This window comes from Trichosurus vulpecula, chromosome 3 (genome assembly GCF_011100635.1).
Source record: "Trichosurus vulpecula isolate mTriVul1 chromosome 3, mTriVul1.pri, whole genome shotgun sequence".
NCBI lineage: Eukaryota > Metazoa > Chordata > Mammalia > Diprotodontia > Phalangeridae > Trichosurus > Trichosurus vulpecula.
In genome coordinates, this window is record NC_050575.1 from 112044461 (window position 1) to 112116549 (window position 72089).

At 43.7% G+C, this 72089-nt stretch overlaps 2 protein-coding genes across 2 annotated transcripts; both read right to left on the reverse strand.

Annotated features, from left to right (window-relative positions):
* Window positions 1-7010: 7010 nt before the first annotated feature.
* On the reverse strand, window positions 7011-36453 carry BPIFB3 (BPI fold containing family B member 3). The gene is made up of 15 exons (XM_036749785.1): window positions 36336-36453; window positions 32895-33051; window positions 31053-31157; window positions 29827-29967; window positions 24967-25030; window positions 23610-23670; window positions 22870-22961; window positions 21967-22146; window positions 20653-20706; window positions 17935-18105; window positions 16115-16182; window positions 11957-11999; window positions 9215-9278; window positions 8037-8113; window positions 7011-7046 (listed from the first exon to the last, which is right to left on the reverse strand). Exons 1-15 carry the CDS (start codon window positions 36445-36447, stop codon window positions 7011-7013), a joined length of 1425 nt encoding a protein of 474 aa, XP_036605680.1. The 5' UTR covers window positions 36448-36453.
* A 16498-nt stretch (window positions 36454-52951) lies between these two features.
* Window positions 52952-70981, reverse strand: BPIFB6 (BPI fold containing family B member 6). The gene is made up of 15 exons (XM_036749786.1): window positions 70882-70981; window positions 69129-69228; window positions 68560-68664; window positions 67003-67152; window positions 66285-66348; window positions 65695-65755; window positions 65170-65261; window positions 62510-62686; window positions 62173-62226; window positions 60910-61080; window positions 59618-59685; window positions 58766-58811; window positions 54953-55016; window positions 54142-54218; window positions 52952-52984 (listed from the first exon to the last, which is right to left on the reverse strand). The coding sequence occupies exons 1-15, from the start codon at window positions 70979-70981 to the stop codon at window positions 52952-52954; spliced, it is 1362 nt and encodes a 453-aa protein (XP_036605681.1).
* Window positions 70982-72089: the final 1108 nt, after the last annotated feature.

Sequence of the window (72089 nt, forward strand, 5' to 3'; positions counted from 1 at the left end):
CTGGAGTAAGCTTGTCGGCCCCTTCACCTTGCTTCCCTTGCTTAAGCTGATGGAAAAAACCTGTGCTTTTCTGGTCGACCCCTTCGCCTTGCTTGGGCAGATTGGGGGGGCCTGTGCTTTCCCCGGCGTGCCTTGCACCCCCGCAGAAGCTGGATGGTTAAAAGCAGCTCCCGTTGGAGCCAGAGGCAGTTACAGCTACAGTTACAGCTACAGTTACAGCTACAGTTACAGCTACAGTTACGGCTACAGTTACAGCTACAGTTACAGTTACAGTTACAGCTACAGTTGCAGTCACAGCCACAGCCACAGACACAGCTGAAGCAGGAGCTGCCAGTAGCAGAGCTGACCTACGGGAGGAAGCTGAACAAAGACTTCAGGCCAGTGGGTAATCTTATTACCATAGAGGGGGAAGCATGATTTTGCTTTACGCAATCATGCTTCTCTGTAGCCTCCTGGTTACTCTTTCAAGGCGTACTTATTGGGCCTGGAAGCCTTTGATCAATATATCAAAATGGGGTTGCTGGTTCATGGGTTGGTTACTGTGGAGCCTAAATATATGTTTTGATTCTTTTGCCTTCTACTTTGAGAGTTTCTTATATCCGGCGGTTCCGAACGTTTCAGACATGTTTATGATCCTCTTTGAGATTATAAACTCTGCCCTCCTAATACACCAAAGTACACTTAAACAAGGGCCATGCTAGAGGTAGCAAGATTGACTTCCCCTTAGGAGAGAGGTGATGGAGTAGAGGAATAGAATTAGACATGTTTTCAGGTATTCCCAATGGATTCATTTGTTTTGTTCAACAAGGGAAAATTCTATTGGAGGAAGCTGGAGTGAGAGGTGACAACATGTAAAATGTACAATATATAAATGTGACAATGTATAAAATAAGTAAAATACAACATATAAAAGTGACAATGACATAAAAAAGAAAAGAGCACCAATAGAATATTTAAAAAGTGGAGCTGATAATGAAGTCATTAATGATGTTCCTTATTACAATGATTATTCTTTTAAGGGAGATGGTCATATTAATTGTGATGACATCACAAATGATTATAATAGCGGTAGTTATGATGGGCTTTTCAGAAGATTTGAACAAAGTATTCCTGACTCCAATTCCAGTATTCTCTCCGCTAGGCCACCTAGCTACCTCTAAAGCTACAAAGAACCTTAGAGAGGATCCGGTCTAACACCCTCATTTTACAAACGAGGAGACTGAGGCTCAAAGTCCCAGTCCTGGCGAGCGATAAAATCAGGACAAGAGAAAAGCATCTGGAATCACACAACAGACACCAGACTCGAATCTTCTAACTACAAGACAAGGGATCTCTCAAGGTGCCCGCGCAGACCAGATTGCCCAAATGAGGCAAATTAATATCAAGTCAAGTCATCTGTGCAGATAGTACAAGCAAGCAGCCCCTACCAATTCATCAATCCAGCCCCAGCCATTAATAATAATAATAATAATAATAACATTTATATAGCGCCTGTTATGTGTCAGGCATTGTGCTAAGAGCTTTACAGTTATTATCTCATTTGACCCTCATAACAACCCTGGGAGGTAGGTTCTACTACTATCCTCATTCTGCAATTGAAAAAACTGGGGCAGAGATTAAATGACTTTCCCAAGGTCACATAGCTAGTAAGTGTCTGAGGTTGGATTTCAACTCAGGTCTTCCTGACTCCAAGCCCGGCACTCTATCCCTCTGATGAACATCTATTCATCTACTTATTTTGTCTCTCTGAATACTAGTCCTCCTAGGATATTATCCAAGAAAACTCTAAAATCCTGATTCCTAATTAGAAAAATTTCTCCACCTCTCTCCAAATCCGAGGCTCCTTCTCCAGAGATGGTAGGAGATTAAGCAGTACACTAGGCACTGGGAAAGCACAGCAGGTAAGGAGTTAGACCCCAGATCACCCGATGATGCCAATCACAGTGTGACCTTAGCAAGCCTTTTCCCTTCTCTGAACCTGTTTCCTCAGCTGTCAAATGCATAACCCCTGACCTGTCCCTGTTCTAAGGATGTAGAGAAGAACAGATGGATATGACAACACATTGCTGTGGTGGTGGTGGTGGTGGTGGTGATGATGATGATGAGAATGATGATGATCACTCCTCAAAGCTGTCTTGTTGCTTTCAAGACTACAAAGTGCTCTCCTTGCAGCCATCTTGGTTTATGCAATAATGTAAGCATTGTTATCTCCATCTTACAGATGAGGAAACTGAGGCTCAAAAAGCTGAAATCGCTCACCCCCATGGTGACCTAAGATAGGCATTATTTATTAAGAGATATGACTACTCCTCCTTTTATCCCTTGAAAATTCCTCCTGCCTGCATCCCCTTTGGAGAAGACCCATCAAAATTGAACCATCAGGGTGATCTTGAATCTCCAGGCTCTAATCCAGCTCTTGCATTCCACCACGCTTGTTAAATGCACCAACATGGCAACATCTGGTAGGTATTGCTCTGTCCTCTTACATAACAGTGACCACTAGACTGCCACAGTGAGAATCAGCCCAGATGTATGGCGGTACACACCACTGGGACTCCTGGCGCTTCTGGTGGCCTTTGATAAGAACAAGCTTGGGTTTGGAGTTACATCCTCCAGGCTTATACCTAAAATGACTTTCCTGAAGATTAGCTTGAATAAAGGCGCCAGCCCCACTCCCAGGACAGGCTCAGTCAAGCCACGTAGGCTGCTAGAGATTGCAATCTACAATCTGCAGCTTAGGTGGCCTAGAGTCAGAACAACTCCTTTGTCCAAACAGTTCTTGCAAAATCAGATCTGGTTTCCAGCCCCTGAGAGAGAACCACCAGGGCTGCCTTATAACAGAAGTGACTGCAGAGCTCCCATGGGAATCCTCACTTCTCATCAGTATCATTTTTGCATCTAGAGAGAATTTTAGGCCATCGCTGTCTTCATCAGCATCATTATGTATAACCATATGGTGTAGGAAAAAGGGAACCAGATTTAGAGTCAGAGAAAGTGACTTCAAGTCCAAACTCCACCATTTACAGCCTTGGGCAAGTTACTTCACAGTAAAACAGGATTTAGAGTTGGGAGGGACTTTAGAGGTTATTGAGTCTAACAGATAGGTGAAACTGAGGCTAAGAGAGTTTAAGTGACTTGGCCAAGGTCACACAACAATGAAGTATCAGAGGCAGAATTTCCTATTTAAACCAGATATAGCTTGCTTTTTATATATTTATTTGCATGTGACCCCCTTAGATCATATGCTCCTTGAGGGCAGGGAGGGTCTTTTGTTTCTTTTTGTATCCCTAGTGCTTAGCGCAGTTGATTGGTTGGCACTAAGATTTCCTGACTCCAAGCATGGTGCTCTGCCCATTTCTTCCTCTATAAAATGAGGTGGTTGGGTTAAATGGTCTCTAAAGTCTGAAACCTAGAAATCGTCATCATTATGGAGGGATTCAGGAAAGGAAAAATGAAAGGGAATGTGACATAGTTTGTGAGAGAAATCTCTGAAATTGAGAAGCTTAGAATCAGAAAAATATAACAGATAGAAAAGAGGGCTGTTGAAGCATTTTCTAATGCACAGAAGACAATAAAAGGAAATTCAGAAGGAAATATAGATGAGCAAGGAGTGTTGAATTTATTATATAATTTTTTGCATGGTAGAGCTGACAGAATGTGGGTCTATCATCCAAAGTAATCCAATGTAATAGAGATTAATCTTTTCACATAAAATATTCAATTTCTGTTCTACTTTGTATGTGAAAATGATCTCTCTCTCTCTCTCTCTCTCTCTCTCTCTCTCTCTCTCTCTCTCTGTGTGTGTGTGTGTGTCTTTCACTTTCTCACTTTCTCTCATCTCTGTCTCTCTTATCCCTTATCTATTCTGTCTCTCTGTCTCTGTTTCTGTCTGTCTCTCTCTGGTGTTCATTATTTTTTTTAAAGTAAAGAATCAGAGAATATTAGATCTCCAGGAGACCTCAGGACACAGACTGTCAATGCTGGAAGGATATTGAACATTGACTTTTAAAGCTGGAAGGAACCTTAGAACATAGAACTCTTCCTTGGGCAGCTGACAATTAAAGTAATGTGTTCAGTCCTGGGCACCACATAGGAGGAGGATCACAAGCAACCTAAGTACATCTGGTGAAAGCATTCATGGAGGACACTGGGAAGGGTTAGCCTGCAAAAGAGTCTTAGTAAGGGCATTGTAGATGCTTTCAAGTTTGACTCTGTCCTCAGGAAAAGTAAGGCTGTTCTCCTTGGCGCGACATAGCGAGAACGAGAGGCAATGTGTGGAAGGAGTGCAGGCAAATCTAGGCTTGATGCAAGGAAAGACTTCATCCCAATGAGAACTTCCCCAAAGTGGAATAGGCTGCCTTGGGGGGCTGTGAGTGCCCCTTCACTAGAGGGGGAGGAGTCAAGAGAGCCACTTGTGTGAGATGTTGTAGAAGGCCAAGAAACCAGTGAGGTAGGGATGTGCAGAGAGCCAATCCTAACCCCCACAGCCATCCCAATCTGACTCATCTCCTCTGAGTCTCCCACCAAGGAATCCCTAGATCCTTGACAGCAATGGTTCCTGTGTAGAAAAAAAGGATTCAGAGACATTCTCCTTGGGACTATAAAAGTCCCTGAAGGAAAGGAAATGACTTGCCCAAGATCACAAAGCCAAGCCCCAGTTTCTTCCTCTGTGACATGGGTATAACAGCATGTATTCTATCTTCCTTTACGGGGATCAAATGAAGTAATAGATGAGAAGGTGTTTTATAATCATAAGAAAATGCAGGGGTGGGGGAGATACATGAGGGCCAGACGGGGCTTCCCAGGCTGCAGTCTCTCCCTGTGTCCCTTTGTCTGCTTTCACTTGGAGGCGGGTTTTATGTGGCTTTTTTTCTAAGTTGTTTTCTTTGGGGGGCGGGGGTGGGCTAGGTTGGAGCACCTAGGGGAGGGACAAGAGCCAGAGAGAGAACACAGTACCATAAAGTGAAGCTACCTAACATAGGTAGGTGGGGCAGGGTGCACCATTTTGTGGGGTATGGCTTTCCTTCAGAATTCTTTATGTAAAGTGAATTTGTATAATGCAAATTTATGTAATATGAGAACTATCTTATAGAGGCAGGCTGCAGAGTCTGGTGGGTTGTGTCATTGTGTTCATCTAAATTACAAATAAGTGCAAGATATGCTAGCCTGATGAAGAAGTTCATGGTAAGGGTCTCTGCACTATCAGATGGAGCAGGGGTGCACACGTCGAAGATAATAGTGGGAATTAGGGAGAACCCAGAATGAGCTCTTGAGAAGAATATAGTGAGAAGCAATTGTGTGTATTAATTTATGTACAACGCACCATAACATTGCTTTGTGATCTGTTTTATAATTGAATTGTATGTATGTATTTATTTGTATATATGTATACAAATGTATACTTATGTGTGTGTGCATGTGTGTATATATATATATACACATTTATCCATGTAAAATGTAATATGTGGTCAAAAAACTTCTTGTAAGTCTGTTCACTTAAACATTCTGGTCTTGGAGTTTGGGAGGCATAGTTCAAGTTCTCCCCTGGCACCAGCAAGTGACTTACGTCTCTGGATTTCAATGTTCTTATTTTTTTTGGATGGAGACAGTTCTTTCTGTAGAATCTGCCTCATAGGGTTATCATGAGTCTTGGCAGCTCTTTAAATGTGAAATCAATGCCAGCCCTTTATTGGAAATACTAGGCTGTTGTTGTCAGTCACTTGATCATTCCTGCTGCCAAAATAGTCTTCTGATTCCTCCTTCTGGATGGTGTGAAGAGGATTCCCCAAGGAGGTGACAGTGAAACATAAATTCTAGGAGGTCCTTCCAATCTGGGAAGGCTCTGAGTACAGGACCAGCGACAGAATGTGGGCCTACTGTCCCACACCTTCAGCTGTGTTCTGGAAGACATCACTATTTGCATCTTGGCTGCACAATAATGGTTTTGTTTTGTGAGGGGGTTTTTTGTCTTGTTTTTTTTAACAACCTCTCATAAAGACTGTCTACTAGGGCATGGAAGAGCTGCGTCAACAGGAGGGTGTGTCCATGCTGATGAAATGACAGATGCTTTAAGGAATGAACTATGCCCACCCAAGGGACCTTAGTTACATTAACACCCATCCTTTGGTCTCCGTGGTGAATACCTGTTTTCTTCAAGAAAAGTAAATTTGCTGCCCTGTCCCGCAACACACACACACACACACACACACATACAGAGTGTAAACTAAATATGAATGACTTTGAGCTTATCGGTTTTATTGCTATCATTATTGTTATTATCCAAGGCTAATAATCTCCATAATTTCAGTCATGTCCCACTCTTTGTGACCCCATTTGGGGTTTTCTTGGCAAAGATACCACAGCTGTTTGCAATTTCCTTCTCCAGCTCATTTTACAGATGAGGAAACTGAGATAAACAGAGTTAAGTGACTAGCCCAGGGTCACAGAGCTAGTAAAGTGTCTGAGGCCAGACCTGAACTCATAAAGATGACTCTTCACGATTCCAAGCCCAGTGCTCTATCCACCACACCACCTAGCTGCCACAAGCTAATGTTATTTTCCGTCAAGAATTGACCATATCATCTGGGGCCAGCACAGAGCCTAGACATGCTCATCCCATCCTCCAAATCCTGTTGCTGGATTGCCAGGAAAGGAAGAAGAGAACTGGAGAACTGGGTCTGGTCAAAGAGAAAAAATCACTCAAGGAATGCCCAAATAGTAGAATCCTTTATTGAAATGAGAACACTGCAGGGGTAGACCCTGAATGCTCTCCCAGCTGGACCCCATGTCCTAAAAGACCTTTCTGGGGAAGAGCCTAAGTGAGCTGGACTAGGCACCATTGCCAAAGGGTCACAGAACCACAAAGGGCCAGCCCAGGACCCATGGGTTTAATTTTTTTTTATCTACTCTAAGGCCCACAAGAGAATCAGAATAAGAGGGAACCAGGAAGGCTCGAGGGCTTCACCCATGCCTTCAGAAAGCAGCAGAGCCCTGGGGATTCCTCCAGCCCCTCAGCCTCGTGAAGGCACGGTCAGCACGACAGCATTCTGAAAGGATCAATTAAATATAGATTATTAAATTTCCCTGCCCTCCTCCCAGACACATTTTCTTCAACTCCTCAACAGACTCAACAGGACTAAGACCCTGCCTCCAGCATTCCCTATCACATAGGAGGCACTCAGAAAGTGTTCATTAAGTGACCCTAGTAAATTACTTCAGTAGTATTGATTGATTCCCTTTCTGCTTTCTCTTTCTCAGGTCCCCCCACTGTGCCTAGCACAGTAGGTCCTCGGAGCAGATGGACTTGTACTGAGAGACCTGGGTTCAGATCTTGGCTCTGTTACTTACCAGCTACGTGACTCTGATATTGTTATTATTGTCTAATATATGTTTACTGATTAATCATTATTAATGCCATCACAATATTCAGATCTGGGCAAGAGCTTTAGAGAGAATCTAATCCAACTTCCTCATTTATAGGTCAGAATAGTAAGTGAATTGCCCAAGGTCATAAGGTAATGGAAGTATCAGAGCCAAGATTCTAAATCAAGTTCTCTGATGCTGAGGCCAGTTTTCTTTCTGATGCAAAAACTATAATAATGATGATGATGATGTTACATTTGTGTAATCTTTTAAGGTTGATGAAGCATTTTTCCTTCACTACCCCCACCTATAAAATGAAAACAATGACCCCTGCCTTGTTCTGTCCCCCTCAGAGCACGGCTATTACGATCAGAGTGGAAAATGAAAGAGAATAGCCAATAATAACAGCTAGCGTTTGTATAGTGTGAGGTTTGCAATACATTCATTTAATCCTCACAACAACCCTAGGAGGTAGGTGCGATTATCCCCATTTCACAGAGGAGGAAGCTGAGATGCAGAGAGGCTGAGTGACTTGACCACAGTCTCTCAGCTAGTAAGGGCCTGTTCTGACTCCAGGTCCTGTGATCTATCCACTGCCCCACCTAGACTGCGTCAGAGAGCGAACTGCGAGGTATCCCCATCCAGGTGAAATCGATGATCAAGGCCTTACTTACATCAATGATCCCCAGAGCAGCATTTGCAAAGTTGACGTTGAGGATCTTAGGCAGAGGGACGCCTACTTCCAACGCCACTGTAAAGAATTAGGAGATGAGACGTTAGCTGACACGTGCAGCAAGCTAACTGCTGAGTCTGATTGTCAGAGGCCTGAACAAAGAGACAAATCCTTCCACTGACTCTTTGGATGACTTTAAGCCATTCAATTTCCTTCTACAGACCTGTTTCCTCTTCTGTACAATAGGAACAAATCACAAGGAGAATAGATGAGGTGATTGTTTGTAAGATGCCTTCAACTCAGAGCCACAAAGTAATCTAAGCAAGAGATACCGTCATTTACATGACTCTGTAACTGGCTGGTCCAGTGGATTACAACTCTGTACGAAAGAGCCCAAGGTCATGTGTTGGATCTGTCCAAAAGACACAGTGTGGACCACAGTCTGTGGCCATGGGCCCAAATGCTGTGATGAGTGTAGCTAACTCAACATAACTCATCCCTCTGTTGGAAATGTGACTCAGAGATCATGCCATCCTAACGGGTTAGCACCATGTTAAGGGAAATCTCTGTCTGCTACAGGAAGACACACCTTGGCAAATCAGTCACCCAGTAAAGGGTACTGCATGAAACCTGGGGTCAATTTAGCCCCTCCGATAGTATAGGAGCTATCAATGAGAGGAGGTGAGCACATAGACTCAGAAGGGAATATGCACACCCCTCCCCCCAATCTGGGGTCAGTTACCAATAATTTATCCACCCAAGCCATATATTTATGGCATATATAAATGTATAGACAATGTTTAAAATGTTCCTTTTACATCTGTCACAGTTCCTGGCACATAATAAGTATTTAATAAATTGGTTTTGATTGACCACTTGCCAGAATGTAAATCCTGCCTGTGTGAGGAGGCAGAGTCAGCAGTCTTAGGGGAGATCTCACAGGTCTTATTCATCTGTGGGTTGTAGGTCAAGGATTGGATTGGTTGCAATTGCTTAAGAAACTACTTGCAAAAAGAGATCAAGCCCAGGCTGTGCTGATTAATGCCTACAAAGGGCATCGGCTATAGGACTACTGGTGAAGGAACAGTGGGGCAGAGCCTTAACTAGCAGCAGCAGGCTAAAGGAAGGGATGGCAACACAGAGCTGGAAAGCCAGATGAGAAGGTCAGACACTCCATACCATTGAGTTTTGGCAAGTAGGCCACCCGCACGACATCGCTGAGCCACTCTTCTAGATGTGAAACCTGAAATGGAGCACGCAGAGGGGTTGGCAGGCATTGTCTCCTTTCCTCCATTAATGTGCAGCCTACTGTGTACATCAGACGCCCAATACAATTGCTTCTAGTCCTGTCAGGAGCCATTACCACAAGCAAGGAAATAGCGGTCCTTGCTGCCTCCATTCTGACAACATCCCCAGTGACCCGGGCTACCGAAGGGGAGCTTCTACAGGTACATTTATACCATATTAGACCGTGTGTGAGTACCTGGATTCCAGTCTCGGCTCTGAGGCTTCCTAGACAAACAACATCTAGAAGTGAGCCCACCCAGGGGCACATAATTCCCTCTCTTTGAATCTTGGGTTCCTTCTCTATAAAATGAGCACAGCATTCCTGGAACTACCAAACTCACAGGTTAAAAATAAAAAAGACTTTAGCAGTCTTGTACTTTTATACAACCTGTAAATGATGGATGCTTCAATATCACCCTGATCCTTTCTCTGCTCAACTCACTTCCATGGTCCAGTTCTCACTGCGACAATATTTTATATTATCTTTTCCCTAAAACTTACCCCTTTTCTAAACTTCCCTAATATTGTTGAGGGAACCACCATTCTTCCAGTCACCTAAATTCACAGCCTCAGTGTCATCTTCAACTCCTCCCTCTTGCTCACCCCACAATATCCAATCAGTTGCTAAATCTTGTTTCTTTCTCCCCAATATTTTTCACATGTATCCCCTTCTCTCCACTCACACAGCCACTGCTCTAGTTTGGGCCTTGACCTTCCTTTAACTGGACTATTGCAATAGCCTCTTTATTATTAATTTTTTCAACTAATAATTATTTATTTTCTCTCTCTTCTACCTCATTCCTCTAATGGAAAAGAAAAATATATATATAACATATGTATATATACATATATAGTATGTATGTGTATTTACATGTGTATATATACATATACATATATGTGTGTATATATGTATATTATGTGGGTATGTATATATGTGGGTGTGCGGGTGGGTGTGTATATATATATGTGTATATATATATACATGTGTGTGTGTGTGTATATATATATATATATATATATATATATATGCATTCTAACTAGTCTCCCGGCTTCAAGTTTCTTTAGATTCCAATCCATCCTTCACAGCTACAAAAATGGTCTTCCTAAAATTGAGGTCTGACCATGTCACCTCTACCTACTTAATAATCTCAAGTCATTCCTTATTAGCTCTATGAAGAATTATAAATTCCTCTAGAATTTAGAGCTTTTCACTACTGGTCCCTCCCTAATTTTCCAATCTTCTTTCATGTTACTTCCCTCCACATACTCGACAATTGAGCCATATTGGCCCACTTTCTAGTCCTCAATACCCATTGATGCTTATCCTGCCTTTACACTGGCTGTCCCCCATACCTGATACACCCTCCCTCCTCCCCTCCACTTCTTAGGATGCATTGATTTCTTGAAGTCTCAGCTAAAATGTTGCAGAAGGCCTTTCTTGGTCATCTTCCCCCTACCCCCCACAGCCAACTTCTAAGGCCTTCTCCTCCTTGCATTATACCTACTTTCTTTTTACCTATATACATATATCTTGTCTTCCTAATTAGAATGTAAATTCCTTGAGGGTAGGCACTGTTTTTGCTTTTTCTTTGTATCCCCAGCACTTAACATGCTTTTCATATAGCAAGCATTTAATGTTTATCAAATTAATGAATGAATGAACAAATGAATGAATGATGGTGCCACAAAAGTTAGTATCTGTCCTCTATAAGTATTGGTTCTAAGGGCACAGCTGTCATCCAGAATCTGACCATTCCTTTGAAAACCACCAGAGATCTACCATCATCATTTATCTACAGCTTCCTAGAATCTGTTCATTCTTCACCCTGAGCTTCTTAAGGGTAACAATTTCCTCATTCTATAGGTTTTGATTTTTTATTGGTTCTAGAGATTCTTCTTTCAAGTTTCCGTGGATCACCTAATTCAGGCGCTCAAGAATCCCAGTTAATCTCTACTTCAAACACCGGTGTTCTATCCAGAGCTACAAAGGGCTGTAAGCTTACTATGGTAGAAATGACTCTTGACTAGAAGTTGCAGGTCCTAAGTTTGAATTCCATTTTAGCCATTGACTCAGTCATAATACCCCTCTGGGTCTTAATTTCCTCTTTTGTAAAACGGACATGATAGCAGATATGCCTCCTACATGGAACTGTTGTGAGCGTCATTTGAGAGAATGGATGTAATGGACTGTGAAGGTCTACAGGGGAACTGAGGCCATCCATTGGCCCAAACTTCCCCCTCCAATTATCCCAGAGACTTCAAGTCACAATACACACGAACAGTAATTTGGAAAGGGAAAAAGATACTCCCCAAAAGGGAGAAGATGGGGAGGGAATGGGAGGAGGAGAAAGCTTACCGTCGATGCCTTTGAGACATTTGGCATCAGCTGCTTCCTTGAACCTGATGGGTCCCCGACTCCCTTCCCAGTATCAGCTCAGGCCCTCAAAGTATTTGTGCTCTGACCCTCTGAACCCCAAGGACATGCTCTGCCTGGGGTTGAGGTTAGTGGAGCTAAAACAGTGGGGACTGTGTGGCTAAGCCTATCCCTTCACATAAGCAATCTGTGGCATTTCTGGGATGGATTCAGGGATGGCCCACTCCCTTTTAACCCCATGGCCTTCCCCAAGAACTTACATCAAAGTTAGCAGTATAGGAAGAAGCCAGCTTGGCACTGAGCCTGCAGGGATGAAGAGAGATATTGATGGGTTAGGGATCGTGTGTCCTGGTCTCCCAAAGAGAAGACAGGGGAGAACTGATAAAGCAGAAGGTAGGCCCTAGGGCTTCCTCCAAACTCATAAATTTCTCTAAAACGCTATTCTTGTAAGGGACATTAGAGATCATCTGGTCCAAACCTTTCATTTTATAGATAAGAAAACTGAAGCCCAGAGAAGGAAGGAAAGAAGGATTTATTAAATGCTTACAATGTCTCCGGCGGGCCCTGTATCATCTCATCTGAACTTCACAACAACGCTGGGAGGCAGATGTTGTTATTATTCACCTTTTGACAATTGAGGGAACTGAGGCAGACAGAGGTGAAATGCTTTGCCTATCCAGGGTCATAGTGTCTGAAGCTGCATTTGAACTCAGGGCAGGGACTGTCTTTCTTTTTATTAATTGGATCCCTAACATTTAGCACAGTGTCCAGCACATGGTAGGCACTTAATAAATGTTTATTGGATTGGGTTGGACTAGGTCTTCCTGACTCCAGGCCCAATAGACAATAACTTGTCCAAGATTACACAGCTAGGAAATGGTAGAGCCAAGAACTGAACCCAAGTTTCATGACTCCAAGTCTATCATTACTTCCACTGTACTAAGCTAACCTCCACAGCCCAGAGAAACAAGAAAGGGCAGGGAGAAAGAAAGGAGAGGAGAGGGCAGGCCTAGACCACTAACCACAATGGCTAGCTTAGATTGCTGTGCTTTTGTTGGGGCCTAGAGAGAGGCAGATCCCCTTGGTTCTGAGAACAAAGGGAGAAAAAGAAAAGGAAGGGGTAGGGGAATTGTGGCTGGTTCGGACCTAGACAGAGAGGCTGTATCTCCCCTATGCCCTTGTCAGTGGAAGAGATAATTCTGCTTTTAATTCACTGTATGTCCCCTGGGCCACAGGCTTCTCCTCTGTAAAATGAAGGGAATGTACTATCAGGGTTCTTAACTCTGTGTGTGTGTGTGTGTGTGTGTGTGTGTGTGTGTGTGTGTACATACACACACATATATTCAGCCTGGTAAAGCCTATAGATCCTTTCACATAATAATGCCTTTAAATGCATACAACTAAAATACATAGGACTGTGAAAGAAACCAATTATATAGAAATACAGTCATAAAAACACTGTTTTAAACACACATCTGAGATCAAGGACCCCACATTAAGAATTTCTGGACTAGGTGATCTCTGAGGTCCCTTTCAGCTCTAACAAAAAGTAACTCTCCTACTTGAGAAGGGTTAAGGTATTAAATGCCTTGGGAGGGAATAGCTGATCACCTGAGAACACAGTAGTAGGGATTAGCTTATCACCTAAACCATTACCTTGAGGCACAGGAGACTTGGGAAGGGGTAGAAAAAGGGGCTGTGTCAGCTAATAATTATAACTTTCTAAGCAGGAGTTTAAAGAGAGGAAGCCGGACATCCACACACCTTTGATTAGGGTTGAGGTGTAAACAAGACTCTAACTCAAGAATGGGCCTATTGTTATTCCCTGAAGCTTAACATTAACCTGTCTCTTTGCACTGCCCATCAGACAACCTTCCCAGGCAGTGGAAAGGTCACATGTGCCAGGGAGAGGCTGTCTGAGGCCAGCCTAAGAAAAGAAATATGGAGAGGGGGATTTGAGTGTGAGCTAATGAGAGCTGGGGGGAGCGGGGGCAGAGAGGGGACCCTCAGTAGTCAGAAGCCAGAGTAAAGGAAGGAGGGAAGGAGAGGGAAGAAAGGAGGAAGGAAGGAAGGAAGCCAGCATTTATTAAACACCTACTGGGTGCCGCATACTCTGCTAAGTAGTTACAAATATTATCTCACTGGATCATCACAACAACCCGGGAAAGTACGTGCTTTTATTATCCTCATTTCACATATCAGGAAACTGAGGCAAACAGAGATTAAAAGGATTGACCGGGGTCACACAGCTAGTAAGTGTCTAAGGCTAGATCTGAATTCCAGGCCCAGGCCTCTATCCACTGCCCCCACTTAACTGCCTCAAAGCTGGCAGATACCCAAGGCCCTAGAATAAAAGGTGCGCAGGGTCTCATCTAGTCAGGTCCTATCTAGCTCTAACAGTCATGCCCAACTGCCTCCTTTTATGAAGTAATGGAAACAAGAACTAGAAAGACAAATACCCAAGTTTTGGGGCTTCTTTGTCACCTTGACCAAGGTGGTCAAGTATATTCCTGGGCACTGAATGTCTTTATAGCAGAATTAAAGAATAACAAAATCTCAGGGTTGAAGGGAACTTCCCGAGGTATTGAGTCCAATCTGTACTTCCCTGACCCCAGGACCTCCCTTGGCTATTGACATAAGCCTTTCCTCTTTGACAGTTCTGATCAGAACTGAGGCCAGAGAAGTCCACCCAAAGCACGGCCAGGCCTAGATTCTCAGGGCCAGTCACCAAACCAAGAGTGCTAGAAGGTAGCATGTCCAATGAGTTGACCAGGGCACTGGATTGAGATTTGAGAGATTGGGACTCCAGCCTGGGCTCTGCCACTCGCTTACTATGATACTTTGGGTACGCACTTCCCTTCTCAACTTTAATTTCCCTCTATAAAATGAGAGAGTTAGACTGGATGGTCTGTAGGGTCCCTCTCATCCCCAACATTGTTGACTATTGTATACTAAGGAACCTTCCAACTCCAAATTCTGTATTCTTGGGTTGCACTAGCTCCAATATGGTACATTCTAAGGTCCCTTCCAGATGCAATATCCTCTGATCTAAGGTCTTTACAATTCTGACCTTCTGTATTCTAAGGTCCCTCCGGTTCTGACAGTCTATGTTTCTCAGTCTTGAGGTTAGATTCAGCTTAGGGAAGATCTATGAATCAATGGCAGAATAATAGATCAGATCATCCCTAGCTCTTAAATAGCCAAACCATGGCTGTGCCTTAATACGTGAAAGGTCAATCAGTACAATCATTATGGTAAAATATATATGTATATTTTAGAGAGAGACTATAATATGTTTTATAGAGAGACTGATACATACATTATATATAATATATATGCATGTAATATATACAATATAATATCTGTGCATATATGATGTACGTATCAGTCTATCTGCAGAAGGGACTAAATTTTCAAGCTCAGATGCTATATCTTAAATACATAAGGAAGGACACTCGATAGCCCAGTGGATAGAGTACACTTGGCGTCAGGAAGACCTGAGTTTAAAAATCTGACCTCAGATACTTTTTAGCTGTTTGACCCTGGGCAAGTCTTTATGCCTTAGTTTCCACATCTGTAAAATGCAGATAATAATAGCACCTATCATTATTTTGTGAGGATAAAATGAGGTAATATTTGGAGAGAAAGAAAAGACATAACCAGCAATCGTATTAACTGCGTTCAATCTGACCTACTAGTGTCTCAGCAATCAACCTGCCACCAGTTGAGAAATATGTAATAGACCAATATTTTTACCCTACAAAAAGGATAAAAAGTGAGTGCTAAGACTATGTAAAAGAGAAAGTATACTCTCAACACCAACATCGATGGAATATAGATTGGTGGAATAGAAGACACAATTGAGTTTAAGTCAGAAGACATGGGTTCAAGTCCTAACACTTCCCAGATGAGTGACCATGAGCAAGTCACTTCCCTTTTTGGGGTCTTAGTTTTCCAATCTGCAAAATGGGGAAAAGTGACAAACGTGGAGAAGTTATGAACAATAATCAGTAAAAACGAATGAACAGAAAGTATTCTGCAATCATAGACCCAGAAAGTTGTTTCCTGATGATTGTTTCTGAAAAGCTTAATTCAATTACAATAAGTAAACGCTAGTTAACCCTCTAATATGAAGAAGTAGAAAGCACTTACCCACCCCACCAAGGGTCCTCTCTCTGACCCACCCCCCTCCCAGCTCTTTTGACCTGGTTTTGAATCCTGGCTATCACTTTCTGTGGCTTTAGACAAGTGACTTAACCTCCCTGGGTCTCGGTTTCCTCATCTGTCCAATAAAAGGATTGGAATAGATGATCTCTAAGTTCCTTTTCACTTCTGTTCAAAAGGCACTATGAGTATATAATGCAAGTCTATCTATATTCAACAGAACACCAAGGAGAAAACAAAGTCTGCCCCATTACCGTTCCAGAGAGAGGGACACGTGTAGTTTAGTCACTGAGGTAGCTAGCTGAACATTCAGTGTCAGGACCTGGATGGAGAAAACATATAAGCAACATCAATCGGATCCTCTGTCAGTTTTCAGTGCACTGAAATTGAATGAAAAAAATAGGCTAGGCATCCTTTACTTTACAGAGTGTACACACATAAAGGCTGAATTTTATGTCAACTGTTTCTCTCCGAATGATGTTTTAGTCTCTATTTTTGTTGATATTTTTTATTTTTATCCAACCATCGTTTCTAAATGTCTCCCTCTTTTCCCCATCTAGCAAGCCATTCTTCATTTTAAAAATAATTATAATTTTTTTGTGTAATAATATGTGTGACATCAATACTCATAGTCCTTCCCTTCTACAAAAAAAAAAAAAGTGGGAAAATGCATTTCTTCCTCTCTGGGACGAAGTTTGATTTGTGCACCTTAAGTTTCTTTCTTCCTTTGTTCTTTCTTCCTTCCTTCCTTTCCACTTACATCATTGCTGCTGTTGAGTAATTGTCTTCTTGGTTCTACTTACCTCCCTCTGCTTCAGTTCTCTGAACGATCTTAATTAAGTAACTCCTTCTTGCCATCCCTCCAACCCCATGATAATTTCCCAGGTGAAAGAGAAAAAAAATCCTCACATGTAAAAAAAAAAATCCAGGCTATAAATTCCAGGATTGTGATAGAGTGGAAAAAGTCCTGAGCTGGAATCAGGAGATCCTAGCTCTGATACTAACTTACTAGGAAGTTATTTAATGTCCTAGCAAGGAAGGCAGGTAGGTGGCTCGATGGCTAGAATGCCCATCCTACAGTCAGGAAGACTTGAGTTCAAATGTGACCTCAGCTACTTTCTAGCTGTGTGACTGTGGGCAAATCATTTAACCTCTCTCTGTCTCACTTTCCCCATCTGTAAAACAGGGATAATCCTTGCAACTACCTCCCAGAGTTGTAGTAACAATCAAATGAGATGATATTTATAAAGTGTTTGGCAAACCTTAAAGATATATAGATGCTAGCCTTGAGGTTTTGTTTTCCCCATCCTCAAAATGAAAAGGTTGGATGACACGGTCTCTAAGATTACTTTCAGCACTAAGGTCCCTTCCAGTTCTGACGTTTTTAATTCTGTTTCTATAACCTTTTCCTGATCCTCGCTCATCCCTCTGCTCCCTCACTGCACATTTCCCCGGTAGGGGCCGTCATCCAATGCATATCCCTGCCTGAACAGTGTAAGAGGCTCTGTCATTGGGCTCAGAGCCCCAGTCCCCGGGTAGCCTTAAGTTGGCCACTGAAGGTCATTCTCAAGGAGGAATCCAGACATACTGTGGGGAGCCTTGCTGGAAGTCGGCGTTTGACCTCTCCACTGGAATATGCCGCTATCCATCTTACCATTATTGTTGTAATTGTCATCATTATTTTCAGTAATTAACAATTACGCCGTAGTAACAATGACACACATATAGAGAAATGAGGTTTACAGTGAACCTTTATCACAAAAACCTATGATGTAGGTAGTGCAAAGAACCTTATCCTCATGAGGAAATTGAGGCTCAGAGAGGTTAAATTACTTTCCCAAGGCTACACAGACAATAAATGACAATAGTGAAACTCAGACTGGGATCCTCTGACTCCCAGTCCAGTGGTAGTAGGGGCAGTTGCAGTGGTGACCGTACTAAGGAGGATAGTCAGGACTTGAACCCAAATCCTCAGATTATAAATTCTATGACTTTTCCAGATTTGTCATTGTCAGCTCAGCCCAGATGTTTTCTGGTCTGTGATTCCAGAAAGGCAGAAAGGATAGGTGCTCACCGAATTCAGTAAAAATAGGGAATTTGGGGTCCCATGGGGGTGGTAAACAAACACCTCCATAGTGGCAGGGAGGGACACAGAGGCTTTTCCACTCTTCAGCATGAATCCTGGTGCCTCCTTTACTCTCAGTGTTATCAGCAAAGGTTGGTCTGGGGGCAGAGTTCCCAGGGCCTACGGGAGAAATGCAGGGTAAGTTTCCATAGCAAAGGCTAAGAAGCAAAACAGTCAAAGAACCAAAAGAACTTAAAATCGGAAAGGTTTAGAGCTGGAAAGCATAGCAGATTCTGAAGGTGAAATATTGGGAGCAGGGGAGAGGATTCCAGCCCTTCAGGGCTGGAAGAATAACTGTAACTAGGACAAGGCAATCAGAGCCTTTCCCAAAGGCACCAGAATTAGGAGTTGTATTAACAGTACTTGCATTCCTTTAGCAGCAGATGTAGAAATCAAGCTTAGCTCCTAATTAGCAAAAGTAATTAGTTAACATAGAAAACCATCCCAGTTCCACCCCCTCCTCCCTTCCCCCCTTTTTCCCCACCCATCAGAGGCTTTAAGGGGACTCAGGCATACAGAGGGTTTCCGTCTCTTTCTATGCCTCAGTGTCCCAGGGCCTCTCTGACACCTAAGAGTTTTGTCTCACCCCCAAAATCCCTGAATTTGTTTTTAAAAGTTGTTTGAGGGTGTCTTTAGATTTCCATGCCCCAGGTAACGAAATTGCTAGTTACAACTCTTTGTAGAAGGACATTTCAGAGGTTCCCCTGGGTGGCACAGGGCTGCACTGATGCCCTTTAGGAAAGGAAGCTACCTGCCCAAACTTTCAGGAACTTCCTAGCCTAACCCAGCCCCTATACTGCTGTATCCTGGCTGACTTCATATCAGGCCACAAAGAACATAATAACCTAACCCCTTTCCATCTCTGGCTCTGGAAACCATAATCAAAGCGACTCATACGAGGAAAAGACATGTCAAATGATAGTTCTGCATCCACTCACCCTTCCTGAGACTTTCCCATCCAAAACACTATTAAGCTCATTGAGAAAAGAGACTAGCTTGCTTTTTGTTTTTGTATCCACAGAACTTATCCCAGTGCCTTGCACACAGAAAGCGATTAATGAATGCTTTTTGTTTCATTCATTCATTCATTCATTCAAGTCCCAAAACATCACTTGGACATCTGGATCTATGTCACTCATCCTTTCTTCTAATCAGAAAGTTCTTCCTATTATCTAACCAAAATCCCTCTGATGCCTACTTCCTCTCATCAGGTGACCCTAAGAGCAGTTAGGCCACAGAAACATCCTTTCACTCATATATCTAACACTACTATATAACATATAGGACTATTCTGCCCATCTCTCCCTCTACTCCTGGGGAAAATCTAATTTATTTTTTAATTCCATCATACTCGCCACCGCTGCCCAAGGAAACCCTACCTTGTGACAAAGACCTTACAATCCTTATAGACCTTCTTGGCAAAGATACAGGAGTAGTTTGTCATTTCCTTCTCCAGCTCATTTTACAGATGAGGAAACTGAGGCAAACAGGGTAAATTACTTTCCCGGGGTCACACAGCTGATAAGTGTCTGAGGCTAGATTTTGAACTCAGGAAGATGAGTCTTCCTGACTCCAGGCCCAGCACTCCATCCACTGTGCCATCTAGCTGTCCCTAGAGTCAGGAGCACCTGAGTTCAAATCTGGCCTCAGATACTTAATACTTGTGTGAGTCACTTAACTCTGTTTGCCTCGGTTTCCTTATCTGTCAAATGAGCCGGAGAAGGAAATGGCAAACCACTCCGGTATCCTTTGCCAAGAAAACCCCATCAATGGTATTGGTGTCCTGTGATCCAGCAATTGGACAAGACTGAACAACAGTAGGGGATTAATAAATGTTTGTTGATTATGCTCTTCTGTTTCCCCAATCGTACTCTACCTTGTATTATACCTGTCCATGTATGTATCATTACCTGATGAATGTAATCTGCTCCTTGAAGATAGGGATTTCCCATGAGATCACATGAAATCCTCTATTCAAGGAGCTTTGCAAACTTCAAAGATGCAGCTTCCCCACCGCTGACTAGTGCAACTCCCTCCTTGTACAAAGGAAGAAACTGAGGCCGGAAGGTAAGAAACAACTTGTCCAAAATCACATAGCTAATTAATGGCAAAACCAGAACTGGAAAGAACCCAAGTCTCTGATCTTCCTTGGATCCCTGTCAGAGCCTTAACTATGTATATCAGCACATGGGGCAAATGCAAATGAGGAAGAGGGGTTGAACCAGTCAACACCCTCTCGGGATTGGGGCGTGGGATGGCAGTTAGGCTCTAGAAGAGACAATCTAACCTGTGGCGCAGTTGTGAGGAGAAAAAGGGACACCTGCCTCCCCATTCCCCTCCTCTGACCTACACAGACCCATGACCGTCTACTCTCACCCTCTCCCAGGCTCGCCCTTCCCTCAACTCCTGCCAAAGGCCAAAGGGAAACTCAGTCTTCTGAATGCAGCATGGAGGAAATACCCATCCCCTAAAAATACTGGCCTCTGGACAAACCCTTCACAGCCTGGCCCTAATCACAGCCCTAATTCCTACAGTGTTATCAAGTAGGGTGGGCCTCATTCAGCCTAAAGCAAAGTCCAAAACTATTTTCTCTCATGACCCACTTAATCTGCTTTTTCTTTGCAGGGAAGCAGACAGGCTAATAGCAGATGTGACAACTTCACTTACCTTGGGAAGCAGTCCTGCCAAAGCTGTGGTTGTCATGGGAACGCTACTAGGAACCTGTATGCAGACCAGAAACAGCCAATTAGAGGAGAAGAGTCATACATGGTCAGGCTAGAGACCTTGAAATGGTGTTTGGGAGGATGGGGCTAGGGAGAGGGGACAAGTATCAAGAAATGTCAGTGACCTGCAAGGCCATTTCCCTGCCTCTCCTTCTACCTGTAGTAATCCTTCATAAACATATATATATATATATATGAAAAGTGGATATTATTTTATCATTTTATACATGTATAGTATGTGAGATACATGCATGTACAAATATATGAAATTTACAACTTATATGTCACACAGATATCATTTGTATAGCAGTTTAAGATTTGAAAATATTTTACAAATATTATCTCATTTGTTCCTCACAACAATCCTGGGAGATAGGTGCTATGACCATCCCCATTCTGCAGACGAGGAAACTGAGGCATAAGAGGTTATGTGACTTGTCCAGGGTCCACAGCTAGTAAGTATCTGAGGTTGGATTTGAACTCATGTCTTCCTATATTCCAGGTCAAGCCCGCCACTCACTTCATCAATTAGTGGCCTTTGGGGGTTATTCAAAGCACTTTTTCATACTTCACCCTCTCAGTGGAAACTGGACTTATTATGTGCTGTTAACATATGAAGAAACTGAGTTTCAGAAAGGGAAAGGGCTCACATTGTCTATATTTAAAGTGCTTTTAAGAGGCCCACCAAACATCTTCCCTACCACAGTCCTAGGATTTCCAAGGGCTGATAATGCTTGTTTATACTTGACGAAGCTGAGATCCAGAAAGGTGAATTTGACTTGCCCAAGTGCACACAGCAAATCAGTGGCAGAGCTGGAGCTTGGACCTTGGACTTTTCTCTGAAGCCAAGGCTTTTTCTACCACACCTCACTACCTCCCACGTTCCCTTCAAGGCAAATGCCAGCCCAGACTGAAAGGAGAATATGGAAAGTAGGCCGATCATGGATTCAGGGTTGGAAGAGACCTTAGGGATTATCTGGTTCAACTCCCTCATTTTACAGATGAGGAAATTGAGGCCAGAGAGGTTAAATTTAAATGACTTGGTCAAGGTCACACAGATTAAGTAGCAGAGCTGGGATCTGAACCCAGGACCTCTAAATTCAACACCTGGGTTCTTTCCATTTGGCAAAATTGGAAAAATGCTCCAACTTCTCTGCTGAAATGGCAGTAGAACAGGATGTCTGAGCCCCACAGAGAAGACCATCCCCAATGCTGGCATCTCTAGACCTATAGTAGGTTCTAGCCCCTTGTCACTCACCACTTCAGGTGTGATGTCAATGTCCAGGGCCCCATTGGTCTGCAGGAGTCCAAACACAGTGTTGAAGAGGTACAATGGCACTGTCACCTGAGAGGTATGATCCTCCTTGGGGGGCAACTTGATAGGCCTTGGAGGCTCAGGAAAGTCGATCAGGTTACCAGACACACTCTTAACCAGAGACTTGGGGCAGAGGGGTTGTGGGGTGGGGCGGAGAAAGTAGGAAAGGAAATGATTCTGACCTCATGTATTGGCTTCCAGCCCGTATCCCCCAACTTCTTATGTAGACCCAGCCTTGCCACCTATGTCCAGGCATGACACCAAAAGACCCTAAAGAACTGAGACTAGGGGAGTCCTTACACTGAAGAAAAGCACACTAGGAAAGATAAAAAGCTTTTGTCAAACCTCTGAACAGATACCATGAGGAAGAAGGATCAGACATGGTTTGTTGGGTCCCAGAAAGTAGGACTAGGACCAATAGGGGGAAGTTAGGGCAGACTTCAATTCAATATAAGGTAGAATTTCCAAAACTTCAGAGCTATTCCACAATAGAATGGGCTGCTCAGGAGATAATGAGCTTCCTTTGAGGAAAGAGGAGGGAGACAGAAGGGGTAGTGTAGACAGAGGCTGAACGACTACTTCTCAAGGAAACTAGGGACAGGCTTCCTGTTCAGGCGTGGGTTGGGCTTGATGACTCTTCAGTTCTCTTTTAGGTCTGCAAGCTGCTCTTTTAGTAAAAGCTGCCATGAGCCCCACCCACCCAGGCACCCACGTCCAAGTTTTCTCTAAGAAGCATCTAGATAGCTGGAAAGTCCCAAGGCCCCCACCTTTACAGAAAGAAAAAGGTGCGCCATTCACAATTCTCACTTAGAAGATGCTTTACAGTAGCCTCTAAAACTCACTCACATTGATGTCCAACTGGATATACTGGTTGGAGATGATGGGCAGGGTAGCCAGTGTGAATTCCACAGTGCCCAGGGCACCAAGGGGAACAAGGCCTAAAAGGGAAGAGGAGAGAATGTCATTAAATTAGCCCTGGGCTCAGTGACTCCCACCCACTACAGCCCTGGCCTGTGGGTCTTTATTCCACCCAGTCTGATGTTTTCAAGCATTTAATCTGTGTTATAGTGGAAATAGCATTAGAAGTGAGGCTTCTCCCTGCATGAGAGGCAGGGTGACACAATGGAAAGAGAATCCAGGTTAAATCCCGCTTCTACGCTGACTACCTATGTGACCTTGGGCAGGTCACTTGGGGCTCTTTGGACTTTTCATCATGTGTAAAAGGCAGTCAGCCCTGCCGAACTCAGGGGCTGTTGTGAGGATGCACTGGTACGTGTAACACTTCAATCAACTGGAAGTTCTTTAGGAATGTCAGCTATAATTACTAATAGAGATGGCACACATCTGTCCACCTCTGCCCACTGCCTCCCAGGGCTTTCATGCACGCTCTGTTGTTAGAGCTGCCCAACGAAAGCCTCGTGAGAGATGCCAGACAAGGATTATCGGTCTCATTTTCTATAGGAGGCTCCAAAACGGGTTCAGTCACACAAAATGGGCCGCGGCCACACAGACCGTAAGTCCTCATGGGACAATAGAGAAGGAAATGGAGAAGAAACCAAGCGGAGGGAGCGGTACAGGCAACTTACACAGCACAGCGCCCAGGAGCTCGTTCACCACCACAAGGACACTGTCCACGATGGGGCACAGCTGCGTGGGAGAGAAGGAAGACACAAGTGGAGGAGTCCTGGCATTGCAGGATTTAGAGAGGGTTGGACTAGAGGGCCTCAGAGCTCCCCTGGTTCTAGGTCTGTGATCCCATGATCCCTCTCTGGGCTTCCACTGCTCTCTCTGGAACATGGATTCTTTAGATAATGATGATGATGACGATGACATTTATATAGCATTTCAAGGCTTACAAAGTGCTAGACACATATTCTTTGATGCTTACAACCATCCTAGGAAGACAGGGCTTTTATTATCCCCATTTTATAGTTGAGGAAACTGAGGCAGATAAAAATCAAGTGACTTGCCCAGGGTCACGCAGCTAATAAATGTGTGAGATAGGATTTAACCTCAGGTCTTCCTGACCCTGAATCCAGCACTCACTCCACCATGTGTTTCACGTCACAACCCCTCGGTTCCTTGGTTTTCTCAACCATAAAATGTGGGCATTCGACAGGATGATCCTGAAGGGCCCTTCCAGCTCTCATTCCATGATCCTGTGACCTGGGTGAAATTTCTGCACAAGTCACTTAACCTCCCTTGTCCTCAGGTACATCAGTTATGAAACAAGAAGGTCTGACTCAATTGCCTCTAAAGCGTCTTGCACTTCCAAATCTGTGGGCCTTTGCTTTATTTTTTAGGGTCCCAGTTAGTTCTGACTGAGTCCCACACAGGGCTGTGGTTCTCAGATATCCCCTGAGATATTTGGGGGCAGTGACATTGTGCCAAATGTTTCCTCATCTGTAAAATCAGGATAGTAAGAGCATCTTCCTCCCAGGGCTGTTATGAGGATAAGATGAGATAATATTGGAGGGGGCAGCAGGCAGCTAGGTGGCACAGTGACTAGCGTGAGTAGAGTGAGGAACCTGGAGTCAGGAAGAACTGAGTTCAAAACACTTAATAACTCTGTGACCCTGGGCAAGTCACTAACCGCTGCCTCAGTTTCCAAATCTGTAATGGCATCTACCATCTGGGGTTGTTGTTGTGAGGATAAAATAAGATGATATTATAAAACACTTTGCAAACCATAAAGTGCTATATAAATGCTAGCTTTTATTATTATAATTGTTATTAATATTATTAACATTTTTGTCCCCTTCTGTCAAAACCACCAAGTGGGCTGGGAGCTGATAGGGTCAGATGGAATTACCTAAGAGGGTTCTCGTAGGGGAATTTTAGATGCAGGGATTTAAGGGCTTAACTTGGGTGTCATTTGGGGAGTTATATAAATTTCCAGACTACAAGGGTCAGCCAGAGGGCAGGGCCAGTTTGGAGACTCACCAGTCTGGGCAGCACCTTGAACAGTGTCTGTTCCACCACGCCAAAGAGTGGGGCTGGCAGCAGCCTAACCCAAAACAACAGAAGGGTTAATCATAGAAAGCATAGGACTGGATCTTCCCTAAGGGATGTGAGACCCAGGTGTCCCTGTGGGATTTCATGGGGCTAGGGCAACTCTAGGGGCTGTGAGAGGCACAAGATATCTCTAGGAGGTAGGGTAGGTGTGGGACATTCCGACCTTATTACAGATCACTCTCCTTCACACAATCCATGGCTCTTAATGTTCTGAATGCAGGCTATTCCACATCTGTCTCCATGCCTTAGGGCTCCCCATGCCTAGAACGGGTATAATCCCCCTTCTCCCAACCTCCTCACACAATCAACCTCTTAGACTCCCTGGTTTTCTTCAAAACTCAGCTGAAATACAACCTTCTCCATCAAGGATTCTTAACTTTTTTGTGTGCCAGACCCCCTTGGCAGTCTGGTGAAGCCTGTGGATAGAACCCCTCTCCAAAGAAGGTTTTTAAATGAATAAAATAAAATGCAGACTATTACAAGGGAAACAATTATATTGATACTGTTATCAACATATATACTATATATTTGTGTGTATATGTATATACATTTTTTAAACCATATTCATAGACCCCGAGTTAAGAATCTCTGTTCTACATAAGACATTTCCTGATTCCCTTAGTTGTTACTGCACATACACAACACACAAACACATACTATTGTGTATTTACTTTATGTGTATATATAGCACAAACTTCTATATGTACGTGTGTATACGTATGTGCATATGCATATATATATATATACCTACATATTAATCTCACACATTAGAATGGAAGTTCTTTGAGGGCACTCTTGTATCACTTGTTTTTAATATCTCCAGCATTTAGCAGAGTTCCTAGCTTACAGTAGGCACTTAATAAATGCTTGTAGAACAGCTAGGTGGCACAATGGATTGAGTGCTGGACCTGGAGTTAGGAAAACTAATCTTCCTGAGTTCAGATCTGCCTAATAAATGTTTGTAGATTGGCTAACTAGAGGACCCAGCAATCGGGGGGCAGGGGTGCTATTTGCTCCCCTAAACATTTGTATCCCAACAAGTCTGGAGGGAGAAGATAGAAGGCAGGCGGCTTTACAGGCTGACTAGATGTAGGGCTCTCTCGGCCTCAGCTTCTTTCTTCCCCAACCGTTACCTCCTTCACTTCTTACCCAGAAGCTCCCATCCCTGTCTCAACTCCCACCCAAACTGATGGAGTCTCATTTGAGAGATCTTAGCAACAGCTCTGCCAGTGGTGAGATTTAGCCGGTTTAACCAGTTCAGCTGAACTGGTGGCTAATTTTAGGTTGAGTTTGGTGAATTGTTTGTTAGCAGGGGTGGGGCCTGCACCTGCGGCAGCAACACCTTGGCTCAGTTTGTGGAGAACCAGTTACTAATTTATTTGAATCCCTCCATAGAGCGCTGCCCAAGCGTGGCATCAGAAGCACTACCAATACTCCTGTTGTTTTTTCTTACTGGGCAGTCCCTAGACTAAGACCTGAGTTTGCTGTGTCCCACCTACAGGGGAAGTGGAGGAGATGGGAGAGGTGGGGAGGGACACACTATCACAGCCCTACTTCCTGGCTCAGGACTTTGATCTGAGAAATTGTTCCCTACAATCTCCTATTCTACCACACATCGTTCCATAAGGACTCACCAGATATGTACATTTAAAGAGAGCTAAGGCCTAACGTTCCCTGGGAGGGCTAAACCGTTGACATAGAAGTACAAATTATCTGAACTGATTAACCCACAGACCAGAATCATAGATTATAAACTGTCAGAGATGGAAGGAACTTTAGAACATATAGTTTATGTAGACTGACAAAGTTGGAAGAAAACTCTAAAGCGTATCTAGTCCAGCAGCGTGCTCGTTAATGTTTAACAACCAGCTCTTTGAAAAACAAAATCTAGGCACGACACTCTTTTAAGTTTAATCTACACTATTAACATGGAGAAACATCATCTTCCGACCCCAATGCAATCAACAAAATAATCAATCAGGCCCTGATTTGCAGCTTGCCAATTTCTGAGGTGCGAATGCTCACACTGCAAATTTAACAATCAGCTCTCACAAGCCAGTTTGAGCTGGTTCCAGATCTGGAAAGGAAAAGTGACTTTCCCAAAGTTACACAGTCAGCAGCAGAACTAGGACTAGAATCTAGGTTTCCTCCCTCCCACCAGGCAACTGTACCCATTTTCACCCAGGAAGATAAAATTTTAAAAATTAAAAACAGTCAGAGTCATGCTTCTAACAAGACCTGGCTCCAGCCAGGAAGGCATCTTTCTCTGTAACCTTCCATTTGGCTCCACTAGGGGGCATTGTCTGACTGACAGCCACCAAGTCAATGGTTCGATCATCTGGCAAAGACGAGGAGTCCAAGTAATATTTTGCAACTTCAGTTCAATCAGCTTTTAGTTTTTATTGACACACTTCAAGAAAGCAGCAGAGAGAATGCTAGACTTATTGTCAGAGGCCCTGGGTTCAAATCCTAGCACTCCTGCCTACTTCCTGTGGGGGGTAGGCTGAGGTTCCTTGCATTTCTAAATCTATGATCCTATAAGTCGTTTTAGTTCTGTTCAGTAGTCCCCTCCTCCCTTCTCTACATTCACATGGAAGTCTGAGGCCATCTCCAGGCTCATTCTGAACTTCTCATCTTACACAGGTGGGGAAACTGAGACCCATGGAGGTTAAATGACTTGCTGAATGTCATACAGCTAACTGGGGAGAAATGGCAGAGCTCTAATTTGAATCCACATTTTTTACTCCGATAAATCTAGCGTTCTTGAACTATGCAAAACCATGGGCCTCACAGGCTGGAAAACCAGCCAAAGTTACCCATAGAGCAAGTCCTTGGGCACCTTTACCAGCAGGCACAATAGGGAGCTGCTTGTGACGTAGGACATTAAGGGTGCTGGGAAGCTCCTCTTTACCCCTCTATAATTTCCTCCCCAATCTGATCACTGAGACCTTGACTCTATTAGACCGTAAGCTTCTTGAAGGCAGGGATTATCTTTTGCCTTTTTTTGTATCCCCAACACTTAAGACAGTACCTGGCACATAGTAGGTTTATTGATTGATTGATCCCCCCACAGAGACAGAAACAGAGAACAGAGCCCTTCACATACCCCACTAGAGCCAAGCCTGATGCAAGTCTCCCTGGGAGAGTAAACATCATGGGAGGAAGAAACTCCCTGTGAGGGATCTCAGACCCTTTGCTGAGTGTAGGCTTGGAACAGAGAACACTGGGGAGGGGACACCATGAAGGGGAGAAGGGCTAAACCAAACTTAGAACAGCAGAGCTGGCAGACCCCCCGAGACCATCAGGTCCCAGTCCCTTCTCTTACACATGGGGAAACAGGCCCAGGAATGACAAGGGACTTGCCCAAGGTCACATGATTAGAAGCAGAATTGAACCTAGGTCTCCTGACTCCTAGCCTAGGACTCCATCAGGCTGGTAGCAACACCACCAATACCATTCCACCTCTTTGCCTCTACACACACATACAAACACCCCTCCCTAAATGGCCTTTCACCATACCTGAAATTCCACCCCTTGGCCTCATCCCGTTTTTAGGACTTTCAAGAGCTGTCTATGAAGACAAGCTAGGTGGCACAGTAGAAAGAACATTGGGCTTGGGATCAGGAAGACTCATCTTCATGAGTTCAAATCCGGCCTCAGACACTTACACAAGTTGTGTGACCCTGGGCGAGTCACTTAATCCTGATTGTCTCAGTTTCCTCACCTGTAAAATGAGCTGGAGAAAGAAATGGCAAACCACCCCAGTATCTTTGCCAAGAAAACCCCAAATGGGGTCACAAAAGAGTCAGACACGACTGAGATAACTGAACAACATCTATGAAGAGCCAAGCCTTCTAAGTGGGGTCACAGCTCTGACCTGAGTAGAGGGGTGCCTCCCACATCCAACCAGAAATCAGCAGGTCTCAATTATTGAAGTTTGTCCCGGGCGTCTAGCCTTCCTCTTCCTGGGCCCTCTCCTGCTCGCAGGGCACCGTCTCTACCTTTCTAATTCTATGATTCCAGTTATGAAGTACTGTCCACATGGGAGGTGACACGGTTAGCCTCTGGGTGAAGCCAGATGTTAATACAATAACAACAGCCACATGTCTGGGTATATAATACTTCAAGGTTTGCTAATCGCTTCCCATAGGCTGTCTTACCTGAGCCTCACAACAACACAGGGAAGCAGGGGCTGCCGTTATTTTCGTTTCACAGTTGAGGAAACCGAAGCTAAGAGAGACTAAGTGACTTAATCACCCTATCACACAGCTAGGAAGTGCCTGAGGAAGGACTAAATCAGAACAGCTAGCATTCATATGGAGCTTAAAGGTTTGCAAAGTGTTTTAGAAATGCTATTTCATTAGATTTTCACAATAAATCTTGAAGGTAAGCACTGTTATGATTTTCATTTCACACATGAGGAAACTGAGGCACAAAGAGATTTGGTGACTTTCCCAGGGCCACACAGCTAATGTGTTTAAGGCTGGATTTGAATTCAGGTCTTCCTGACTCTAGATCCATTGTGTTACCTCACTACCACTGAGGCATTTAAAATGTGATTTGATAAATAGAAATTGCTTGGATAACTCATGTTCTATTTCATAAATGGAAGGTGAAATTGAGACTGTCAGGTTCAAGAGAGGTCCAAATCCCAAGTCCCAAGAAGAGGTGATCAGAGTCAGAGAACCTAGAGTTCTGGGGGTCATGAGTGAGAAAGGAGGTGTTTTCTTACCTGCCTCAAGCCGAGCACTAATCCCAGTACCTACCCAGTAACTGGCTGGTACCTACCCAGATAGCAGGCTGATGTGACCCAAAAGGGTACTGCAACTCTTCACGATGAGGATTGGTGTGCCCTTGGGACTTATCCCCAAAGCCACCTTGGATGACACGTTCACCTCAGCTGACACTTGCAACAGGCTTCCCAGGGGGCTGGGAGAAAATTCAGAGAGGAACTGTTAAGGGACCCCCTCCCCCCCCCAAGTGAGCCAAGAGACAAGCACCATGCCAGTAAAGGGATGGAGATATGCCCAAGTGGCTAGAGCCAGATGTGTACACGTTTTAAGTCTAAATAAATGCATCTAAAGGTCATAAAAATGGGCTATCAGGACTGGAATGAACCTTAGAATACAGAACACAGAATATTAGAGCTGGGTTAGAACACATAATGTTAAAACTTAAAATGTAAGAGCTGAAAGGAGTATAGAACACAAACTGTCAGAGCTAGGAAGAAGCTTATAATATAGAATGGCAGAGTTGGAAGCACCTCAGAACACAGAATGGCAGAGCTGGAGGGACCTCAGCACACAGACTGGCAGAACTGGGAGGGACCTCAGCACACAGACTGGCAGAACTGGGAGGGACCTCAGAACACAGAATGGCAGAGCTGGAGGGACCTCAGAACACAGACTGGCAGAACTGGGAGGGACCTCAGAACACAGACTGGCAGAGCTGGGAGGGACCTCAGAACACAGACTGGCAGAGCTGAGAAGGACCTCAGAACACAGAATGACAAAGCTGAGAGGGACCTCATAAAACAGAATGGCAGAACTAGGAAGAACTTTAGACCATAGATTATTTTTGAAAAGACTCAAGAGACCACCTGGGCCAATCCTGACAGATAAGAAATATAAGACCCAAAAGGTGAAGTAACTTGCTCAAGGTTTTACCATAAGTCAGTGGCAAAGTCCATGCCAGCATCCAAAGTCCCCCAGCTTCAAGTTTGGAACCCCTTCTAGGACACTCTGACATATTTGTATATGTGTATTATTTACGTATTAGTCCCCATCCACTTCCCTAGGCCCAATTGTTCCATGTGCTTATCGTCCATCCATTCACTGATTCCTCATCCCCTTAACTAAGCCTCTCTGCTTTCAATAAGCCCCTGCCACCTTGACTCTGAACCCATGGCCACCCACCTCCCATCCAGGGCTGAAGCATGAAGCTTAGCCTTGCTAAGCAAGGATGAGATGCCCATGAGTCAACAGAAATGGCTCCTTCCTGAGAGTCCCATTTACCCTGATCCATGGAGGCCAACTTTGGTCAGCAGGCTTAACTGTACCCCAAATCCTGGCAGTAGCCTCAGGGATGCCTTGGGGAGCGTGAGCTCTTCAATCTTCAACCTGCCAGTTAAGGAGGAGGAAAATGAGTCAGACAAGGTGAGGTCATAGAGAGGGCAGGCAGCCATCCTATGTGGGGACGCCACAGGTGAGCCTTCCTCTAACATGGTCCTCAATAGAAGAGGATGTCCTGGGTATACCTGGATGTGGAGGGCAGCAGCCCTTAGCTCCTTGGGATTTACTGCTGAGAGAGGCCTTCAAGACCATCTAGGCCAATACACTTGAGAGAGTAAGTGACTTGCCCACGACCACCCGGCAAGCTAAGGCAAAGTTGGAAGTAAAACCCAGGTCAGTTCATCACCTGCTGCATTTCTGCCAGGTAGAGCCACACCTTTTTAAGATTGTCTTTGCTGCTGTTCTTGGTGTTCTTTCCTATGAGTTTGTGTATACATAGGGAAGTCTTGGTGTGAAAATGCCCTCTGCCGATGCAGATTTGTACCTGCTTTGCACCTTCTCAATGACATGGCCCCAGCCTGGAATTTTCCCTGTCGATTTTAATCTAGTCAGAGCATAGGCAAATTTGGTATCGGAGAGAGTATCTAAAATCTAAGTATTAGCTAAATGATATTAGAGGTAGGACCTTAGACCAAAGAACACAGTGTTAGAAATAGAAAGGATCTTAGAATGTAGTGCTAGAGCTGCAAGGAATATTAGAACATAGAATGTTAGAGCTGCAAGGGACCTTAGAATGTTAGAACTGGAAGTGACTTTGTAATCAAGAATGTTAGAGCTAGAAGGAACTTTAGAATCTAGAATGTTAGAAATAGAGGGGGCCTAGAACATAGAATTTAAAGCTGGAAGGGAGCTTAGAACATAGAATGTTAGAGCTGCAAGGGACCTTAGAATGTTAGAACTGGAAGTGACTTTGTAATCAAGAATGTTAGAGCTAGAAGGAACTTTAGAATCTAGAATGTTAGAAATAGAGGGGGCCTAGAACATAGAATTTAAAGCAGGAAGGGAGCTTAGAACATAGAATGTTAGAGCTGGAAGGGAGCTTACAACATAGAATATTAATGCTAGAAGGGGCTTTAGAACATACGATGTAAGAGCTGGAAAGAACCATAGAATCTAGAAAGTTAGAGCTAGAAGGAGTTTAGAGGACAGAATACTAGATCTGGAAGTAACCACAGAACACAGAATGTTAGAACTGAAAGCGTCCTGAAAATCTAGAATGTTGGAGCTGGAAGACACCTTAGAATCTCGAATGTTAGAGATAGAGGGGGACTTACAACACAGAATTTGGAGCTGGAAGGGAGCTTAGAGAATAGAATGTTAGAACTGGAAGACAGTTTAGAACATAGATAGAATGATAGTGCTAGAAGGGACCTTAGAACATAGAATGTTAGAGCTAGTTTAGAACACAGAATGCTAGAGCTAGAAGGGAATTTAGAAGACACAATGTTAGAACCAGAATGATTGTTAGGATAGTGTAAAATGTTAGTACTGGAACAGATCTTCACAAAATTACAGAATCCTCATTCCCCAATAGATGAATGGTCAAAGATATGAACAGGCAGTTTTCCAAAGAAAGAAGGCAAACTAGTAAAGAGATGCCTGGGGCACCAAGAGGTTAATTTGCCTCGGGGTCACACAGCCTGTTTGTGTCCTGGGCCAAACTTGCTGCCTCATCTTTTTCAACCCACTGAGTGAACCTGTTTGCCAAGCCCCCAAAGAGGTCCTTGGAGAAAAGCTGTCCCACTCTCAATAAATATAAATCAAAGTGAATTAAAAGTGACTCACCCAGAGACCTCTTGCACAACTCCAATGATCCCACCATAACTGAGCAGGCCCCCTCCTCCAAGCAGCCCTCCAGACCCAAGTAGACCTTGATCCAAGGATGTGACAGTCCCCAGCACATTCTGTAGGATGGGACCACCCACTAAGGAATTCTGGACAGCTGGAAAGAGTGACAGAAAGTTAGGCCCTTCGGTGCCCCTCCAGGCTGAACAAATGCACCAGACCCACTTCCTGAGAGACAGCCAACCTCATTAATTTTATAGAATTTCAATCCAAAAGGCATCCTAGAGATCAACTGGTACAACTCTCTTATTTTACAGAGAAGAAACAAGGCCCAGAGAGCTTAATGAATGCCGAAGGTCACACAGAGAGAACCAAGCAGAGTCAGAATTCAAACTCAAGTCTTCTTCCAAATCCAGTATTCTTTCCAGTACACCATACTGCCCACTTTAGGTCACTGGGCCCAAACAAAAGTCACTCAGTGTCCAAGTCAGCCAGATTCATTATTTGAAATAACGTGAAGTAAAAAAAAGAAAGTCCAAATTAAATAGATATTTAACCTGAATGGACCAATGAGTTTCAGTCAGATTCCAGGCTTCTCCTTCATTCCTCTCACAAGACATCCATACTCAGCTTCTCCGTGTTGGAAACCCTGAGCAAAAACTTCTTCCCCATCCAGGAGAGTCTATTGAATTTAAAGCAGGGGAGGAAACCAGGAAATGGATCCAGCCAAACTCTCTCATCCAATCAAGAAGTGGTCAGAATCTCACAAAAAAGACTCATCTCTCCAGAGACTCAAAGTGGCGGGGGGAGCTCACATAGGTCTCCCTGTCTCCCCTTTCCTAACCATTCAATATATGTTGCCATGTTGATCTTCCCAATACATTGTTCTGATCATTTTGTACACCCACCCCTCAAAATCCTTCAGTAGCTCTCTATTGCCTTGCCAAGGATAAGGGTAAACTCTTTAGCCTGCAGTGCAAAGCCCTCCACAATCTGGTTCCAACCTGCCTCTCAACCATTACTTTATACTCTTCTCCTTCATGCTCCTCATGCCCTCTTCACTCCAGCCATTCTGTAGTGATTGCAACAGGGTTCCCCAAGGCTTCTAGCCATGTCAGTAGCTAGCCCTTTTAGGAGTAGACAAACATACAAAGGTCTGGCTGGGACCACGGTTGATATCAGAGGAAAGCTTTGGAGAGAAACTCCAGAATTGTACACAACCTTAGTATTTGGGTGAGGGACGTCTATGACATGTCCTTGAACTTATCAGGCTGGGACAGATGGGCAAGGGATTCACCAATGACTGGGGGATTGGAGTCTTCTCCAGATATGGATATGGATATGGATATGGATATGGATATGGATATGGATATGGATATGGATATGGAGTCAGAGAACCTAAATAGCTTAGAACCAAAAGGACCTTAGAACAAGGAACACAGGATATTAGATCTGGAAGGAAAATTAGACATAAAATGTTACAGCTAGAAGAAATGCTAGAACGAAGAATGTAGAATGTTAGTACTAGCAGAGATCTTCACACAGTTACAGAATCCCTATCTCTTAATAGATAGGTAGTCAAAGGTATGAACAAGTAGTTTTCAAAGAGATGCAATCTGTCACAAATTAAAAGAACTTGCCTTATACTCACAAGATCAGCAAAGATGATGCAAGTTCGAATTAATAAAATGTTGACGGTGCTATGGGAAGAGAGACATTCCCTGTTGGGGGAGCTGTGAATTGGTCCAGCCATTCTATAAATGTTTTAGAACTATGCAAGGAAATCCACTACACTATATATAATCTGTGACCCAACAATACCACTAATAGGTCCCTACTAAGAAAAGGTCAAAAATATAGAGAAAGGTCCCATATGTACAAAAATATTATAGCAGCATTTTTTGTGGTAGCAAAAAACTGAAAACCAAGTGGGTGCCTATCATACAGGAATTGACTAAACAAATTGTGGTTTATGAATATAATGGAATATTAGACTATTATTACTCTGTAAGAAATAAATGTGAATTGACTCCATTGGACCGACAGAGAAACAAACCTCCCTCCTCTTGGTTTGTTTAAATACACAAGAGTAGTTACAAGAGATGCTCTTATTGAGGGGGCTGGGTTGGGGAAATGAGAGCTTTTTAAAGTAACAGTGAAACTTTTAAAAAAAATATGGAATCACTGAGTTGGAAGGAACCTCCGCGGTCACTTAGTCTAACCTTGGCCTGATCAGAAACCTTCTTTTGGAAATCTCTGACAATAGTCATCCAGCATCTTCTTGAAGATACCTAGTGATGGGGAACCCACCACTTTCTGAGGAGTTCCCTTACGCTTTTGGACAGTTCTAATTGTTATGAGGAGTTTTCTTCCCTCTGCTTGTTGTCGTTCAGTCATGTCTTTGTGACCTTGTATGTGGTTTTCTTGGCAAAAATACTGGTGTGGTTTGCCATTTCCTTCTCCAGTGAATTAAGGCAAACAGAAAGCAAGTGACTTGCCCAGGGTCACACTGCTAGTGAGTATCTGAGGCAGGATTTGAACTCAGGTCTTCCTGACTTCAGGACCAGTACTCCATTGATTGAGTCACCTGGCTGCCTCCTTTCTTCCATTCATCTCCCTGCAATGCCCATCCAGTGCTCCCAGCTCTGCCCTCTGTGGGCCTTTGCCTCATGACAACCCTTCAGCTATTTGAAAACAGCTATCGGTCTGCCTGGAGTCTTTTCTTCTCCAAACTAAGCATCCCAAGCACTTTCAGCCAATCGTTTTATAACACAGTCCCCAGCACTCTCACCATTCTGGTCACTCGTACTCCAGTTTATCAATGTCCTTCTTAAAATATGATGACCTGATATGACTGATATGACCCCAGGTGGGGTCTGACCAGGGCAGGGAATGTGGTGGTTTCCACCTCCCTCATTTTCTAAAATTCAGTCCCTTAGTTTTACAGAAGAGAAAAATGGGTCCCAGCAAGAGGGAGAGACTTGTGCAGGGTCCCACATCAAGGTAGTGACAGAATCAGAAACAGTAACCAGGCCTTCTGATCCTTGGCCCCATGGTACAGGTACAGGTTGGGCTAAACATCTTCTGTGCTCACTTTTAAAGAGCTATTCTCTGCTTCTAGGACTTCTTTTCTCCTTCAGGGTTTCCCTTGATACTCATTTAAAGAGGTTGTCTGATGGAGTGGAATCAACACCAGAATGAGAGCCAAGAGCCCCGGGTGCTAGTAACCGCTCCATTCCTCACTAGCTGTGTGATCTTGGGCAAAAAAAATATTTTCCTTTCTGAGCCTGGTTCCTCCTTTGTAAATGGACATAATGATATAGATGCTAGTTATGTCACAGGACTGACATGAGGAAAACACTTTGTAATCTGCAAAGGACTCTAGAAAAACCCAGTACACGGACACCTAGCACGAATGCGAGGTTCATGAGCAAAACTCACCTGACGCCAATTCATCTTTATCAATCCGTGCAATCGTTCCAACTGTTTCTAGTAGCCCTTGTGATGGAGTCAATAATCCAAAGAAAAGGACCACAGAGAGGACGGAGAACATCGTCAGCCTAACACCTGGAAGAGTTGGGAACAGGAATGCTCAGTCTTCTGCATACACACACACACACCCAAGCCTGTCCCTGGCTCAGCCCCATCCCTAGAAGATGACCAGCCCCCTCCTCTCTAGACAGCAAAATTTGGAATGGTGAGAAGTGGCAGAGGGACAAATTTGGACACGGTGTTTAGGAAAAACAGGTTAATGGCTAGAGTCATCCAAAAGTGGAATGGCTTCTGTGGGAGGTAGTGGGGTCCTCTTTACTGAAGGTACAACCAAAGGCTGGGGTGCCCCTTCTCAGAAAAGTTGGGGTGGGCAAACTCTTGTTCAGGTTGGACTAGGTGACTTCTGAAGTTCTGTGTATGATTCTGTGATGCTGCATTTTTTAACAAGACACAGGAGTCTTCCCCCTTGGTCAAAGCCCCACTGCAAATTTACCTCTTCCATGAAGCACTCCCAGCTTAATTCACCACTCCGTCACTTTCCCACCCAGTCTGGTTTCTTCTATCACAACAGCAGTGCCATTTCTCCCAAGTCATGGGACCAGAGAGTTTAAAGCTGGAAGTGACCTTAGGCATCACCAAGTCTAGCCTCCTTAAGTGAGGAAACTGAGGCCCAAAGAGGTGAAGAAATGATGATGATAATGATGATGATGATGATGATGATGATGATGATGACTGGCATTTATATGACACTTTAAAGTTTCCAAACACTTTACAAATATTATCTCATTTTACTCTCACAACAACCCTGGGAGGTAGGTGTTAATATCATCCCATTTTACAGATGAGGGAAATGATGCAGACAAAGGTTAAGTGACTTGCCCAGGATCACCCAGCTAGTAAGTATCTGAGGCTGGATTTGAATTCAGGTCTTCCTGAATGGAGGAGACACATCCAAGGAACCTGACTTCACCCCAATACCAGCGCCAAGAAAAAGCTGCTTTCTCTTCTACACCTTACACATTCAAACTTTCTGTAACCTGAAGTCACCGAGTGACTGAGGATGCTTTGCATGGCTCCAAGCATCCTTATTCCATCCGAACAAACAGGACATTGCAGTGTGAAAAACACAAGACTGGGAGTCTGGAGACCTCCATCTGTTCCCAGATCTGCCACTGACTCTCCATAGGATCTTAGATGAGTCACTGTCACCGGGCCACAGCTTCCTCCTCTATCAAATGAGAGATGTGGGAATATTTCTTCCTGCAATCTAATCTAACAGATTCGACAGAGGGGTCACCCAAGAGTGATGAATGTTGTATTTATCTTGGAGAAATGCAAGAAACAGTTGATGGGCAGATGGCAGTGTAATAATGCGTGCTGCTATAACTCTTTCAAGTTGATAGATTTTCTCACAGCAATTGTATGGACAAATATTATCATCCCCACTTTACGGAGGAGGCTTTGATGGGGTGAGGTGACTTACACAAGGTCACATAACTAGAAAGCATCAGAACTGGGACTAGAAGCTGTCTTGACACCAAGACCAATATTATTTCCACTCAGTCAATAAGCATTTATTAAGTGACTACTGTGTGTTAGATATTGTGCTCGGGACTGGGAATATAAATGAAAAAAATAAAACAATTGCTACTCCAACTACTCCCACTGAGATATATTATAGAGGAGACATTCTACAGTCTAAAGTCCTTTTGTGTACTGACATTATAGGTCCAGCTCTGACGTTCTATGCGTTAAGATCCCTTTCAGTTCCGATATTATGTGATCTAAGATCACTTCTAGCTGTTACATCCTGTATGTTCTAAGGTCCCTCCCAGCACTAATATTCTATGTTCAATGTTCTAAGATCCTGTCTAGCTCTGACATCACACTCTATGTTTTAAGGCAGGGGTGGGGAACCTGTGTCCTCGAGGCCACGTGTGGCCCTCTAGGTCCTCAAGTGCAGCCCTTTGACTGAATCCCGACTTCACAGAAGGTCCCGTATGACTTTATCCAACCATCCATTACCTATTCCTTAAATTTCTCCAGAGAGGAACCCAGAATTTAGCATTTTTGGCTAGTCCCTATGCTGGGTCTGTTAAATTAAATAGCAAGAAGATATGCTCCCATTGTGTGGCTGAGGAAACCGAGGTCACAGGGATGTGACCTCTTATGAAATCCAAAGAAGGAAAAGTCTGACCTTCAGGAAGGACTTGGAGATTTTAGCACTAGATTTCTTGTCCAGAAATCAACCTAATCTCGCATAGATACAAGATAGGTACAAGCTCAGGAAAGCAGATGGAGATACTAGTTCATAAATGATGGTGAGGGCTACAGTAGTGGGGAATAATTTCATTCTGCCTCATGGACCACTTCACAACACAACACAAGGTTTTGTCTGCTGCTGAACCAGAGGGACAGTTAAGTCAATCTAATGGCATTTCCATCACTCACTTGTGAAAGTGCCTCCCTCTCTCTGGGCATCACGTCTGAAATAGTATCAATTGGTTCTCCTCCATGACCACACAAAATCTCCAGGGACCTGATAAAGTGTCAGCACCTCGCTTTTCTCCCACAGTTCTCAGAATGCTTATGACCCTCTTTTAGGCATAACTATTCAGACTGGTACAGCATAAAAATGACTAGGTTTGGACTCGGAAGACCTCTGTTACAGATGAGACCTCAATTTCTTCATCTGTAAAATGGGGGTAGAGTGGTCCCCCTTTCCGCCTCTGCATCCTATAATCTATTTTCATCCCTGTTTTACAGAGGAGCAAGAAGAGGCTCAGAAGGATTATGTGTTTGGAAGAGGGTTCCATCTTAGGTTCCTAGTGGGAATAGGAAGCAAGTCAGAGAGATAACATGGCATAGAGGAAGGAGCGCTGGATTTGAAGTTAAAAGACACAAGTTTGAATCCTGAATCTGCGATTTTATTCCTCGTGTAACCTTAGGAAAGTCACTTTCCCCTGACTGGACCTCAGTTTTCCCCTCCATATGATATGAAAATGTGGAACTAGATTATCAGAGATCAGAGATTTAGAGCCAAGAGGGACCCTAAAGGTCATCTAGTCTGACTGTCTCATTTTACAAATGAGGAAACTGAGGCCAAGAGAGGTTAATTTTCCCAAATTCACAAAGATAATACACAACAAACAGGTCCTCTGAATCCAAAGTCTGTGTTGCTTCCACTGCTCATCTCTACAGCCTCTTCCAGCTCCATAATGCTCATGATCCCCCATTTTTGCCTGTGAAGAAACCCTACAGGATGTACTTTACTGTCTTACCCGCTACCTGTCATGGGCGAGTCGAGAGGCCTTCCTGGACGCCTGCTTGCTCAGTTCCTCCCAGGGCACTGGGGCACCAGGCTTTTTATATGGACTAACAGCTCTGGGTATGGGGAAGATACAAAAGGATGGGGATAGCCAAGAAACCCATCAGGGTGTCAACAGTAAATTGTGGTTTTCCTATCGACCCAGGCTAAGCCTTCCTTCTGGGGGAGGAAGTGTCAGCCAACAATTGAGTAACGCAAAGGAGATCGGGTGCCCCATGGGTCTGAGCCAAATGCTACGAGATTCTTGTAAGAGGTAATGGCTCTTGGAGGGGATGCTAGAACAATGAGCCCCTGGCTCCAGGAATCAGCTCTAGAAGAGTCGGTGCTTTGCCACTGGTGGAACGTATTGCCACCCTACCACTGGTAACATTTCAGTCCCAAGGGAGCGTGGTGTAATGAAAAGATTAGTGGACTTGGAATGAGGAGACCTGAGTTTGCATCCCAGCTCTGACACTTGATATCTATGTGACCATGGGCAGGTCATTTTCCCTCTCTGAGCCTCAGTTTCTTCATCTGTAAAATGGAAATGATAATATTTATACTGCTCACCACCCAGGACTGTGGTGCGAGAGGTTCTCTGTAAGCCTTAAGGCACTAAGAAAGTAGTTCTTGTCATTATCAGGCAAAGACTTTGAAGAAGATAGTAGAAAAGAGGAGCAGGCCCAAGGGAAGGGACCAGCAGGGAAGACACAGATGAGGGAACCCTCTGAGTGGCCATTTGGGAGCCTGGCTGATGAGAAGAGACACGCCATGCAGTGGAGTGGAAAGGCCAGATAAGGATCCTGAAATCCTAGGTTCTAAGCCCTGCTCTACCACTCACCATACAACTTTGGGTAAATTAATTCCCCCTTTCCAGGCCTTGATTTCTTTCTCCTACTCAGTAAGGGGTAGTGAAAAGAATGCTTATCTTGGAGTCAGAAGGCCTGTGTCTTAAGTCCTTGCTCTTAAACTGAAGTAGCTATCTGCCTTAGGTATCTTTCTGGACCTCAACTTTCTCATCGACAAAATGGGAACATAATAATTTTACTAGCTAGGTACCTCACAGGACTGTTATAAGGACAGTGTTTTACAAATTATAAAGTACTAAGGAGATTTGTTCTTTTTTTAAGATCCCCATGTATACCAAAATATTTATAACAGCACTTTTTGGAGTAGAAAAGAATTGGAATCCAAGTAGATAGATGTCCATCACTTCGAGAATGGCCAAATAAATTCCATTAGCTGAATGCGATGAAGTATTATTGTGGCATAAGAAATTATGAATATTAGGCAAACAATGAAGCATAGGAAGACATGGTAAAGTACCATGCAGAGATTCCCAAAATTTTTTGGCCTACCACCCCATTTTCAAAAAAAATACTTAGAATCCCTCTGGAAATCTACTTTCTTTAACCTTTTGATGATTTTTTTTTTTTGAAACTTGCATCATTTAAAAAAAATACTTCCCCTTCCTGATCATTCCCAGTGCCCCCCAAGGGGCAGGATCACCCACTTTGGGAACCTACAAAGGGGATCAGTGGATAGAATGTTGGACCTGGAGTCTGGAAGATTTGAGTTCAAATTAGACATAAGACACTTACTAGCTGTGGGATCCTGAACGAATCACTTAAACTCTATCTGCCTCAGTTTCCTCAACTGTAAAATGGGAATAAAAAAAATCCCAGGATTGTTGTGAGAATCAAATGAAGTGATATTTGTGAAAAAAGCTTAGCAGGGTGCTTGGCACATAGTAGGCGCTTAATCCATCCAAGTGAGAAAAATCAGGAAAACAATTGTGACAATGGAAATGAAAATAATAACAATAACAAAAGAATGAAATTGAAGGCCACCAAGTCACAATAGCCAAGATTGTCCCCAAAGAAGGTATTTGAGGATGCACTTCCTTCCCTTCTTGGCAGAGGGGAGGACTGTGAATAGGTGACAGCACTTACAAAGACAAACATTTTCGACATGTTTGTTTCGCTGAGCTGCTTCTTTATTCTTTGTTTATAAGTTTTGGTTCTCTATGAGCGGGAGAAAAGGAGGAATAAACTGGGAAATGTGGGTGACGGAAAAACAAAATTTATCAATAATAATGTACTTTTAAATGTAATCTATTGCTATTATCCATTCATCAAACGATTACTAAGCAAGTATTGTCAAGGGTTAGATCAGGCCTGCACAACATACCACCCCAGGTCGCTTGCAGCCCATCAAAGGATTTTGGGTGGCCCCCCCCCCCAAAATGAAGAGCATGTAAAAGACAGTAAAGATGGAAGGAGTGCTTTGTCCATGCCCCACTTAACCCTTCTTCCACTAGTCACTATTGTGCCCATCATGTAACTTGGCAGATGGTTTGCCACTGCGCATTCTCTCCCGTTTGTCGCGTGACCCACAGCATCTAGTCATCGTCAGTCTGTCTCTAGTCAGAGAGGAGCAAGAGTCATATCTTTTCAATGTGTTTTCTGTCATTACTGGCGTTGAACAGGGACAAAGTGAGTGCAGCCACGCGCCAATGCAGCTGATGCCCTCTAAGTGGCAAAACGCGAGGGCTTCTTCCCTTCCCTTGCTGCATGGCTGCCCTGCAAGTTACATGAGTGGCTGGTGCTCTCTCCAAGATCAGACGCTCAGTTCAGTATTTCTTTGTATAGGAGCAGTGGCTATGGAGATCTTTTGGTTCTAACGTTAAGGTTTTTGGGGTGACTTTGTAAAATGGGTGATAAAAAGAAACAGATTATTGAGACAATAATTTTTAATTGTTATTGAAACAGAACACAGAGTGTTTAATCCAGAGTGGACAAATACTCATTTACTTACATGAGAGACAAAATATTGTGCCTTCTTTGCCGAGAAGTAGTATTCTTTCTGAAGGAATATAATTTCCATCACCAATTTGAATCAAAACTATCCTGACTTAAGCAAATTGGACACCCATGAAAAACAAATTAAAGCATCCAAATTGCTGAAAAATCTCAGTGGGAAGCAATGGTTTTTCAAGAAAGTAAACTCAGAAAATGAGGTGCCTACTAAGGTTAGTTTTCAGATTTCTAAAGACATTGATTTCAAACATGATTCCGCCAGGCAGCTAGGTGGTACAGTGAATAGACCACCAGCCCTGGAGTCAGGAGGACCTGAGTTCAAATCCGACCTCAGACACTTGACACTTACTAGTTGTGTGACCTTGGGCAAGTCACTCAACCCCAATTGCCTTGTCTTCCCCCCCTCCAAAAAAAAAGTATAATACATCCCATTAACTAAATGTCAGACTGTGAGGAGCCTTGAATGGCAAGATGAAAAGGCATAGAATGCCATGGAAAGTGGCAGTACCACTAAGTAGCCAAGGGAGCGCTATAGCTGTGTGACTCTGGATATCACTCAGCCCCATTTGCCTCAATTTCCTCAGCTATAAAATGACCTAAAGAAGGAAATGGCAAACCATTACAGCGTTTTCGTCAAGAAAACCCCATATGGGTTCACAAAGAGTCGAACACGATGGAAACGACTCAACAACAACAACATAATGAAGAAATAAGAATAAATGTTGCGTGAGTCCCTCCCAGCTCTGAGAGTCTGCCTAGCCAGGCTCCCATCTGCAGGATTGTATTTTGTTCTGATAACCAGGGCCCTATGTTGTAAGGCCACTAGGGGGCACTGTGGGTAGAGCTCGGTGCCTTGAGTCAGGAACACTTGAGTTCAAATTCAACGTCAGACACTTATTAGCTCTGTAACCTTGGGTCACTTAAACTCTATCTACCTTGATTGGCTCATCTGGAAAAAGGATTTAACAGTAAGACTTTCTTCCCAGGGCCGTTGTAAAGTACCTTGTGAACCTTAAAGCACTACATAAATGCTAGCTATTGCTGTTAAGTATTTGCTATGGCCAGATAGAGTGATGAGAATAGCGAGGGGACTGGAGACTGAAGATATGAACGTAAGCTTCTTGAGGGCAGGAACTATTTCATTTCTATCTTGATATCTCTAGCATCTAGCGCAGCACCTGGCATACAGCAGGCACTTAATAAATGCCTGTCGATTGACAGACTGAATGATAATACAGGCCAGTTATCAACTTAACCTGACGCTTTGTCTGTGTTGCCTAAAATTTCAAACCTGACTGCCACACCATATGAGAATTAATGGAATTTGGAACTCAAAAGCTTGTGGAACTGAATGTTGTAAACTAAAAATAAATAAATAATTTTAAAAAAGAATTAATTGGCTAATGCGTGATTTCATTTGTATAATGGGTATTGTATTCCTTGCCTTCTCAGTGGGTGGGGGAGGAGGTGGAGGAAGAGAGAGAGTTTGGAAATGAAAATAAAAATAAATGATTTCTTAAAATAATTAATGAAGAAATTGAAACTATTTACCCAGGAAAAGCGAAAATTTAGAGAGGGCCTAATAGCTGTCTTTAAGGATTTGAAGAGCTTTCTTGGGGAACGAATCACAGTCAACAAGCGTTTATTAAACACCTGCTACATACAGGCACTACAAGAAGTGCTAGGGACAAAGACGACGCATGAAACAATTCCTACTCTCAAGGAGCTACGTTCTAGAAGAGGAGATGTGCCCATTTATAAGGATATACAGGATATACAGAGATTCAAGACAAGTTAGTTATATATGAAGTAGTTAAAGAAGGAAGAAGCTTAATGTAGAAGAAGAGAATTAAGACGCATTCTGCCTTTCCCCAGACAATAGAACTAAGAGCGATGGGGTAGATGTTGAAGGAAGATCAACTCTGCTCAGTCCAAGGAATACCTTCCTAACAATTAGAGAGCTGTCCAGAGGTGATATTAGCTACCTCTGAAGTTGGGGCTATTCCATCCCTGGAAGTCTTCACGAAAAGGTTAGGTGACCCCTTGCCAGGGCTACCTTAGAATGGACAAATTTTTCAGTTTTAACCAAAGAACCTCCAAAGTCCCTTCCAACTCTTAAGATTCTGTGATTTTCTATTCCCTTTTCCACCCCCAAGTCATTTCTCTTTTGTCACTTACATACCTTATCAAGCTCCACTTATTCCTTGATGCCTTTCCTCATCTGCTGGAGAGGAGAGAGATGGCTGTCCTCAGCTCCTACAACCTCCTACACAACTGGGCATCTCGCATTTATGGTGTGACCTTGGCTGACTCACCTAACTTCTCGGTGCCTGTTTCCTCATCTGTAGAATGAAGGGCTTAGACTCAGTGGCCTCCAAAGTCCCTCCCAATTGTGATTCCATGATCCCTCCTGATTAAAAGATTGTGAAGGGCTCTCATTCATAATTGACTAATATCTCAGCCTTGGTGAGGGGAGTCCAGCAGAAGGCCTCAAGTACCAAAATGGCATTCTTAGCTCAAATGAGCTCTCCTGCTAACAGCAGATGTAAAACCTCAAAGATAAAGCAAGAATCCAAACAACTCCAGGAAGTTTCATGCAGCCATAATTACTGTAATATTCCTGGGAAAGTTAAAACGAACTCCAGTCCCTATGAGATTCTTTCTGGCTGTCCTGTGCCTGGTTCATTGGCCTGTTGTAAATTGTTTCACTGATACTGCTTTCTTTGTACGGATGTGTGAAATTTACTCAATGGGGAGTTAATTCAAAATCTTGGGCTCTCAATGTCTCTTCCCTGCAATTATTCCTGAGTATAATTAACTGTGGGCAGCTAAGTGGCACAGTGGGTAGAGTGCAAGGCCTGTAGTCAGGAAGACATGAGTTCAAATCCAACCTCTGATGCTTATTAACTGTGTGACCCTGGGCAAGTCACTTAACCCTGTTTGCCTCAGTTTCTTCATCTATAAAATGAGCTGGAAAAGGAAATGGCAAACCACTCCAGTATCTTTGCCAAGAAAATCCCAAATGGGGTCATGAAGAATAGGACACAACCGAAATGACTGGTTAGCCTTGCCAGTAGGGCATAGACTCTGGTGGAATATACTCTTCTTAGAGGAAAGGACTATATTCATCCTGTATTCTCAAAACCAAAAACAGTGTCTGGCATATAGTAAGTATGTAATATGTGCTTGTCAGATTAGTTCTAAGTGTTACTCTGTTCTAGGTCACCTTTAGTTCTCCTATGACCCATAGAGCCATACCTGCTAGGCCACTGTATTGTATCAATAGGCCTGTGGCTTTCTATGTGGGCACGGTCTGTTACCATCTCTCCCTTCCCCTTCACACCCTGCCATGATCTAAGGACTCCAATTCAGAGAGGCATGCTTCCTTTTCCTTCACCTCATTCACAAAATGATTAGCTCAGTCCACAGACCACTGTCATCTCCCTGTGATACTGACTACTTATTGCCCCTAACTCTGTCCCCTGGGGATGAACAGAACAAAACTTAGCCCCTTTTTTCTACATGAGCCTCTTCCTTATCCCCAAAATGCTAATTCCCTACCTACCTACCTTCTCTTTAAACACCTTGTATTTATTTTGCATTTATTCTCTACAGAATTATCCTGTAAAGGACTATCGGTTTGTTGAACCAAACACATTCACCTGACTGCCTCTGCAAATTCTCAAAGATTGAACTGTACGGGACCATGAAGATCATTTAGATTCTTGGCTTCATTCCCAAAATTTTCAAGTGGCTTGGACATTTGATCATGTGTTCACATGAGGAAATTGATGTACACAAGTGAGCAACTCATACTTTGCTTCTATTTTCTGTGCTAAAAAGAATGATCTTGGGATGGCAAGGGTCAGAACAAAAATGGCCAATAGGTAGTTGATATTTGAAACAAGTAAGGAAATATTCAGAGCACCCAGCTTCTTTTGGGGAGTACCAGTCACATGGCCTGGATGAACTACAACCTCAGGTACCGAAAGAAATGGAGGAAGTGATTGCTGAGCCACTGCCGATGATATATGAAATAATCGAAGAGGCATCCAAAGACTTAAGAAGGGTTAATCTCTTGATGAATTGTACATTAGTCTTTTGTTTTCAAAGAGGGCCAATGACATCACAGGTAATATCTTGATTTGCTTGTTAATTATATTGAAGTGAGGCAGAGTTGCACAGTCAGCCTCACTCTCTCTTCAAGAACCATCAAAGTCTAGTGGCAAGACAAAAGTCAGAATGACTGGCAAAGGTCAGGATACAGTGAATGCCCTCGGCATCTTCTTTGTCCGACCAAGCTCTAAGTGCTCCACGGTGCTTGCTTCACCCACCTTCATGGCTGTTGGAACAAATGGTTCTCATCTGCCCATTTCACTTAGAGAAAATCTTCACCTGCTTAGAGCATACATCCTTCTATCTCATTGACAGGTCTGAAGTCTGCCAGCTACCCTCAACCTGATGCAGCCTGTCTGCTGAGACAGTTTGCTATGTTGTGGCCACTGTACATGCCACATCTTCTGGGAGCCACAGGTGAGAGTTGGGTGAATCAGATGGGGACCAAAGGTGGACAAGCAGCCCTCAAAAGGGCTCAACAAGCCCTCACACCAGAGGTGCCAGTCCTCCTGAACACCCCACACACCTTGCTATGTGCTAGGTACCATATTAAGTACTTCTCAGATACTATTTGATCCTTATAACAACCCCATGAGGAAGGTACTGTTATTATCCTCATTTTACAATTGAGTAAACTGAGGCAAACCGAGGCTTAGTGAATTTTCTGAAGGTCATTTAGCTAATAAGTATCTGGGGCAGAATTTGAACTCAGATCTTCCTGACTCCAAGCCCAGTGCTCCATCCACAAAGTCATTTTTTTTTAAATATGTATTTGTTATCTGTTGTTCATCCTTGGTTTTCGTAGAGGATCAATGACATCACAGGGTGATATCTTGACTTGCCCATGAAGTGGATTTAGGTGAGGCAGAGTTGCAAAGTCAGCAGCCTTACTCTCTCTTCCAAAGTCATCAAAGTCCAATGGCAAGACAGAAGTTAAGACAACTGGTGATGGCCCAAGATGCAGTGGGTGACCTTGGTCCCTTCAAAATCTGCCAAGCTCCAAATGCTCCACAGCATCTGTTTCAGCCACTTCATGGCCATTGAAACAAACTGTTCTCATCCCCCACCCCATTCTGCCTGGGGAGGTCTTCACATGCTTGGGGTAGACAACCACCTAACTCACTGATGTGTTTGAGACCTGTCAGTTACTCTCAACCTGGCTTATCCCTCTGATGAGAACGTTTACCAGCGTGTGGCCACTCTGAGCGCTACAGCTTTTTGGAGTCACAGATGAGAGTTGAGTACCAGGTGGAGAACAAAGGTAGATGAGCAGCCCCGAAAAGGCCTTGGCAAACCCTCACACCAGCATTGCTAATCTTCCCTGAATACCCCATACACCCCAAATATCCTCATACGCAAAAACGGAAAGATAATTTAGTTTGAAGCCTGTAGTCCAATGAGCTTGATTTGAATGCCTGAGAAAATTCTAGAACCAATTATGATCAATGAGTATCTAGAAAAGGAAGCAGGGCCTTTGTAGATGTGGGGGTTCACAGTTTTGGAGCACTGCAAAGAACAAAAGATTTTTTTCTGTTTGTTGATTGATTTTGCTGTTTCTTCTTCCTCGTTTCCCTTTTTTTAAAATCACTGTTCTAAGAGATAGCTCTCAGAGAGATGGAGGGAGTAGAGGGATACAGAGAAAAATCTAGGCAGTGTGTGAAAACAAAAGATACAAAAAAAATTTTTTAAGGAAGCAGAAATAACAATGAGGCAGGCTGGTTACATCAATAAGAAGTCATTCCAGATTAACCTCATCTCATTTTTTGACAGGGTTACTTGATTAGATTAGGTTAACGAGGTAGGTATAGCTTACCCAGATTTGAGCAACGTATTTGACAAATTCTACATTATTCTTATGGGAAAAGAGGAGAGAGGCAGGCTGGATGATAATAGAGCCACATGAATTTGGAGCTGCTTAAAACTTTGGATCCAAAGAGTAGTCATTAATGGTTCAATATCATCTTAGAAAGCAATCTCCATTAGAGGAGCCTAGGGATTGGTTCTTAGCCAAGTTCTATTTAACACTTTGGTCAATTACTGGAATAAAGTCATAGGTGTCATGCTTCTAAAATTTGCAGACACAAAGCTGGGAAGGATAGCAACACTTTTGAATGACAGATTCAGGCTCCAAAAATATCTTGGCACTCTAGAATATTGGACTAAATCAAATGAAATTAAATTTAATGGGGATACTTACAATCTGACACTGATGATCAAAAAAATTGCCTTCCCAAGTGAAAGATGTGACTAGAAAGCAGTCTTTCTGGGAATTTTAATAAATTGCCAAGCTTAAACTTGCTGGTTTTTGTTGTTACTACTATTATCATTATTATATGAGAGAAAATATTATTATTATTTTATTATAATATTATATATCATTATATAGAACATATATGGAAATATATAATATGTAGATATTATATTATCATATATTATAATATATCATATGGAAGAAATATCATTGATATTATTTTTATTATAATATTACATATTATTATTATTATTATAAGGAAGGGATAAGCTAATGTAAGCATAGGCTGCATTAAGAGAGTCATAAAGCCAGAACAAAGGATGTCACTGCCATAGGATCCTAGTATTTTGAGGTAGAAAGGATCTTAGAAGCTATTTAGTCCAACTCACTCGTTTTATAGATGAGGAAACTGAGACCCAGAAAAGTTAATGACTTGCTCAAAGTCACATAAGCAGGAAGCAATAGAGCCATTTTATAAATAGGAAAATTGAGGATTAGAGACATTAAGTGACTTGGCCACAGTCACACAACTAGGAAATGTTGGAGCTGGGAGTCAAATCTTCTCAGTCTCCTGGCTCCAAGTACAAAGATGTAGGTCCATGTCTGTGTATGGGTGTAGGGGTTTCCCTCCTTCCTCCAGCACATAAGACATTTGTATGTGTGTGTAGATATGTGAGTATGAGTAGATGTATACATATGCATGGATGCATATATATGCAAATGTGCGAATGGGTGTACAAATGGATGGATGGTTGTGTATATATGAATGTGTTTTTATGCTTGTATTTGGATCTCTTAATGCATGTGCCTGAGCACAAAGTCCTGTGTCTATATGTATATTGTGTCATACCTGTGTATATATACATGTTGGTGTACATGTTGATCTGTGTACAGATATGCATTTGCCTAGGTGTATTTTTTCTATATTAAGTCTGTGAATCTTCATATACCATGGGGCTAGGGGCAGGGAAGTGTGTGCATGTGTGTGTATTTGTGTATATGTAATGGGCCTGGGGGCTAGGAGTAGGGGTGGGCAGATGACCAGACCCAATGAATGGCTGGCCAAAGTAGATGACACCTTTGTGTTTGAGCTGAGCACTATGGGAAAGGCATGCCCCTTGCCCACAGACCCAGTCAAGTTCCCCTTCTTTCCCTGCCTGCCCTGGAGTAGCCCCCAGAGGAAGATCAGGGTCTCTTGATCACAGTTTAGGGCCAAGAGCCATAGTAGTGAAAGCAATAGGGAGTGAGGGGGAAGTGGATCCGACCCTCATTAGGACCACAGCTTCTATCACCCCCATTTGGAGGAAGGAAACTAGGATCACCCAAACCCTGAGTTTAATCTTATCCCCTGCAATCTCACTCTGGTGTCTTCCACAGGGAAGGCCAGGCTGTAAAAACGGACAATGACACCATTATGAAAGGCTTGGCGTTTAGCCTGGCAGAGAACAAATCTCCTTGATAAAGCTGGAGCCGGCATTGGGGAAATGCACCAGAGCTAATCCCAAGGAAGCGACTGGATGAATGAAACCCTACAGCCAGGAAAACAGAGCCAAAATAAACCCAGGCCTGTCAGAGCAGATGATCCCTCACTTGGGTGGCTTAGCCTGAGCACACTTGAGTTCTGGGCTCACAGAGAGCAGCAGCAACAGCCCAGTGATTTAAAGACGGTCCTGAGCCTGGGAGTCAGAAGACAGAGCTGTGAATTCTGACTTGTGTGATCTTGGGCAAGTTATTACCCATCTCTGAGCCCCATTTTTCTCTTCTGTTAAATGAGAATGATTATCTTTGCACTACCTACTTCACAGAGCTATTGGGAAGAAAACACTTTGAAATCCTCAAAGGACTATAGTAATAGGCTGTTGTTGTTTCCGATATTATTATTATTTTCACTTGGAAAGAACCTTGACCTGGGAGTCGAGTACTAGTTCTGCCACTTATTCTATGTGACCTTGAACAAATTTCTCTTCCCCTCTCTGGGTCTCTGTCTCCCCATTTATAAAGTGAGAGGATTTTACTAGATGGCCTCTAACATACCTTTTAGCTCTGATATTCTATGGTCTATTGTCCCTCTAACTCTGATAGCACATGTTCTAAGTCCTTTCCAGATCAGAGATCCTATACCCATTCTTTGCAGCATCACACACACAGGTAGAGGGAAAGGAAAATAGGAGCATGTAAGAAGAAAGATCAGGAGTCCATTCTTCTTGGAGAGGAAAAGCTCCCAGACTGTGCCTTATTATCTCTCTGGCCTAAAGTAGGGTTTCCCCTGAACTACCAGAAGGGCAAAACCAAGACAAGACAGCCAGTGTTCTCTCCTTTACATCATGCCAGCTCTGCGGAGCCTCAGGGTCCTCATCTGTGACAGGCCTAATAAATCCTTCAGGTCCTACCTCTCTAGATTCATAGGTCCTCAGTGATCATCTACTGCACAGAGTTCTGAACCTTTTGTGTATTATGGACAATCTGGTGAAGCCTACAGACCCTTTCTTATAATAATATGGGTTTCTTTTTAATTCATAACTGAAGAAAATGCTAGATTTCTGTTAAAGGTTAGTGGAAATAAAGATTCATTTTTCATATCTAAGTTCGTGGATCCTTGGAAATCTAGTCGTAGATGGGGGAGAGGGATCCATGGACCCCAATTTAATCTAGTCCAACATCATCATTTTACAGAGAAGGAAAAGGAAATCATCCAATGTTCAAGGTCAGAATGCAAATCCAGGTTTTCTAATTCCCAACCCAGGGCTTTTCCATTATACCTCATACATGACTTTTATGAGGAGAAAATGAAATTATGGGTGTAAAGAAGCACCACATAACTCCCAGGGTTGATATTCAAAGCCCTTCATAATTCACCTCCAAGATACCTTTCCAACCTTATCTTTACTTCTCTGCTTCAGATGATCTGCATTCTAATCAAAATGGACTAATCTCCATCTTCATCTTCTTTCTGCCCACTGCTGTCTCCCCTAGTGGAGTAGATACTCCCACCATCTCTACCAGTGGAGGCCCCTACCTCCCTTCCTTCAAGGCCCAAATCAGAAGCCAGAGCCCCACCCTGATCCATTCCATCCTTCTCCACCTTGGAAGAGGTAAAAGTGATCCCTCCCTCTTTGACTATCCTAGTTGTGTCTGCCTGGATCTTTTCTTTACATTTAACTCTTGGTCTACTTTGTATCCTGGGTATCTATGGTATGAATTTGCCCTTACCCCATTAGGCTGAAAGTTCCTCCCCCGTAGAATCTGTATAATTATTTGATATCAATGCTCAATGAATGAATGAATGAACAAATGAATGAACACAGATGTCAGCCATTTTCATTGTTATTATTATTGCTAATGATGATCGAGGATGGACAACTGGACAGGAAAAAAAATGAGTGATCAGTGAGGGGCCATTGTAGAAAACTCTCCCTCATGGTGATTGAAGGGCAAGGGGGTTCGACAAGGACCCTCTGAAGTTCCTTCCAACTGAAAGTCACTATGGGTCTGCCTGCTTGACCACATCCAGCTACAGGCTAGAGGGCAAGTGGGGGATGCTGTTGACTTTTGCTTTCTACCACCTCTATCCGTCTCTTTGTCCTTCCCTTGCCCGGCTTCAATCCCCACCTACCATCACCCGTGACTCAAGCACTGCCAATCATCCATTGCCACCCCCTATTGCCCAGTGTCTCTTCTTCCAGTGCCACACTCTACATCCCCAGGGTAGGGCAGTGTATTGACCTCAAGGTTCAGGTTTCAGGTCACATGGGCAGTGTGACTTGCCAAGGGTCAAGCAGTGGGGGAATGGCAGAGCCGGACCTAGAACTCAGGTGTCTGAAGTGATCGTGTGGAGAGGGGGAGAGAAGGTCATGGGGGTGGATTTGCTGCAGGTAAAGATATCAGTCAGATTGCCGTGAATCCATTTATCCTGGTTACTGAGACAGGCCACAGACAAAGCCCTTTCCCTCTCCTTATCTGAGGAAAAACATTAGGCAAAATGGAGAAGGCTGAAGTCTGGAAGAGGGGTGGACTCTTGGCTCTCTTGACTTGAGGCAGATGCCCTAGGCGATGAGGCAGCTCCTCCTCTCCCCTAGGGTGTCCGCAGGTCTACCACCAGGGCATTCTGACAGGAAAGAGAAGAAATGGAACTTGCGTAAGAAGGCCCTCTTTGCCTAAATTCCTGTGGAGATGAGTGCTTGGGATGGGGTTCATTCTACCCACTAGAGGACCCTCCACCTGCTATGGGACCTGTGCCCAAGAAAACAGTGGGACCTTGTCTTGGAGGTCCTGGGGACAGGGTGGAAAGAGGGAATAAGAAGGGCCTGGACTCTGAAATCTGCCCCAGGGCATCTTGGAATGAACTGAGGAGGAGATGAGTCACACATACATACACACACACACACACACACACACACACACACACACACACACCTCTGCCCCAGGCCTGGTTAGTTTGATGGAAGATGTCTAAGTTGGAACCATAATCTACTAGGAAGAGAGGAAGGGTGTGCAAAGAACAAGATTTCTGTTAAATTGGATAGAATCTGTTTCTAGAGCAACGAGCCCACAATCTTTCCCTGCCTGCTTAAGATTTCATTCAAACCTATTCTCTATAGAACCAAAAGAACAAGACCCTAGGGGCTCAAAGTCACATGTTAAAGCAACCCTGAGATGTAACTCAGTGTCTATGGGTCTTCTCTAAAGGCTCTTCTCATATTTCTGTTCCTGGCTCTCTCTAACCTGCTGTGTGACCTTAGGCAAGTCACTTCCTTTCTATGAAGCTTCAATATCTTCTCTGAAAAAAAAAATGGGAATGATAATACCTGACCTGGCTCCCTTGCACAAAGCAATGTGTGAACTGAAAGCACAGGAAGGGGGGGACAACTGATATTTCTAGAACCAGGTTTGTCCATGATGTTTTTAATCAGTGCCTTAGCCAGTCATAGATATCATCTCTGGTTCTCTCTGGTTCAGGAAGACAGCATGGAGTTGTGGAAAGACTCCAGGGCCCTTGCCCATCTGAGGAAAAGCCAGAGAGAGGCATCCCCAAAGTCAAGCAACCAGAGTTAGGACTTCAAACCAGGCCCAATTCCTAGGTTGTGGTTCATTCCCTAGGCTGAAAGCTGCTCTTTAGTCCGGGGTAGGGATTATAGTGGGCTGGGGAGGGGAAGGGAATTTGAAACCTGCCTTCCCTTTGTGTCAGTCCAGGTCTTTACCGCTCCCTCCCTCCCAACTTTAGGGATAAGGAAGACAGGAAGCAGAGAGAGCCCAGACCCATACCTCAGCAATGGCCAGCTCTGATTGGTCATACTTCGTGCCCAGGAAGTCCGGAAGAGGGAACCCGACTTCAAGAGCGCCTGAAAAAGATAAGAGGACAGTATCCGCAGGAGGGAAAACTAGGGATGGATTAGGGGGAAAAGGAGAGTTACCTTGGGGTATGGGCAGAAGTCGAGGAGATTCAACATTTCTATAGCACTTAAAGTTCATAAAATTATAGAATTTTGAACTGGAAGGAAACTGGGAGGTCATCCAATACTTCATTTTACAGATAAGGAAACTGAGGCCCAGACAGTTTAAGTGATTTGACCAGGATCATGCCACTAGTTTAAGCATCTAAGACAATATTTGAACCCATTTCTTCTTAACTCCAACTTCAGTACTCTGCCCATTATACCACAATGCCTTGCAAAGCATTTTTCTCATGACAATGCTGTGATGTAGATGGTATCAGGATTACTATTCCAGTTTTGCAGATGGGGAAGTTGAGGTTTTAAGAGATTTAGCTTGCACCAAGGTCATACAACCTTATGTGTCCCAGGGACAAATCCAAGGTCCTGAATTCCAGTCCAGAGTTCTTCCTGCTATTGTCATTCTCTCTGGGTGTGATGTTCACGATGTCAAGACCAATACTGGTTTCCCCAGAAGCTTGTCATAGCTCCCACCCCTACTCATCTAGTCATATTCAAAGACAATGAATAGCCAAGATATTTGACCACGGTCACATCTCCATTGCCCAGGGTCCCTCCCTACCCTCTCTCCTATCATTAATCAACTGCGCCATGGTAAAAGCAATATGCCTTTTGGCCCTCACCATTGATGACTGGTACATAAGCCACTTGAAGTAAACTAGTTAAAAATTGTTTCAGCTTTTTCTCCTGCAAAAAAACAGACACAGGGCATCAGAAAACTATGGCTTCGAAAATAAAATGTCAGAGGGACAAGGGATCTTAGAAATCACTTGGTCAAACTCCCTAATTTTATAGATAGTGAACGTGGGACCCTTCCCCATTTTCGATTGACCATCCCCCCATAAAAATGATGGAAGGGCAGTCTGGCCCTCATTCTAGATACCCAATCCCAGAAGGTAACAGAACAGACACCTTGATTTGGCTTGAGCCCTCGGAGGAAGAAGGTGAAGAATCTTTGAATATTACTGGGCCCTGAGACCTTTTGGAGAACTGATGACCAGGGCAAGGCTGTACTGCTCTGGGGTCCTGGGGCTTTGCAAGAAGGTGCTCCCCTCCACAGGAAGCCCCACTCTCACTAACTAGGGCTTACCCTCATTTGCCTAAGCTTCCATGACATTCATAAAAACAAAGTATCGCAGATTCAGCATGGAAAGGGTCCCTTAGAGGTCATTTTGTCCAATCTCCGTAGTTTACAGATGAGGAAACTGAGACCCAAAGAGTAGCAGTGACCTGCCCAAGGTCACATAGGTAGTATGTGCCAGAGCCAGCACTCAAACCTAGATCTGCTGACTGCATCCTAAGTGTTTTGTCCGCTGCGCAAGGAGCAGTCACCACCTTGGATACTGCCATGGCCATGTATGCTAATGTAAGAGGAATGCCTCATATTCTTCAAGGTCAACTAACAAGATCCTCTACACCAGAAGTCTTTAACCTAGTGTCTGATAATTCGATTTTTAAAAAATATTTAATGACTGTATCTCAAAATAATTGATTTCCTTATAATCCCATGTATGTAAAAAATCCTATATATTTTATTTTATGCATATAAAACTATTGTTCTGAGAAGAGAGTCATAGGCCTGATGAGATGGCCAAAAGGGCCCACAAAATAAGAAATGTTAAGAATCCCTGATGCATGCCCTGACTCCCCTATCAGGGAGAATGCCCGATCATTTTGTTAGTTGCATTCATTGGGGTTGAGGAGTCAGGAATATCTCCCTTACACTAGCAAGCACAAACTTGGCTCATCCACCCCTGGATGCCATCTGTGCTGACAGCAGCATCTCCCATGGGCCAGTAGGTAGACATCTCCTCCAAAAAGCCAACAAGCAGTAAAAGGATCACATCTACTGCTCACTGTCTCAGCATACTAGCCTTCTCAAAAGATGGAGGGGAAGGACCCTCTTGTTTGACTTAGTAAGAGTTTGACAAGATCTACCCATTAATGAACATTTGGACAAAGTCTTCTGTCTCCCCAGTGCCAGCCCATTTGAGTCTGGGTCCAGGGAACTAAGTCTCATCTATGTGCTACTGGGGAAAGGGGGACATCTCCTAAAGAGACCCATGAGTCTATGAAGAGGAGGGAACCAGAGAACTATTCTAAGGTACTCTGGTTAATTAAGGGAAGTCAACACTGCTGAAATCCAACTCTAGACTGTGCCAGATCCTACAATCTTAGGGAACAAAATGACATCTATATGGTGACCTGAAGCTGCTAGGGCTGAGAGAGAGAAAGGGAGAGGGGGTGGCTGGGAGAACCTATTCCTTCTTCCCTGGTGAAATAAGTATTTAGCCCCTGGTTTAGGATGGGGTCATCCTGTCTTCAGTGTGTCCTGGAGATTGCAGTCCTGTTTGCATGCCCTGAATGTCCTCCCTTCTCTACTCCACCTACTGACCTCCCCAGCTTCTTTTTTAGTGCCAACTAAAATCCCATCTTTTACTGCAAGCCTTCCCCAACCCATCTTAATTCTAGTGCCTTCTTTCTGTTAATTATTTCCTATTTATCTTGTATATATATATATGTATATCTTACTTTGCATATAATTGCTTGCAAATTGTCTCCCTTGTTAGACTGCAAGGTCCTTGAGGGCAGGGACTGTCTTTTGACTCTTCTTGTATACTCAATCTTAGTGCAGTGCCTGGCACATAGTAAGTACTTAATAAGTGTTTATTAATTGATTGATTAGGAGATAGAAGTCCCTACAAATAGTTCTGGATGGATAAAACCACCAGCAGGTCAGTGTCTTGATACAAGAATAGGCTCCAGATTTCTGCCTTTGCCCACAAACAGAGAGTGCTAGCCATGGTAACAAGATCTGGTCACTATGGTCATCAGTTCATGAAGCCCAAGTACTCAGTGCTAAGGAAGTCAAGGTTTTGTGCCAACTGATTCACAGCTACTTCATCTTATCCCCCTCTTCCTCTCCACCAAAGGAAGAAAAATAGCCTCAAGGACGTTGAACACAGAGAAAAATGGGAAGTACTGTTGTCATGCTGCTGATTCACAGCCCAACACTTCCCCTCCTCATGACGGCAGGGAGCCAAGAGAGTTCACCAGCACCTGGCCAGACCTGATCAGGTGGTCTAGTCTGACCACTTGTCTCTGCTTTTGGCACAGCAGGTTGTTGTTCAATCAAACATCTTGGTAGAACCAATGGAAAATGAAATGAACCAAAACTGGAAAACAATAGGTACCATGACTGCGAAATGGAAAGAAATGGAGTGAGGAAATGGAAAGAAAAACATTGAAACCGTACGCTATGTAAGTACTATGACCAAATGTGACCCTGAGAAAGAGATACAAAAATGTAACTCTTTCTCTTCTTTGTACTGGTGACCAACTATGGGGTGTGGAATGCTGCACATATTGTCAAATCAAGTCAACGAGCATTGATTAAGCACCTGCTATATGCCAAGCACTATACTAGGCAGTCAAACTCAGTTGATGCATTGTTTAGTTTTGATGAATTGATTTATTTTCTCTTTCTTTCTTTTTAGTCTTGTGTCATAAGTAATGACTGTCAGGAAAATTAAGGTGATATGAAAACAGGAGATAATGCAAAATTTTTAAACAAAAACATGTCAGATTTGTTACATGGTTAGGATGTTCCCAGGATTAGGAAATGTGGGAAATTCAGCGCTGGGTTTCTACCCACTAATGAACATTTATACAAAGCCTTCTGTCTCCTCTGAACCAGCCCATCTGAGGCTGGGTCCAGGGAACTAAGTCTCATCTATGTGCCGCTGGGAAAGGGGGCACATCTCCTAAGGAGACGGAGTCTATGAAGAGAAGGGAACCAGGGAAATGTTCTAAGGTACTCCGATTAATTAAAGAAATTCAACACTGCTGAAATCCAACTCTAGACTGTGCCAGATTGGCTCCTGTTGCCTCCTGTTTTTTACTACCTACAGGTAATAACCCAGGAAGAATTAAGGTCCCCCACAGATTCTATTCCCAGGCAACTCTTAAACATGTACCGTTATTTATAAGGGACTAGGCATGTGGATGGGAAGGAGTTGGGCGGGGCAGAAGGAAGAGTGCAAATGGCTTCATGAAAACCTATCCCCTACTACTACTTACTTACTGTTTCTACTTTCAGGACCCTTCTTTTCATTAACCAAGTTAGAACAAAGTCATCCGTGTGGATTACTTGTGGCTGTATGGTATCCAATAATAATCAAAGCTAAAGATGTTAAAGCGCTTTAACATTTGCAAATTGCTTTAAATACATTGTATCACTCTGGGCCTCACAACACCACAAATTAGATGCTACTGTCAGGATTATCCTTATCGTACAGAGAAATTGAGTGATTTGTTCATAGTCACCTAAGCTGGTGTCAGAAGCAAGATTTGAACACAAGTCCAATATGTTCTCTGTCATACCACATCACCTCCCCCATATAAAGTAAGATAAGATAGAAGTTCTGTGCATCTACCTTAACGGATCCAATGGAAGAAGATTCCACAGAAAGATCCAGAAATCTGCAGAGAAGAAAGAAAAGCCAGTCAAAGGTAGGATAGGGAGATTTGGGCAGCCTGGGAGACAGGGACATCTGCTTCAGGAAAAAAGGCCAAAACATGGCAGGAGGTTGTGAAGAGCAATTCCAGGACCCCCAGAAGGGCCTAGGTTCAGGCCGGGACAGCTCCTGCTGACAAGAAGCTTGAACTGGAAAGATACAAGGCTGATAACTTTCTGTTCCAGATCTTCCTACAACCACATACTCTACAGCCATGGCCATGAGGCCATCTGCTCTTCAGGAGCAAGGGATTGCATCTTCTCCTCTTCCTGAGTGTGTCTCCCCACCTCCCACCAGGAAAAACTAGGATAGGATAGGTTTAACCTACCCGGGGTGGTCGGTGCCCATTCTTTTTATTAAGGTCTCATTTCCTTTCCCCTTTGAAGCAACACATCTGCATTGTGTATGTATATCTCAGCATGACATTATATATGAGTGTGGCATATATGATCATTAAGCTATATATTATGAACTTCACGTATATCATGTTTATATTTCATGTGTGTCTTGGGTGAGTATGTATTACATATGTACTGCTTCCAGGGTATCATGTGTGTTCATTTCACATGTGAGGTGGCATATCCAGGTGGCATATCTAGTATGTCAGATAATAATATATTCTTTGAGTGAGTGCATATTATACATTTCACAGACAAATGTGTTCTGTGGGTATGTCATGGGTGAGTGTCACGTAGCTACTTGTTACATTTGTCCATGTGCATATTTGCCAAAGAGGATGTTCTTGCCCCAGAGTGAGTGATCCCCACTTACTTGTCCATGGATGTGACCATGTGCACCTTGTCTTCACTCAATGAGTACTGAATGTCCAGGCTGAAGTGCTGCCAGTGGCAAAAAACAGGAAGTCAGTCCAAGAGCACGACACTTTTCAAACACATAAACCTTTCAGATATGTACTCAGGCATGCCTTCCTCCAGACTCTCAACTCCAATAGACAGAACCAGCCCTCAGGTAAGGACATGTGCTTCAGGATTTGCCCCCTCCTAATCTCTACCAGGAGCAAAGATATAGAGAGGCAGCAAGTGGAAAAGAAAGAGAAGACTCTTCAGCTAGAGCTAACAAAGACCCAAGGCCCACATGCACACAATTTGTTCATTTTGTCACACCTTTATTATCAGTCTCTGAGGACCTTCCTTCCCATTTCTACTAAGCTACTTTTCTCTGACAGCTCAACCCCTAAAAGACAGTCAAGGATGTTCATTTTAATCAATGAAACAAAGATAAAAATAGTTGGGAGAGGGATGTGAAAGATACAATGTGGTTTTCCTTGGTCCTGTCAGTAAAGATGAATTCAAATCATAGATTTATAGAACATCAGAGCTAGAAGTGACTTTAGAAACCATCCAATCCAACCACCTCCTGCTCTTTGTCTGTTGGCGTCCAAGATCAAATAAGAGCATGCTGAGTTTCCCCAGTCCCCATAGCCTCAGTCCCATGATCTCACCAGTTAAGGATCTCATCTCTGTAGTTCCTTGTGCCCTGCAAAACAACTAGCCCAATTCTGAGTAGTTCCTAACATTTTTCAAATGATAGAATGATCTTTATCTCTCCTGAACTCTGTGTCTATATCATGGCCAACTCAGTCTGGTTGCCCACTCCTCAAATCTCTAGTCCCCTGGACAGGGGCCTCTGAGGATATCTCATCCAATATCTATTTCCCTTTTCTGTCTCCTCTAATTTCCCCCATAAGGGATCATCCAGACTGTCCATAAAAACCTCCAGTGACAGGGATCTACTTCTCAAGGCATCCCATTCCATTGTTGGATTTTTAGGAAGTTCTTCCTAATATCAAGTTAAAATCTGCCTCCTTATAACTTCCACCAACTAATAGTTCTGCCTTCCAGGACCTAGTGGACCAGGTCTAATTCCTCTCCCCTATGAGAGTCTTTTAGATATCTGAAGGTGCCAATCATATTGTCTCACATGGAACCATTAAGAAAATCAGATCATATGATCAGTTGCCCAATAATTAGTCTCTAGTAAGTCCACCAGTCACAAGGATAGGCAGGGCCTGTTAGTGAAAGACAGATGGTTTGAATACTCACAGTTTCTAGAACAAACATGGAGGAAGGACCTGACTTGGGAGGAACAGCGAACATCTCTATTGTACCATGGAGGTGCAGCTGGCCCTTGCCTGGCTTCATGATGACTTTGGGGGGCTTACTGATTCTGATTTGAGTCATCAAAGGCACTGATTTGCGATAGGCCTTATGAACCTGCAAGGAATCCAAGATACTCTGTACAGGACAAGCCCTATGGCTGTTGGCCTCAGTAGAAATGGAGGAAAATTTCTCATCATTGTTTTTACATTGGACAAAGGAAGTGTACCATTCAAATATTTTTGTTTCTCCTTGTATACAGGCACCAGAAAGTGGAGAAAATATTTCCCTTACTTTTTCCACAGTCACATTCTATATGGCCACCTCCAGCCACCTTTTCTAAATAAGACATAGATAGTAAATTGCTAATGTGACAGTCTGTTCACTTCTAATGCCCTCAGCACCATTGCCTTCTCTTTGACCAAAGTGACAGCAGAGAATGCCATTGATCTGTTGGTCCAACAGCACCAATAGACTGGTGGTAGAACAAGTGTGATGAATGAATTTGAGAAAAATTCAGTGTGCTGGAGTGATATTTCTCCTAAAATTTTTTCAGCTTGTTGATTAAAAAAAAACCACCCCTCCTCGCATCTCCCAGAAATTTCAAAAAAAACACACATATTAACAATATGTTATCAAAAGGATTTTCAGCTCATTTCCTTTGATTCTCTATGGTAGCAGCTCTCTTGGCAGCTTGGTCCCTGGGAATGTGCTCATAGCATTTCAAGTCTAATCTCATGCATAAAATTCCCTCACCGGTCCCCTTCCCACCTCCTCCACAAGGTGGGGGGAAGGGGCACAAAGGAGGCAATGTGGCATGATGGAAGGATGGTTTTTAAGCCAGAAAAACCAGGTTCAAATCTCAGCTCTAATATTTACTATGTTTAAGTCACTTAACCTCCCTGAGTCTCATTTTCCTCATGTGTAAAATGAGAAGATTGGGTAAGCTGTTCCTCTAAGGTTCCTTCAAATTCTCAGGCTACAGTCTGCTGATTTCTCTAGGTCTCTCTTTCCTCATATGTAGAATGGGAATGTTGATAATGCCTGTACTACTTAGTTCACAGAGTTATGGTCAGGAAAGTGCTTTGGAAAACCTAGAGAAAAGCGAATTATGAAGGCCTCCCTCAGCCAGTTTGATGGGAAAGGGGGCACTGATTTTGTTTACCGGTAGCCCAATCTTAGAGGTCAAGGCCAGGTGAAATGACTCACCCGAGGCACCAGGCGAGCTAGTGTTTTGGTCGTATGTGGGGGGAGCTTCCCAATCTGTAAAACAAAAACAAAATCTCAATTGGACAAATCTTTATGACATACCATCTATGAAAACTGTATTCAGCCCTGAGGGATGAAAAAGATGAAGAAGCCAGGATCCTAGCCCTTAGGAAATTCAGTCAAACAGGAGAAAGAATGACTGTCACTAAAGGTGGAGGGAACCCCAACAGCCATGGACCACAAGGCCCCAGACCCTTCAGACTGGAAGGAAAGCATCCTCCTGCATGTGGCCAGGAGTAGGGCCAGGATCATGGCCAGGGAGGCAAAAGCAACTCACAGTTTTGCCCTTGATATCCACATCAAAAGATTTCTGTAAGAGGGTGAACTCAGCAGAGAAGAATGCTGCAGAGAGCACCAGCTGGGATGAGCCATCTGGGTAGTCCTCTGGGACTGTGATGGCAGCTCCATCTTCAGGCAGATCAATGGTATCACCCTCTTCTCTCTGGACTACAGGCTGTAGAATTGGGCATGGGAGAGATGAACATTCGTTCGGCCTCAAGAATAATTAATTGTTTCTCAATTAAACACACTGATGCTAAGGGCTGCTAGGTGGAGCCATAGTGCACAGAGTACCAGGCCTAGAGTCAGGAAAACTCATCTTCATGGGTTCAAATCTGGCCTCAGATAAACCATTTAACCCCATTTGCCTCAGAGAAAATGGCAAACCACTCCAAGAAAACCCCAAAATGGGTTCATAAAGAGACAGACACAAGTGAAACTACTGAACTGATGCTAAATAACAAATCATTAGGAAGTCTATGAATACTGAAATGGTAACATTCAAGAGATCTTAGCTTTGGAGATGGAAGGGACCTTTGAGGTCTTCTTGCCCAGCCCCCTCATTTCAATCAAGGAAACCTAGGCCCAATAAAAGCTAAGTGACCTATCCAAGAGCATACAGGTAGTAAGGTAGTAAGTACTACATACAGACTGAGAGAGACAGAGCTAGGACTTAAATCCAAGCCCTAGGGACTCTATGGCCTCGCTGACTCCATATCATCTCACCCATCTCACTCAAATCTGCTGTTTCATTGTCACCAGAGTCAGTGTGACACAGTGGAAACAGCGTTAGGTTAGGAGTCAAGAGACATGTGCTCCGGTCCTGGCTATACCACTGAATTATTGTATGACCCTAGGCAAGTCACTTCCTTTCCCAGGCATCAGCCGCTCCATTTGTGAAATGAGGAAGGGGCAGCTAGGTGGCACAGTGGAGAGAGCACCAACCCTGGAGTCAGGAAAACCTAAGTTCAAATCTGACCTCAGACACTTGACACACTTACTAGCTGTGTGGCCCTGGGCAAATCAATTAGCCCTGAATGCCTCACAGACAAAAAAAAAAAAAGAAATGAGGAAGTTCACTTAGGTCTGTAAGGTTCCTCTCAGCTTTGACATTATATGTTCTAAGATCCCTTCCAGATCTAATGTCATTATTACATGAATATTCCCCAAATTACGTGTGTCTTGGTTAGGAGGAACATAACATTAGTGTTAACTGACTATTGTGTTTTTCTCTTTTTTTGTATTGAACTTGTGATTTCTTCAGTATGGGGAACTTCCATGAGGAGACACTCTCTGCAAATACAGCTCAGCAGCTGCTCTGTAACTTATGGTCTTAGAGCGTTGTCTGGGACTCTGAAAAGTTAGGTGACTTGCCCAGGGTCACAGAGCCAGTACACATCAAAAATAGCACTTGAACCTTGGTCTTCCTGACTCCACAGGATCATAGAATCATAGATCACAGGAGAATCGATCTAGGGCTGGAAGAAGTCATCAGGGTTAGCCACCTCATTTTGTAGATGAGGAAACTGAGACCCCTGCCTGGCCTGGAGTCACACAGATGAGGTGGGCACACAGATGAGAAGACCCCAGTCTTCTCATTTCTGAGCTTAGCTCTCTACCTATTATAGAAGGCTGCCTCCTCTTAATTTACATCATATTATATACATCAAACCTTCAGGGACACATAATTCCATCCACATGGACACTTCCTTGACCAACACTGCTCCCTTCTTTCTCAAGTCCCCTCTAGGAACTGATAGTCAGTCCTCAAGAACTGCTGTGGCCAAATCATTCATTGCCCTGTAGCCTGGTTCTGCTGGGCTGGTCCTCGGACAGAAAGTCTTCTGAGGCCCTCTACTTGAGGCCTTGCTAGATGGCTGGTAGATTTTATGTTCCAGAGTCACATGGCCTTTGGGGGTTCATGTCATGAAGAAGCGTTAGAGGAGGGGAGGAAGCTCATAGTCGTTATTATATTCATCATTATCATATTTATGATTTCTAACATATATAGTCCTGTACAACTATCAGCCATTTTTATACCATCAATCTCTTTGGTCCTTACAACAGCCCTATGAGGTAGAGATTGAGCTGTTTTCCCCTTTTTACAGATGAAGCAAACACCTTGGTTCAACAATTCCAGGCCTCAACCCTTTCTCATTCAGCCCCAGGGCAGAACTGTCATGAGAGTGATTGTTATAAAACAAGAGGTCCAGAAACTTTTTAAAAAATATTTTGAAAACCACAATTTCAGTATAATTGGTTTCCTTTGTGATTCTATTTTATTTTATGCTTTTAAAACCATCATTCTGTGAAGGGGTCTCACCAGACTGCCCTGGGGCCATGACAAAAAAATTAAGAATCCCCGTTCTAAAAGGAACCCTGACCATTTCTTTCCTCCCCTCCAGAATTCTCCTATCATTTCTGAGTCCCACTGAGGTTGATAGATGACAGGTAGAACATGTGATCTCGTAAAGCCAAAAAGGTACCAAAGAGGCCTATTGGACATTCAGCACAGTGTGGGAGATACTCCACTAATTTATCCTGTGTCAAAAATGTTTTGTTCTCTTCCTCCACATCTGCCAGTGCCCGGCTGTGGTTCTGGGCACAGAGTCCTATCCATCCAGCTTAGAAAGGTGCCAGCTCCACTTAAGCACTTACGTTGAAGTCCACTTCTATGTAGCTTGCTGTGGTGGTTGGGGCGCCTGTAAGGATGTACTTGATGCTTCCAGCTTCACCCACGGGCATGGGGTCTGTGGGGGAGAGACACAGGGCACACAATCAGAGACCCCTGCACTAGGGATGTAGGGAACTGACTAGGTTTAGGAGAGATAGCCCTGAGGATGCCCAAATTTCACCAGTTGCTTCAGGGATGTGGCTATCATGGGGGAAAGGATCTACCAGCCCTCAAAGGTGGAAACACTTCCTTCAGAAACCAGCTTGGCAAAGGGCAAAAAGTCAAAGATTGGCCATCCATAAAACCTAGCTTCTTGTCCTGACTCTTGCTATGTGACCTCAAGCAAGTCATTTTCGTTCCTTAGATCTCATCATCTCCCTCTATAAAACTACAGTTGGAATCAATGACCCCCAAAGTCCTTTCTACCTCTAACATTTTATGACTCCATTTCCCAGCTGGAGAAATATATAATAACAACAATTATCATTATTATAATTATGACAACATGCCCATGAGGTGAGTCCACTTCTGGTTCACATATTCAAGGACGGTATCGATTGCAGGACACATCTGGGAAAGAGAAAAGAACTCAATGAAAGAACGGCCAGAGCCCCTGTCATGGGCCAAAGGTGGTGAGCACAAGTAACACAGAGTCCTGCTCCAGAAGCCCTGGGTCCTGGGTGCTCGGCCTGCTTCTAACACTAACATCCTCTGGGATTTAGAACAGCTTTCCACACTTTGGCCTTCAGTTTTCTCCTCTATAAGATAAAGGAATTGTAATAGGTCAATGCTAATACCCTTTCCAGCTCTGCCCCTGCTTTCTACCCCTGTTTCCACCTCTAGGAGTAATAATCAAGTTAATATTAGCATTGCTCCACTCACAATCTCAGTGACTCCCTAAACCAAAATTCCCTTCCCTGGCCAACCCTTTCCTCTATGTGTTTTACGGTACTATTATAATGCAAGCTTCTTGAATGCTAAGAGTGTTTCACTTTTACACCTAGAATACCACATAGTAGGTGCTTCATAAATGCTGATTACTTGATTGGTTGATGGATCAGGTCCAGGAAAACCCAGAGTAATGAGAACTGGAACTTACCATGCCAGGGAGAATCTTCTGGAGGGTGCTGTCCAGGAACTTGTTGACCACTTTAGGAAGCATGCTGAACAGAGGCACAATGACACCGATGGTTAAGGAAGAAAGGAATGGACAGAAGGTAAGGAAGATGGAGAGAGAGGGCGGGAACAAGTAAAAGCATAAGTGAATAAGTGAGCATAACTAAAAGAATGAATGAATAAATAAGAGAAAGATGAATGAATGGAGTAAGTAAATAGAGAAGGTGAGTGAGTGAATTAATGAGTACATGAATGTGGTGAATAAGTGGCTGAAATTGTGAATGGGTGGGTGAGTGATCCACCATTTTGACTGAATGAAAAAAAATGAACAGAAAATAAAAAGAAAGGGGGAGTGTTAGTGCATCATCTCCATGGAGGGGAGAGCGGGTAACACAATAATGAGAATTTTGTTTGTGTCTGTTGGGTGTGAAATATACCCTTTTCTGTGGGAAGAAGAAGAAAAAGAATAGTTTGATGCTAAACTTAGGCCTCTAGGCCAAGGCAGAAAGTGAGAAGGATGGTTACAGGTCCCTCTGCAAAACCCTCGCCCCAGGCCCTGAAGAGAACCGACACCCAGGCTTAGGGTCAATGCAACAGACCTTGCTGGACCAGAACAAGCTCAGAGCCCCTGTCCTTGGCCACAAAGGGAGCAAACCAGGGGTCCAGAACAAGCCCCTGTTGACTGCTTGCTCAACACTCACTTGCTGGGCAGGTTGGTTTTGACGCTGACCAGAATGATCTGACATCCTTCACTCTGGAACATGGGCAGCCCTGTGGCCTCATCCTGCTGCAGCCGGTTAGTGGCCGTGATGTTCACGACCACAATGATTTCCATTGTCCCACCTATAAAGCTGAGAAGGGAAGGATAGATTTCCTGGAATAATCTGCAAAGACACTGAATCTATATCAAGCAACCAAAATACTGGCGTGATAGAGGGGGAAACTGAGGCCCAGACTGGTTAAGAGATTTGCCCAAAGTAATACAGTATGTCATGACAAAGCCAAGATTAAAACCCAGGTGTGACTCCCAGTTCAGGGTTGTTGTTCTTTCGTTGTTGTTCAGTCTTTTTCTGTCGTATCTGACTCTTCGTTACCTCACTTTGGGTTTTCTTGGCAAAGATACTGGATTGGTTTGCTATTTCCTTCTCCAGCTCATTTTACAGATGAGGAAACTGAGACAAATAGGGTTAAGTGACTTACCCAGGGTCACACAGCTAGTAAGCATCCGAGGCCAGATTTGAACTCAGGAGGATGAATCTTCCTGACTCCAGGTCTGGCACTCTATCCACTGTGCCACCTAGTTGACCCTCCAATTCAGGGTAGTATTTGCTATATATGGTAACATTTTTGGTTGGGCTGTTTCTTTTTACAGTAGTCTTGAGTCAATCTGAATAATCTAGACACATCTGGAAGAGCATAAAGTTTAGGTAGATAAATTTGAATTCATTTCTAATGCCCGTAAGTATGATGGAAACTACCGCTTTGAGGGGAGGTGATGGGATGTGTTAAAGACACGGTGTATCTAGAATGTAGCTCTAAGATCTTGGCTCAGCTCTACCATGCACTTCTTGCATGGTTGAGGGCAAATCATGGAACTTCTGGGTGTTGCTATAAAATGGGGATATAAATCTGGAATCCCTGTTGAAGGGCCCCTAGAAAACACCTAGTTCAACCATTTCTTTTGACAAGTGAGGTTCATAGAGGGAAAGTGATTTGCCCAGAGATTACACATTCAACTGCCACATGACAAAGCCAAGATGCATATCCAGATCTTCGGACCCCAACTCTGGGAGGCAGCATGGTCTAGTGGATAGGACACTGGACTTGGAGTAGCAAGACCTGGGTTCAAATCCTACCCCCAACATTCAATGGTTGTGTGACCCTGCACATATTACTTAACTTTTATTGCCTCAGCCTCCTCATCTGTAAAACATAATCATTGGAATCCTAAGGTTGCTTCTAGCTCGGAGCCTGTGATTCTCTCTACAATGTTATACAGCCATTATGCATGCACAATTTATATATGCACACAGAGTTTCCTAGTTTCATTCCTTCCCTAAGACTGATCCTATTTCTTATTTTAAGCTTATGTTCCACTCCGTAGGTCATCCAGCCCTGTCTAGCGCTTCCACTTCTGCTCACAGGGTTTGAGTCCCACCTCTAAATGACAAGTTCCATAAGGTCTATGCAGTTTGAAGAGCTTCAGGCCCCTGAACGAAAGGACAGCCTGTCAGGGAATGTGTCCCAGCTCCACTCACCTCTTCCCTGTGATGGTGATCCTGGTAGACACACACTGGAAAATTCCCACCCCTGGCAGAAAGTCCAGTGTGATGATAGGAGGTGTGACTTCTTTTACCTTCATCCTAGGAAGAGGAGTGAGACAGTGAGATAAGTGTCAACGTACCAAAAAAACCCCAAGGCTTAGACTTAGGAGACCTGGATTCTAATTCAAGCTCTGAAGCTGACTTACTGTATGACCTTGGACAAGTCACTGTTCTTCTCTGAGTCTGTGTTTCTAGCTCTGTGTAAATGAAGAGAATATATGACATCTAAGGTCCTCTTCAGCCCTGGCATTCTATGTTCAATGTTCTAAGGTTCTATCTAGCTTTCAACCTCTATCTTCTATCTCCTAAGGTCCTTCCCAGCTCTGACATTCTGTGTTCTATGCTCCCCTTGAGCCTTGCTGCCTCTCTCAGGACACTGGGAGATGACCATGGTCATTTTGATAGACCCCCATCCTTCCCCAGAGCTCCTTCCCATTTCCCAAGACACCTCCACCCAAGTCCCATCCTCCTCCTCATTGCTCTACCCTTGTCCCAGCACTCACCCTGTCATGCCCTTAATTGGCTTGACCCCAGGCTGCTTCTGGCTAGCCATGGCTGCCATTTTTTCCAATATCTGGCTCTCAGCCATGGCATCCTTCACAGCTAGAAGAGACCCCAGAGGGACAGCATTAAGTAGGATCATCCTCTTTCTGACCCTGTACCCCCAGTCACCCTAGAATGCCCTCCCCTATTTTTTGTACATATCCAATTCAACTCATGCTTTGAATACCCACTCAAATTCCTCTTTCTCCAAGGAAGCAAAGGCCAAGTTCAACATAAGCCCCATGTCATGCTTTTCCTATTCACTATGCAGCAGGCCGAAGGGAATGTCTGCCCCAATCACAAGGGGACTTTGCTGTTGTTAATTTTTTGCGGGTATGAGTCTTTCTCTATCAGACTGTGAACTATCCCAAGGTAGGACACCAGGCAACAGCGTGGTGGAGTATATACCATGTATTGGACTTAGAGTCAGGTTGACCTGGGTTCAAATCCTGCTTTGGACAGTTGTTAGCTGTATAAACATAAATCAATCAACTTCTCTAACTCTCCAAAGGCTCGTTGCAAGGATCGAAGGATATCATTTTTATATGAAGCATTTTGCAAAATCAGTATAAATATTGGCTGTTCTCATTCTTTTCTCTCCTGAATATCACCACAAGGCACACACAACACAACCTCCTATAACTTCATTAAGTGATTGATGCATAAAAGGAGGGAAGTGGCTACATTGGGGATCATCAAGAAATAAACCCCCCTATCCACCTTCTCCTGTGCCAGGAGAACTTGCTTGACTCTGTTCTCTTTCACATTCTTCCTATTTGATTCCCTATTTCTTACCCTATCTGTTAGAGTTCTGGAAATGAGGTCAAGGTCAATAGAAGAATGTCCTCTGGCTACTGATACCTGATCCCTGCCAAGATGGACCCCTAAACCTGGTCACAAGCCTTGCCTCATAACCCCAGACTTAGAACTAAGTTTAGACCCTTTCCTAGGGGAAACCCAAAACTTAGCTACATATTGAGTCCTCACCCCAAGCCCAGAATAATCCCTAATCTTGACTCTAGGCTCTGACCCTGGCACTAGGCTGAGCTCTAATGTTGAGCCAAGACTGAGCCCCTAACCCTAGCACCAGTCCCAGACTGAGGTCAACCCCCACCTTGACTGAGCAGCCCCAGCCTAAGCCCTGAACCCAACTCTAACCCCAAATCAGCTACAGACTGAGTCCTGACTCCAGACCCAAACTAACTGCTAACGCTGGTGACAGGCTGAGGATGAAGGACCAAGAATAAAACAAGCTTCTAGTGATTTGAAGTTATAGCCAAGGCCATCATAATGAGCTTTATGTATAGATAGAGTGGGTGGTTGCCTATTTGAGAGAATGTGAGAGACACCAGGAAGGCTCTCCCTCACTTTCACTTCATGTATCTCATCCTGACACCTGCCAAAGGTACAAGGGGAAACTATGCTATAGAATTCGAGACTAATTTCCCTAGAAGGAGGCCCATTCTGAGTGTTTATCAGTCATTTATACTTCAGTATAAATTAGTTTGAAAGACGTTTGTTTGTCTATGAGCTGTGCCTTGAGTGGGGAGGGAAAAAGGGGGAAATTGTGCAACCCAGGACACTTCAGAAGAAGAATGACCTGGGGTATACCACTATGTTGGTACTACTACTATACACTATACCACTACTATGCTACTATACCACTCCCTACAGAGTGAAGACCAACTCTCCCCAGCCCAAATGTCCACTCACCTTTGTTCATGAACTCCATTCCCAGCTTCAGCAGGGCCCCTGGATCAGCCCTCGAGGGCATTAGCAATACACATGAGACTAGGCAAAGAATCCCCAGCATGGTCGGACACCTACAAATAAGATGGCTGTTGAGCCCAGATGTAGTGTCCTGGAGCTGGGCCCAAGCTGGCCCAGGAAATGTGGAGCTACCCACCCTCATCCCAAGGTTCTCTCTTCAAACCATTTCCTACAGAATCCCAAGAGTCCTCAGAACCTTGCCAGCAATTCACCTCTAGATCCTGTGATTCTGAGTAGTAACAGAGTGCCCAGTGTGGATGCTTTGTGACTAAGAGAAGGACAGGGCCATTGACAGGAACAGGGAGGCTGAAAGAGATCACCTTTGGGAGAAGAGGATTAATACCACTGGGTTGCTCACAGTCTTGTCCTGGGACTGAGAGCCAGGAGAGCATTGAAAGTAGTCTTCTCATCGAGCTAACATCAAGTAAGTGACTCCACCTGTAATTACCTCACCCCTAATTGTCACCCATCATATAGGCCTCCTTCTTATAGACCATCACCTTGTGTACCATTCACTGTACTTAGAGATCAGCTTTGGGTACATATCAACCATCATCCCTGAAACTTTTGACTCCAGCCCACATCTCAAACCCCATCTCCTAAGGCTATTTTTCCCCTACAGGATTTTCCATTCCAGTCAAGCTGTGCTATACAATATACACCCCTTCTATAAACCCCAAGTGAATTCTCACTTCTAGGCCTTTGTCTATGCTGTTTCTCCTCTGTGGAATGCCTTCCCCACCTCTATCCCCTCCTCTGTCCTGTCCTGCTTATTTAAGTCCTATCCATCCCTCGAGACCTTCTCCATGCAGCCCCAACCTTCAAGAATCATTCCTTGGTTGATTCACTCTTAGGAACTCCCATGATTCTTATCTGGGCACTGGGCCCAGTATTATTAGAAAGCATTTATCACTATATGACTTTAGAAAAATCATGCCTCCACCCTCCCACTGCACCCCTCCAGACTTCAATTTCCTCAGAAAGAAAGGGACCGGATGATCTCTGAGGTCCCTTCTAGCTCTGACAAGCTATGTTTTGTCCTGACTTCTCCTCAACCTGACTGAAGCCCCTCAAAGGCAAGGATTGCTGTTTTACCTCCCATACTGCCAATCACCAGCTAAATAAACATTTCCACTGAATACAGGGAGGTT

What these genes read in the sequence shown, in the direction of transcription:
- BPIFB6 (XM_036749786.1), bottom strand. Translation starts at nt 70,981, where the DNA reads ATGCTGGGGATTCTTTGCCTAGTCTCATGTGTATTGCTAATGCCCTCG. An exon ending in CCAATTAAGGGCATGACAGG is followed by an intron (nt 68,665 to 69,128) that starts GTGAGTGCTGGG and finishes TCCTCTTCCTAG; the next exon opens with GATGAAGGTAAAAGAAGTCA. An exon ending in AAAACCAACCTGCCCAGCAA is followed by an intron (nt 66,349 to 67,002) that starts GTGAGTGTTGAG and finishes GCCTCTGTTCAG; the next exon opens with CATGCTTCCTAAAGTGGTCA.
- BPIFB3 (XM_036749785.1), bottom strand. Translation starts at nt 36,447, where the DNA reads ATGTTCTCCGTCCTCTCTGTGGTCCTTTTCTTTGGATTATTGACTCCA. An exon ending in GTTGTGCAAGAGGTCTCTGG is followed by an intron (nt 31,158 to 32,894) that starts GTGAGTCACTTT and finishes CTTAACTGGCAG; the next exon opens with GTTGAAGATTGAAGAGCTCA. An exon ending in CACATCAGCCTGCTATCTGG is followed by an intron (nt 25,031 to 29,826) that starts GTAGGTACCAGC and finishes GTTTTGGGTTAG; the next exon opens with GCTGCTGCCAGCCCCACTCT.